Source organism: Magallana gigas, chromosome 9 (genome assembly GCF_963853765.1).
Source record: "Magallana gigas chromosome 9, xbMagGiga1.1, whole genome shotgun sequence".
In the NCBI taxonomy this organism is placed as follows: Eukaryota; Metazoa; Mollusca; class Bivalvia; order Ostreida; family Ostreidae; genus Magallana; species Magallana gigas.
The window spans coordinates 43,512,689-43,584,777 of record NC_088861.1 but is presented as its reverse complement, the minus strand read 5'-3'; the positions used below and the strand labels follow the sequence as shown (position 1 = coordinate 43,584,777).

Sequence of the window (72,089 nt, the reverse complement as noted above, 5' to 3'; positions counted from 1 at the left end):
CAACTAGGTCAATTTCCATGGCATTCAAAATTGAAAATTTATATAATTTAGAATTACTGATAAAATAATCAAACTATTTAAATAAATGACCGACTTTCAGTTAACACACCCGTGCTTAGAGTATTAAACAAAATAAAATAAATGACAAAAAATAAATTGCACAATGATAATCTCTGGGACTAAGGATTTCAGTCAACAATATATGGAATAATACATTAACTTCTGCCTTACTGTATGGGGGTTTTAATTTGTTGATATGAAAGAGTATACCCTTGTAATCCATGAAAATTAAACCAATCACAGTGATACCAAACGAAAGTACCCGGTAGTTAATGTACTATTAATTTATCAAATACCTGATAAACCGTCAAGACTTCACTCTCTCTATCTATTCTGCCAACCAGCATATTTCTATATATAGCTCTTCTTCATAAGGAGATCAATACAGTCTAAAAATGGCCACGACCATCGATCTCTCTTAAATGCGTATCTGCTTACATCCCTAATTTCACTAAACTCCTCCACTGTCTCCAACCACGATCAGACATCTGGACAACTTCTTCATGGTAAACATCTGTAATATTAAGTTACATAATCAGGAAATTTTGCACCATGAAAGAATATTAAATGGAACAGCAGTTGGTTGCAAAGTAAAAAAAAAAAATATATGCATATGTACACGATATTATTAAGGCATAAACAGACTCTGAGGTTAACTCAGATTTAACAAACATAATCTTATTTACTAGGAGAGGGATAGTTAATATTAAACAATGACTTCAAAAATCTTTACTTTTAAATTAGTTTTTCTCTAATCAGATCAATGCAAATATTTCAACATGGAGAAGGGCATGGGGCTGTGAAAAGTAATTTTTGAGGGAGCATTATGTGAAAGACTAAAAGTCACACAAAAACTCCAGACACTGTTTCAACGGGCAAAAAACATCACCTGAGGTTGAGTTTTAAAAAGCAACAAAATTGTACTTGACATATATTTCACACCTATTTGAAATTTATTTTGCTGTCAATATGTCACATTATGTGTATACCAAAGCATAAATCATTACCTAAAATGTTTAATCTGTCTTTTTCTTTAAATACATCTCCTGAAACGTCATGGGTTTCCAATTGTGTAACACTTAACGCCACACAAAATGGCTGTCAGTTAACAATTTCTATCTAAACTGAATCATTTTTAACCTCACTCAGATATAGCATCAGAAATTACTGTCTTCATCATATGCAGTGTCTACTTGTAGCTTAAATATAAATTGAATATGCCACATTATTTGACTAATTGATATGCATAGAGAGTTAGAGACGACAGGAGATTTCGTATGTGTGGTATGACATCAATTTGAATTCATGCGTTGAAAATCGACTACTGGAAACATCTGATTATCTGAAACATGTGACGACATGATACAACTTCTCGTATATTTTAGAATTAACTATTGATAATGAGAGACATAAAAAAATCTACTGTGTTCTGAAATGCGTATTGAACCATACTGTCATAAACTTGTATAAATGATTATAATTATTTTTTTATTATGAAATTACATCTCAGATGCTTGGGAATTTACTCACAAATCAAATCAAAGTTTCCTTCGCATTGCCAAAAACTGAACCGATATTTATGTCGTAAAATAAGAATTTGAGGTTAAATTAAGTCTTATTTTTATTTCTATTCACGTTTCATTTAAAAAAAAACCTATGAAATCCTTTCCACTATAAATTTTATTGTTTAATACCTTTGAATTGAACCAACAGATTTAACGACTGCGAATTGGTTTACGTCATTCGGAGTTGCACGGTAGATTCAAAATACTTCCTTAAACCACCCATCTATAATATTGAAATATTCATTTTAATTTTTTATAGTATGATAATGGTTTGATATTAAATGAAAAGGCATCGTAGATGCCACTTTATATGGCACTTAGTAGTGTGGCCTCTGAGAAGTCGTGTCAAACAAATTTTAATATCGCAAGGTAACATCCGTATTTGAATTCAGAATTCACAAATCAATTTAACTCTACCTGTCTAGTAGATTATGAAAAGTACACGCTCTAAAAATAATTACAACGTGAATTAAACAAGAAGTCCAGGGGCCACATCGCTCATCTGAGCAACAATTGCCTTAATTCTGATCAAATCAGCATAACTGTAGCAAAATATCTTGACAACTAAGTAGAGTAGATCTTGCTAAAAAAAAAATGAAAATCTGCCAATTTTTATCCACCTCTTTTTTTTGGTAAATACCAAGCCCCTTTTGTTGTTGTGCCTGTAAGAAGATTTTTCTCTATTTCTATATAACCCCCCCCCCTCCCCCATTTCGTGGCCCTACTTTTCGTTATGGAATCATGGTTTCATTAAACTTGAATCTGCATAACCTGTGCTTTCACACTAAGTACTGAGTTTAGGACCAAAAACTTTCTTAGAATATTTTTAAAGATTTTCTCTATATATTCCTATGTATAAATTCAAACCTCCATCACGGCCCCGCTCTACCACTAGGGACTGTGATTTTGCAAACTTGAATTAACACTACCCAAGGATGCCTCTACACAAGTTTAAACTTTTCAGGCCAAATAGTCTTTAAAAAGAAGATTTTAAAAGATTTTCTCTATATGTGGTGCTTTGTGCCAAATTTGGTTAAAATCTGCAAATTGGTTCTTGAGAAGAAGATGAAAATGTGAAAAGTTTACAACGCCGATGACGACAACTCCGACAACGACGACAACGACGACAACGACAGACAACGGACAAATTGTGATCAGAAAAGCTCACTTGAGCCTTTGGCTCAGGTGAGCTAAAAAGCATATTGAGTTGTATCGTATGCTATAATAATTGTTTATTTATGTATAAAATGTATTTCCCACGTTAAAAAATGTTTGATCATCCTAACTCTACTCATAGTGTGCGTCAAAACCCACAGTATGACGTCATCTCGACAAACGTATCGCGATCAGTCAGTTGTTTATATTAAACGTTAACAGTTTTTTTGAACTAACACACTGAAGTAGCTTTTAACATAGTTTGATATGTTCGTAGCGATTAAAACATAGAATAAATATTTTATAGTTAATGTTTTTTAGCAGTTTTGATGACCCATTGTTTTATGCAATGTCATTGTTGACATTTCCTGTACTTTTTTAGTGGGACAACTACAAACTAGACCTTAAAAGTGCTACATGTCCGGTATGATTCGTTAATTTAGATTTTGAATTACAAATCTTGATAGTACGAATAAGCACTTTGGTCTTTAGTATAGACCTGTTTTGCTTCTGAATAACTTAAAGTTTTATGAATGTTTAAATTTGATTTCTAGGAATCTGTTTTGAATCACATAGAACTGGTGGGTTTTTTTTTTAACATTATCCTAAAACCATCAGGATAATCTCAATTCATAAACAGCATGATATATTCGTGATGCAACTGATTAATGTTCAATACATGCAGTGATTGGCACATTTATTGTACATCACCAAATTGTGTTACCGATCAACACCTGTTAGTGCTTGCATAGATACTTTAAAATGGATTTTCTTCTTAAGACGATAAATGAATGATTCAAAAGACAGAAAAGATTATGATTCAAATACATCATGTCACATATTTTTTTTTTAAGAAAAAGTTATTTATGTGAAATACAATACATCGACTACAAAATAATGACTTTTCTTGAAAATTTAATTAAAATATTAAAAGTAAATCAATGTTTTATTCATTTATTATTTTAATTCTTTAATCATGGTAATAAAAAACTAATTAATAACAAATCAAACTATTTTCAGATTATTTTTTAACCTGATAACAAGATTGGGTATCTACAACTGATGCAAACTGTTTACATCACAACCATGAAAAATAAAATGGAATATACATCCTTTAATTATAAAGGAATCTAACAGCTAGTTTTCAAACTTTAAATTGGTTCTCACTCTTATCAGATTCTTGTATTTCTTGAGTTGGAACAGTTGATCCCTTTATATTTTCAACATCCACCTGAACACGCTATGCCATTTTTTCGACAGCTACATTTCTTATGGTCGTAGTTGGTTTACAATTGCAGTGGATGATTTTCAATAGGAAGTCAGGTGCAGGTGGTTTGGATATTTCAATAGGTAGAAGTGTGTCAGTTTTAAGAGTCCAACCGAATTCTGTAGGATCAAAGTCTGCCACTGATTTGTCTTTCCAGTACTGACACTGTAAGTAAACTCGCACTGAATGAAATATGGTATCATCAGAAGTGTGTGGAAGTGACTGCACGTGGACCACACCTTTCTTTTTAGATGACATTGTTTTTGTCGTGATTTTTCTCCATCTGAGAATGTCTAAACCTCTAGCGATACTTTACCATACAGGTTTACCAATGCTTCTTCTCTTGCCTTTATCATATCTTCTTTGCTAAAATTTTCTTGCAAAAATACAGCTTCTTGTGATTTTAGATAAATGTCATTATCTTTTTCATGGCAGCAGGTTTTCTAATGCCATTCAAACGACTAGTTGTGTAACATCCTGTTAAAGCATGAGTAAACAAGAGTTGACAACAACTTCCAAGAACTGACTTTGCTTTTGATATATTTCACACTCTGTTGTTTTTCATTGACGTTTGTTTGTCAGTGGTGAAAAAGATTTGTTTGCCTTCTTTTTCATAAGGCCACAGCCGAACTAGCAAATCAGTGTTTTTTCCATACACAACCACTGTGTAATCATCTGCGTTATTAACAGCTGTCAGACGTATCAACAAATCTGCATCACTCTAATTTGTGTAGCTTCGAAATTGCTCTCTTGTAGTTCTCGAACAAGGAGTTCAGCAAAGCGTTGCTGGTTTGATACATTCTGAAGAAAAGTTTCCTTCTTTATTCTCAGTGGCATATTCTCAGTAAAAGTTATTGAGTTTGTTTGAATTCCTTTGGTGCGCCTCATGTGAGTCATAACTTTAGTTGACGTGCCGATGTAACCATCCATTACGTATACAATGATGGGATTTTGAAAGTGCCTTTTGACATGATCAACATATCTTGAGCAAATCTTGGAAAATGTCTCGCCTTTGGACCATGGTGTTCGATGCAGTAGGGATCCTCCATCGATTACATTTAATAGATTTGTTGTTGGAAGTTTTTCAGAATGGCAATCATCTGTAATTCATTTAGCTTCACCAAGCCTGGCTTTTTATTTGGAAGACCATTTGATTTATACATTGGAGATGGAAAGGTTGAAAGTTTATATTGAAACAACTCAGCAGTTGTGTTCAATGTTTCTGATCCAACATTTGTCAACCTCTGAAACATTAGCTTAGGATCAATTTGCGAGAATTGTGTGACATTAGTGTTCGACGTTCGTTTTATATCAATTACATGTATTAGTGAACACCATGTCTTTTTCGTTTTGCATTATCATTTACCGGTTTTTCACAAAATAGACATTTCTTCTTTAAAACTAATTTGCATTTCTGATCTAAGAGATTTGGATGGAATAGGGATAACCGGTGATGTTGATTTTCCTATAAACTTTTCATAATTTTGGGATAGACATAAGAGCGTCGGCATTCCTCATGAACAATCTGTCCAGCCGTAGTAAATATATAATCACCTCTTTCAGAATTTGCATTGTTAACACCAATGCTTCCCTTTTCACGTAATTCAATTGTTCCCCCTGTACCCAGATCTTTCTTGCAGAAAACACACAAATCCATTTTCTATAGTATTTTATTCAATTCAAAGTTTTTTAGTTTTTAAATCATTTGAAATGAAAAATACTCACAAAAAAATGTTTCATCCATGTATGTGCAAAAATTTAAAAGAATAGACTTAAAGAATTATAAATCAAACTGAATTTTAAAAACTGCTTCAGAATTTGTACCGTTTACCTTATATGCGTATAAATTGCATAAAATTGTCACACTTCGCTCATCGGATTTTTATCAAACATATTAAGTCGATTTTACGTTCAATAAGAAATTAAGCATGGGATTTTTTGGCATCTGCTTTAAAATATTTTATTTCAGATTATGGAACTAATGTTAAATATAAGGAATATGGCACTGGGCGATTATTGTGGTTTGCAAGTTTAGCTGGTTGCCTACTTGTTTGAATTTATGTCGTTAACTACTTACGCAAAGCAGCAAATAAAATATAATAAAATTCGTGGTCACATTTGAGATCATTTTTTCAGCGTCTTCCGCAAATGATATGTGTGTGAATTTTTAATATGTTGTTAACACTGTAATGTAGTATAACTTAAAGCAGAAGAAACTTTTTGTAGCAATTTTCCTGGGGTCATTTTGTATATTGACCAGACTAAGGGACCAGGCAAAATTTATCACTATGATGGGAGCGGTACAAACAGGCATGGGACAATGACCTTTTTCATAAAGGAAAAGCATGGGACAAAAACTTTTTTTAGCATAAATACCCATGGGACAAACGCTTTTTGAAAATGAGTCGACTAAAGAACAAAATTATTACTTTAAACATATTTTCTTTTTTAAAGACAAAAATCTTTTTAAAAAACTTATTCAAGAGGGAGCTACTCCCCTTGTTATCAGAAACTGTCACTTGTTACTTATAACTTACCTTCAAATCACACTAACATTTTCTGAAACGATATCGTGTCTTAAAATTAGAAAGGTTGCGCAATTCTGTGAAAAAGTATGCCACATATTGCCAATTCCATTGAGGTTTAAGACAAATACGGCCATTTAAGCTTAAGTGAACCCACCATTTGCATTTTTCTTTATTTAAATTAACATAGATTCATAGGGCTCTCCTTCAGTAAAACATAATTACTAAATCTTTTCTATATCAATTGTTGTTCAACTTCCTTTGATAAGAAACCTTATTCAGCATTACATACATCTACATGAAATTATCATGATAAAAGCATCACATCACCTAGAAATACTCTTACATGTATAGGCACCCCCTATCTTCAGATTTTCATTAAAAAAAAAACAATTAGTTTGAAACATTTAACTAACATTATGAAACTTGTGGCAATTTCCTTAAGTCATTTCTCAATTATATATTTGAAATAATCATCATTGATGCCAATTACTCGGTTTTTTTTTGGTAAATTGAATGATTTGTAGCATTTAAAAATTCACAAATAGATTTGCTGTCCTGCAGGAGGTTTGTTGTTTCCATTAAATAAGGAAGATAACAATCATATTTAGTGCGTATCTTATCTACCAGTACATATATTCTGGTTTCTAGTCTCCTTTTGTCAAACCATGCTGAAACAGTTAGACATACAAGTGTGATGTCCGCCGTAACTTAAAAAAATTCAAACACACCTGGGTAGATGGAGATGGATGAGAATTCCATGAGAAATTTACATGTGTTTCTAAATTTGTTATGCACATACTAGCATATAATAAAAAGATGTTGATTCTTGCTCGTTTCAAAATAAGTTATCACAGCAGATGTAATTTGAAGGTCAAATGTACATTTACATATCCTACATGTAGTGTTAATGAAGACAATTGGGACGGGTGTCTTTTTCAACTCCATGTATGTAAACACATCTTACATATCACTTTTAGACCGGAGGGGGCATGAACTTGGATATTTAGAGACATTTTATCTATTGTAACTGCATTTATCTACATATTGTAAGCTTCATTTGAAAGAGAATAATATTCTTTTCCAAAAAATTGGGTTATATTTTTCAGGTTGCTTAATGTCATTTCATAAAATCAGACAGCAAAATTGCTGCAAATTTATAAATTTAATGATTAAATTGATTAAAACTGTTTCAAAGTATTTATTCTTATCTCAGTAATTAACTTAAGCATATTAATTGTCACTAAGATATGAAATCCATAGTCTATGCCAGTTTACTCAAGTGGTGGCCATTCTATATGCATTTAACAGGGAGTTATTCCCTTCCATGTACATTCACTGTACTTATAGTGTACAACAATAATTGTTTACATTGTAATTCTTGTAATTTTGGTTGCTACAGTCTCATGAATATGAAGATGCATATTCATGGGTCAGTATTTTTGTTAAGCCTACAGGCATTGGACACATTTTTTTTTTCAAAGTGAAAGCCATGGGACAGTTCAATTTTTTTAATAAATATTTTTTTTTGTACCTCTCCTATTATAGTGATAAATTTTGCCTGGTCCCTAATATTATAAGTGTAAAAGATTTTAAAAAATATCGAAGACTGAGAATTATCCGGTGTTTAAATAGAAATTATAATTAAAAAACCACTGACCATCTGTTTTCTAAAGTGACATGCCACTAATTTCACATGAGGTAAGACCAAAAACTCTTTTTTTTAAATTGTTGTCAAGTTGTAAAAAAAGTATGCCCCCTCAAAACAAAGGACAACAGCCCGTAATCGGTTGTTTAGATTTCGAATCTGTTCAATATGTCGATGCCGTACAGAAGTCTGACGCTCATCCAACGACAATTGATCAAAATGTAAAATCACTCTGTTGGAAATATACTTGAAATAAGCATATTTTATTTCCTTCTAAAAAATGATATAATAAAAGTATATCAGTTTACAAAGAGGCAGAACTCGCGACTCCTTGTTACAATAATGCGTAAGCAGAGTAACTAAACCTTTTACCAGGTGTATAGACAGTTTCCAGTTTCTAATGAGGATCACAATGATACACTTTATCTTGTACACACTGTAGATGGAAATTAAGGTGTCTATAATTGCAATTATAGTCACTTTATGCATATGCATTTAATTATGCTACGCTATGGTCTGTAATTTTGATAATACACTATGGTATAGCTTTGCAATGCTTTGAGATCTTTATGTTATGACATGAGAAATTGAAATGATATGGTATGCTATATTTTGTTACTCTTTGCTATGGAATTTGAAAAAAAAACCTGAATACAGATTAGTTGCAATCATTTCTAAAATACACAACTAAAAAGACAGATTTAGCATTAATTTGAAATTAAAACATTAATTTTGTTGAAAAAGGTGACACAAATTAAAGAGTCAATAAAACTGTAATAATGTGAAATTGGTGCAGCTTTGAGAAGTTTCTTATAAATCATTTAAGGAGGTTGGCACCTGAATTATAGCAATGTCAATCACCCAAAGACATATCGGATATAAAGATGGGGAACTAAGATGTTAATTTATTTTATGTGTGACATATGTCACATGGCATTTTTTGAAAATATGGGGCCTCAAACATAAATGATAATTTTCCTGAAATTATAACTTAAATTAGGCATGGAAATTGATTCTTTGAACAATGGATGGCTTGAAATACCAGTATATAATAAATACAAAGGCAAATGTAAAGATTGTTACAAAATTTTGTGTAATTTGAAGTAATCAAATTATAACGCAAATAACGAAAATAAAAGTTATGTCATATTTCCAAAATTTTGCATACAGACAGAAATACATTAAATGTCTCATATAAAAGTAAAAAAAAAAAAAGTTGGAATCACATCTGAAAAAATTGAGATATGGCATGAAATAAGCTAATTTTAGATAAAAATTGAGTTTTTCTTGACTTCTATGAAATATAATCTACATATGCCAAAACATATCGATAGAAATATCGAAAAAAAATTTCAGAACATGAAGATATCATAATACACAAACTGGATGTTTAGTCTGCTCTGAAAATTTTTGAGGCTAATATAATAGTACTCTAAAACTATTGATTAATGAAAATTGTCAATTTTCTTCTTGAAAACCTTCTGCCACAAAATTTAGTCCCTTACTGAACTCTGTTAATATATATAATTTTCTTTTAACAATTTAACTAGTTCAATATGGTTTATTTGGTTTGGTTTATTTGGCATTGTAAAACATTAACATACAAATAGAATTAATACATAATTTTTAGATAAGAGGTGACATAAAAAAGTTACTCAAAAGAAGAGAAGCGAATCTCTTTAAAATGATACCATGCATGAATATTTACACAATATTTAATGAATAGGAAGCTGTCAATGGTTAGGAATATTGACGTTAATCTTTGAAAAATGTTTGACACAAGGGCTAAATGTATTTTTTATTGAATTAAAACTTTAAAATTGAGAATAAGGGTCACTATGTGATCGAAATCTATCAACCTTTCAGATCAGTATGTATTACTTGATTTGATTTTTCATCATAAATTAAAGCTATTAAAATAATTATCTTAAATGAGGCTTGTCCGGTATGCATTTTGTATTCTACAATACCTCAAATCTACGATACCTCAAAAGCATTTGACTCAAAAAGTGAAATCAACATTACATCTCTCTAGTGTATTCTCCGCAATATGAAGGACATAATTGATATAATATTTGAATCAATTTCTGACATGGGTCACGATACGCTTGTTTAAGTACATATATTATGTAGTTTCAAAATATGCTTCAAAACAAAATTCACCAGCGATAGCAAAATATCCAATCGTATATCGGCCATCAGTTTTAATTGTTTCTCTGAATTTAAGACATTTTCCTTGCCTGTTTAAGTCATAGGTGGGCAATACTTTGTTGAGTCTTTGACAGACTATGTACCATACCTAAATTCTTTCTCCACCTGAAAGAGAACCATCATCAACAAAAACGCGCAAAGCGTTATTGCGCTATGCTTAAATACACATAACATATCAAACAGTCACCGTGGTGGCACAAGATGTAAATGATGTGTGTAAAAAAACTTAGTTTTGTGTTTAATTTTACGGGTAGGTAGATTTCGTTATCTGTAAGAACCTACTCGGTTAAGGCGCATTATATCACAGTTGCTGATCCATCCAAGCGCTGCAATCCTTTTCTGTTGTATTTCCGAAGATTCACTAGACGGTAGAATGGGTATCAAGTAGCATAATCTTATTGTATTGAAAATATGTTTTTACTTTTTATCTTTTACTTTCCATATCATTAAAATGAACAAAGTATATTTTCAAAGTTTTCAATTTTGTATTTTGGTAATGCTTTAACTGGCTATCAACTGAGAACTCCAAACGTCAGGTAATCGATTCATACCGCATAACATTAAAATTGAGCCATTAAAATAAAAATGACAACAGTGCTGTATAATTTTCACTCTTTGTTTGTATGGAACGTCTATCAAATCCGTAATGTTGCAAGATTAATATGTTGCCTCCTATGTAAACAGTCACCATAACTAGCTTTGATTTTCGTTTCTATCTGATCGGTTATTTTTCATTATTATAACGCATAGTATTATAATTTAGCACGTTCTTGATAATTATAAATTGGAACGATTGCTTTCTTTATTGATTGAACGACGGAACGTTCATCAGAAAGTGTGTCGTATTATTACGAATAGCATTGTTGCTTTTTTATCTAATCAGTTTCCTCGGCAAGCATCATCCTCAGACATATAGAATATCACACTTTTGTTTTGATCTCGGCCCTGGTATCAGCCCGAGCGGTTGGTATCGATACCATCCGAGGGCTAATACCAGGGACGAGATCAAAACAAAAGTGTGATGTTTTTTATATCATATATCTAAAATCAAAGACTTTAATTCAAATTTAAATTCAAATAAGGAATATTATGCATTATGAAGAAGCTATAGATTTTTATCGGATTTACAAAGCTTGTTCGTTTTTATTTCTTTTTATATGTGTGAAAACTGTAAGAGTTGTCGGACTTTGTTGACAAACCATCGTTTTTTGAAATACAGTAGAAGGGAGTCTGTCGTCTGAAATGAAGCACTATATTCTAGAATTCAAAACTTTCGAGAAAAAAACTTCCCTCCTACGCAGCTTCGTTATGAGTCAAATTCTTTCACTGTGATTTCGTAAGTTTCCCGTCAGATTCCATTCATAAAGATCCATACTGTTATAATAACTAGAAAATTGTTTGAGAACGTTCATACATGTAAGCGCGTCCATTACTTTAACCCCTTAATTTTACAGTCTAATCTCTGGTTTAATCTTCTCGTTCCATCCTTCTCTATATCTTCCATAATTTAAACGTTGTTTGATATTAAATCAAGCGTGCTATTGTTCTAAATACACAACCGTTGTGTAGGTTACCTCCCTTTACTTGGATACACATCACTCTTTGGCGCTATTTTTGAATTATTATATTTCAATTTTCGGTAATAAATAAAAATATTCAGACGTGTAAGGTGATAATTTGTATTATATATTCGTAATTCTATCGTTATTTCACAAACTAGTCTTAATTTAAAGCAGATATATATGGAAATTATCGATTTCAAATTTGAGGGCAATACACCCCCTTGACGACGGGTTGAGACAGAGAAATATCAGCCCCGAGGGCGATACAGCCCTATCTTCCGGTTGCTGTCTCATCTAGTCCACAACACGTGTATCAGGGCTGATACACTACTAGGTATATGATATAATACCCATACTTCTTTGAATTTCATAGTTATAGTCAAACGTGTAAAACTGTTCTAAATAGTTGAATGCACCTATGAAAAATAGGGATCTAATCATATTTAGAAACATTTTTTTTGTCTGTTATATTTTCTTTTTCAACATTTATATCATTTTCCTTCATTAATTTTTATTTTTTTTTATTTAAAAGTCTTCAGAAGGAGTCCTTTTTAACAATTTCATTTTGTCAGATACATTCGTATACTTTATTTTTTTCACTTCCATTAAGAACACGATTACAACTTTCTTTTAATACAAGATAAACTTGTAAAAAAAAAACTAAGACATAAGTCTTAATTCAGTTTATGGTCTCAAGACCTTCGATATCTTACAACGTCGAGGTATATCTAATATTCAAAATACATGATTCAAAATACGAGATTCGATTTTCAAAATTCAACATCATAATAAACCAATAAAATCATGAATATAAAATAACATAGTGACAAAAAACTGTTCTTACTTAAGAGCATCCAAACTTGAATTACGTACAAATCAATGTTTTATTATCTGTAATTTAAAGTTGCAGCTACATTAATGTTGATAGGCTAATAGTGTTTATTCGTTCGTTTATCATGCATGATCGTTTATGTATCTCTCCTGCTCGTGTGTGTATCAGAAAGATAAGTTTGCATTTCATACCATTCTTATCATGTGTAATCGTGAGGAGTTTTCCGTTTCGTTTTTGTTCTGAAAAATGGTGACATTTATAAAAAAAAACCAAAACAAAAAAAAAACAATGGCGAGAAAGTTAAAAAAAACACAAGAAACCAAACCACTACCCTTATGCAATATCAAAGAATGTTTTTGATAATTCTTTGCTTTCCGGAAGATCTAGGTTCGAAATATGTTTCTATAACTTATTTATTGGTTTCATATTTAGATAAACATTTATTTAGAATATTGATCAACATGTCATAAAGAATGATAGCAAACAAACAAATGACAATATCCACACAAATAGTCCAAAAGTGCTATCGGCTTTACAATTTTTATTACCTTTTGCCATGAGTGAGCTTTGTCCGGCTATGCGTTATGTAGAAGTATATGTACACATACGTTTGTATTGGGTCTTTTGAACATCAATCAACCAGACTTGTAAGGGATTTATAAGATCTGACACTTCAAACCACATATATAGTATAAATGCTTTTTTTTTTGGGGGGGGGTTGCATTGAACAGATTACGTGTTATACTAAGTAGGTATAAAAAGCTATTAACTATTTTAGCAGTTATGATTCTCATCAGGAGTTGCAAAAAATGATAAATGTTGTTTATTTGGGGTGAGACCTGAGATCCTGTGGCATTTGAAATTCTAAATATTATATCCTAATACTTTCAAATTCTTTATTTTCAGTCCTTGGGACAATTATTTAATTAAGTAACTAATACTTTAGGGTTATGTAATGTTTTAGAGTCTTCTTGAAGATGCTTTTCGCTCGATTATTTGGTTTGAAATTTGAATTCATTTCTAGTAGAAAAGAGCTACCTTGCTTTGGCAGATGCACCTTAAAATCATCAACTGATGTAACATATTCATAGTTGTAGGGTCGATAGTATTTCCTGCTTGTCTAATGCAATCTCCCTTTACAAATAATTTAAAACAGATAGACTATGAGCACCCCTGAAGTTGATTGTAGATTTCATTAATAACTTTACGTTCAGCTTGGATTTTGTAACCTTTGTAAACGGTATTATTTTGTAAAGTTTACATAGGACGCAGATACTACAAAATTGAATTACTTGTGACAATGATGTAAAAAAAATCATCTGTTTTTTAACGATGTTTTTTTTTTAATATAATGAAACCTTTATCCCGGTATGGTATCTTCCATGAAAAATAAATGTTTGCATTATAAAATTGCGTAACAATGTGCCGTGTGTTTTGACACATTTTCATGTCAAACATTTATGAATTCGGAACTGCACCTGTGCCTGTGCTAATGGTTTTCTTTTTGGAAATTTACAAGTAAATATTTTCGATAACAAAATGATGTAGTTCCTTGGATTCGGGATATGGAACGTCCAAATTAATTCTATAAGCCCGCGTGTTATCCTCGTGCACCAATAAGAAAAGTTGATTGAATATTTTTGCTAGTATACAGGCTTGTCTTGTAATTAATGACTTAAGGCGTTTGGCGGCGGCAGGAGGCTCTCATTGATAAACTCTGTAGTGTATTTAATGTAAGTTGATTTTTTTTGTAGGATAGGACAAGAAAGTGAGCACAGTACTGTCCTATTTTCCTTGTCAGTGTATTTCAATGCGAGATAGAAGATGTAGATGGCCACATTTTAGTGACGGTTTGTTGTCATTGAAAGGCTTGTTAGTTTCTTTGTCTTGACTGACCCATTTTTATGCATTTCCGATTTTTTAAAATATCACTTTGCAGAGTGAGCATGTTCGGTTCATATAACAATATTAACTAGGTAATTGTTATTTTTAAGATATAATATAGTTTCTTTCTCAGTTTTAGAGATAAACGGTCTCAGGCTTATGGTATCCATTTGGGAAAGTTTCAGTTTTGTTTTATCTATGTAACTCTCAAGTTCTCGGCAAGCCAAAGGCGGAACAAAGCTATAACCTGTATTTTTCTTATATTCGACGTGTCATAATATAAAAAAGTACATTTAATGATGTAGTCATTAAATCGAGATCAAAAGAAATAAAAAAAAATAACATTTTGTCTTACTACCATACACGTTCGCGTGTAAATATTTTTCAAAGTTTAAAATCTAACCAGGACAGTATCTTGGCAGAATAAATGTAAAGGAAAATATCGCATGTTTTTGTTTTTTAATAAAAGATGTAGATATATGAGCGCATTTGGTATTTTTAAAGCATTAAAATTAGTGCTGGATTTTTTTTTCAACTAATGTGAACTAATGATTTGATACTTGGGTATAAGAATGTGATTTTGAGTGGGGTGATGATTTTTCGATACAATTATATTTTTATAAGTGCTTTTAACCGTTTATTATTTAAATGGATTTGTTTATAAAAGAAAATCACAAAACCTGGATTTTCTCCATTCGTAATGGTCAAAAAATTAGATTTGATGATGTCAATTTATTTTTATATATAAAATCTTCACGCTATGTCAATCATCAAAATCAGAAAACTTTTAATGTTTTAATTTTAATATTGGAAGTAAAGAATATAATCAGATATCTTATATATGTAAGATCACTAGAGGAAAAGCAATATTAATGTTAGTTTAGATTTTAATCAAGTTATATACATTACGATATACATTGTGGTTTTTTCATCAGAAAATAGAAAATTTTGTTAAGTTGTTGTACTTTGACAATTCTTTCCTTCTTTAATAAACTTTATAAATCTCTTAAGGTCAGACGACACGTTCCTCAATTTTAGATAATTCTTTCCAGGAATTTGTTAATGGTTTACTACTACTTTGACAAGCTTTCTTGCAAAAAATTAGGGTACCTTACCAGGCATTTCTGCAAAATACTAGAGTATGGAATTTTCTATATAATCTTCTGGAAAATACACTTGAATTGCTGATATAAAAATAAATACATCTACAGCATAGCGAAATTCACTAAATTAGAAGTATATCTCCGCCGGGGCGGGGATTTGAACTCTAGAACCTATACGCATCTGGCAGTGAGTGGCCACGGTTCTAACCACTCGACCATGTACACATATAACCAATTTCAAGTAAATTTTGATCATTTTCAAAGTAATTATAAAATTAATGTTTTTAATTGGAACTCTTTATTACGAGGAGATACAAAAAAGATTCTCGAGGAACGTGTCGTCTGACCTTAAAGGGGAATGAAACAAATATTCCAAAAATACTATTCTTCACAAACGTTTGGCTATTGGAAGTCGGGCTCATTTAATTATACAAGATACATGTGAACTTGTGGACAGGAAATGTGGTCTGAAGTAGAATAACATAATGTGAAAAATGAAATGTCATACCTGGTGCCTGTCAGGGCATAATTAAGGGTACTTAAAGTTTTCCAGTAAAGTTGTTAGAGAGAGAGAGAGAGAGAGAGAGAGAGAGAGAGAGAGAGAGAGAGAGAGAGAGAGAGAGAGAGAGAGAGAGAGAGACAGACAGACAGACAGAGAGAGAGAGACAGAGAGAGAGGGGGCGGCACATATTAAATAAACATGTACATGTATTTGTACACTTTTACCTACTTGCAAAATGGGTCTGTTTCTCAAAGGGTAAGGGGTGTTTAATTTCAGAGACACACACTAATTTAAGTATGCTATTATTTTTTTTATGAAAGAAATCCAAATAATATTGTAATCTAATTGCATTAAGTCATGAGAAAATGATTACAACATGTGTATAGGTGGAATCTGGTTAGGCAGAAATACTATTTTACTGGATCAATATATCGAAACACCTCTTATAGTGAGTGATATATAATATCTAACCATAGAGAGTCTAAGACATATCAGATATTTTCATTTTTAGCCTTTACCATTCATGAGGGTTTAGAGTTTTAATGAATTGTTACACATGTACCGGGACAGGAAGTTACACGTTCTTTCATAGTTATTTGATCCTATAGTTTAAAAGCTTATCTTCACTTAAATCATCTTTAATAATTTGTAAAATCTTTCTTTATATTAAATAGAACTAAAACAGCATTTTCCCTGTTAACACTTCAGTTTATTATGATAGTGAGGTAATGATGCCCGTTGACACATTTATGTATCACATTCCACCACTGATAAGCAGCCTCTTCAAATTTAACACTCGTGTGTTTTCGTGAGAAGGGAGAACATATCACATTTAATTGCTAATTCCTAAACTGGTTGCTAAACCAGTGGAGATATCAAGGTGCATTTTCTGAATTTTAAGATAGATCAATTCTATTCATTCATGAAAAAATTGACTTTAGGTACCTTTTTTAATATTTCACCATCCAGCCTCTTTAAAACTGATTTTATCTATCAATCTGGTTGTTTAATATTTCATTAGTCAGAATTAAAAGGAATCAAATATATTATATAATATAAATAAAGAGTTCTTTAAAGTTTTTTTTTTAAATACGATACATGTCCTACAATAAATGATTATTTCTTAAAGTTTTTAGTAAAATGTAACGATTAAATACATGGCTGAAATTTGTTATTTAAGAATTTGACAAAAGATCATCATAGTAAAAGTCCACTTTCAGGAAAAAGTCTTTTTTTAAACAAAACAACTTGTAAAATATTGAATTTTATATGTATAGGAGTTAATTTTAAGGGATTGTGTTTTTATAATTTAAACTGTCTTCAGAGTATTCTTTTAAAGAATGAATGAGTATTGACATTTTAAATTCATTAATTATTTTTAGGGAATATATTCTGCCTTTAGCTTTTTAAATGAATAATCGTGCATTCATTGTTTTTTCTCTCTTTTCTAACTAAACACTATTTTTATCTTTATTAGATATTCACGATGATATTACAAAGAATATAAAGAGGGATTTAAACAAAATTGGTATACCCAATCATTTTAAGAAATACACAGACAATTTAATTTCAATGTTTATTTCTTTTCAATGTCGATTTGGTATATCATATTATAAATATATGATGTCTATTTTCTTGAATTTTCATAAAAAGTCAGCGCATCATAACTATAAAATAAAAAGTGAAAAAATAACCATTATTGAATTTAACTAGGAAAACAAGAAAAATCAAATACTTCCTTGACCTATGTATAACATTTATCCTTTTTTTCTCTGAAAATGTAGAGGTTTTGTATGAAGCATTCAATCTCTAATGTACCAGAACATTATGCTCAATCAAAACTGGTGCCAGTAATTGGAATAAACGAATTCTCTGAATTTTAGATAAAAACAAAACTATGTTTTCTGTATAAAAATATTCATCGTGTAATGCATTACTCCGTCTAGATCAATTAAAATTGTTCAGAGAATTGAAATGGAAAAAAAAATTCTGTAAAATAAGAACAAAATTAAACATATGTAATTTCTTGCAATGTTTATTTAATAATGTGCAATTACGTGTTAATCAATAAACATTGAGATGGGAAATTGCAGTGGACGAATTCTCCGAATTCAAAATAAAACCAAAGTACGTTTTGTATAAAATATTTATTTTAAATGTATTATTCCGGGAAAATCAATTAAAATCTGTGCAGAGGATTGCAATGACAGAATTCTCTGAACTTAAAGAGTAATAAAAATATTTTATCAACAAAATTTTCATTTATAGTGTGCCATATCGTGTTAAACAATCAACATTTGTGCAAAGAATTTCAACTTAATATTTCTCTGAATTTTACATTAAACAAAAATGAGTTTTCTGTATGAAATATTCATTTCGTAATATGTCATTACAAGTAAATCATTCTGAACAAAACACGAATGACGCAGATGGCTTCATTACAAGATGACTTGGTATTCTAAATTAAAATCACAATTTTTGAAAGATTTCAGAAAGAATGCACTCAAAATGTTTTCCTTTAGATGACGGCATTTTCTACATAATAATGAAAGTTACAGGTTTAAGAAATTAAAAGCAATGTTGACTGCTGCATGTTAATACAGCACAGAGTTAATTTGAACCAAGTCAAATTCAACAACTGCAAATTTCACGTTTATAGTACCACTGTTAATCAATAAAAACATTTTTTGCTTCAGTAAATACATGTATGTGATTGACAATCTTCAATTAATACCGATAGCGATATATTTTCCCTCAATTGAAAAAGTTCAATTACGTACAGATACATTGTTATACCTATGTTAATTGTTAAATAAAAGTGACCCACTGAAATTAACATATTTTGAACCAATGCTTTACTTGTACCCCCCCCCTCCCCCCTTTTAAGAGAAAAAAAGAGATGATTGTTTGAGAGACTTTATATAGTACTGTTTAGCTTTGTATAAAGAAATGATCCCAAAGAACAGAATCGATATTGAGAGGTTTTACCCGTGCGGCGTCCTGAAAGAAAGTGATTTAGTGCATCTTTCTATACAAAGAGAGTCGCTAGAATTCCCGCGTTTAATATCATTAGTCAAATGATGACACCGGCATTACGTGACTAGATAGAGCATTCTCTATGTCTTGATTATACACATTAAAAATGCGATAACTCGTAAGCCGAAGAATTGGGAAATCAATTTATATATCAAACATTTTAAGTAAACTTAAAGGTCCTTTATAGGAGCATGTAAACAATCTAAATGAAAACAGGATATTAGCAATCAATGCAAAGTTGGACTATGATCCATATCGCTCTGTCTGTCTGTCTGTCTGTCTGTCTCTTTCTCTCTCTCTCTCTCTCTCTCTCTCTCTCTCTCTCTCTCTCTCTCTCTCTCTCTCTCCACACACACTGAAAAGAATTTTTTTAATTTACGAAACTCGTTCTTTTTTCGCTTGTCAAGAATGTTTGGATGAGTCTGCCCCCTCCTTTTCGACGTTTAAAAACGATGCTACTTGCGTGTTTGATGACCATAAGTATTTAAAATTACGAATTACAGAGCAGGGCTATAATAATCATATAGTGTAAAGGTATTTGTTGTTTACAAAATCTTCTTTACTACTGATTAAACTGAATAGAAACTAAATGCATATTAGAAAGAATATAAAGATGAAAATTGTTAATTTAATGTGACTTAAAGCAAAGTTCTGGCTGTTGAGGAGGCCGGGAAGAGGGAAGGCGAGAAGAATGGCATCTTTTGAAGAAAAAGATAAATAATCCAATTTTAGGTAATAAAAAAATGAAGCTATTTATCAGAAATGAAATACCACACCTTTTGGAGCAAGACAAACATTCAGTTAATTGCAATCTGTAGCGCTCGGTCTGAAACAGGATTGACGACCTGTAACTTACAGTTCCTTTGTCTGAAAAAATTGAAGTAGGAGAGCAACGATATAATGAAAACATTTCTTTGATTTTTAAGTTGAAAAGAGTGTTGAAAGAAGCCATTTCATTGTCTTATTCTAATCATATTGATTTTTCCAAGTCTGAAAAATAGTTTATGCATTTTAAGAATGATAGCTCATGTGGTATTTAACGGTCTTATGCTGGAAACTAGAATTCTGTACGGAGACTATTACATCATTTCAATTATTATCAGCTCAAACATATTCGTTTTCATATTTGTTAAACTTCTGTTTATAATTAACTAAGCTAGTTAAAATTAGATCTTAGATGCATCACAATGTTCTCTTACATGTAATTTCCCGTGAAATGCAATCCTGGTTGACTATGTATTGTCCGGATTTCATAAATGCCTTGCCAGCAGACAAACTACAATTTTGCATTTTGTGTATCCTTCTTGATCGTGCGTGTATCAGAAAGTTAATATTGCGTTCCATACCATTCCATACCATTCTTATCATGTGTAATCATGTGGAGTTTTTCGTTCCGTTTTGTTCTGAAGAATAGTGACATTTATAAAAATACAACAAAAAACAATGGCGAGAAAGTAAAAAAAACACCAAAAAAAAAAAAAAAACATCAACCCCCCCCCCCAAAAAAAAAAACCCACTACCCTTATGAAATATCGAAGAAGGGTTTTGATAATTGTTTTCTTTACGGAAGACCTGGGTTCGAAATATGTTCCTATAACTTATTTATTGGTTTCATATTTAGATAAAACATTTTTTAAAATATTGAACAACATGTCCTAATGAATAATAGCAAACAAACAAATGACAATATCCACAGCAATAATCCAAATGAGGTGAATTTAAAGTGCTCTCGGCTTTACATTTTTTATTACCTTTTGCCCTGAGTGAGCTTTGTCAGGCTATGCATTATGTAGAAGTATATGTATATGTACACATACGTTTGTAGTGGGTCTTGTGAACATCAATCAACCAGACTTGTAAGGGATTTATAAGATCGGACACTCCAAACCACACATGTAGTATAAATGCTTTTTGATTTATTTTTTTTTGGGTGGGGGGATTTTGCATTGAACAGATTGCGTTTTATAAAAAGTAGGCACTAACATCTATTAAATATTTCAGCAGTTGTGATTCTCATCAGAAGTTGCAAAACTGATAAATGTTTTTTTTATTTTCGGTGAGACCTGAGATCCTGTGGCATTGAAAATTCTAAGTATTATAACCTAACACTTTTAAATTCTTTTATTTTCAGTCCTTAGGACAATTATTGAATTTAGTAACTAATACTTTAGGGTTATGTGATGTTTTAGCGTCTTCTTGAGGATGCTTCTCGCTCGAATTTTTTGTTTAAAATTTGAGTTCATTTCTAGAAAAGAGCTGCTTTGCTTTGGCAGATGTATTTTAAAATCATCAACTGAAGTAACATATTCATAATTGTAGGGTCGGTAGTATTTCTTGCTTGTCTAATGCAATCTCCCTTTACAAACAGTTGAAAACAGATAGACTATGAGCACTCCTAAAGTTGATTGTAGATTTCATTGGATAACTTTATGTTCAGCTTGGATTTTGTAACCTTTGTAAACGGTATAATTAATAAAGTTTACATAGGACGCAGAGACTACAAAGTTGAATTGCTTGTGACAATGATGTGAAAAAATCATCTGTTGTTTAACGGTTAGGGTTAGGGTTAATGATGTAGTTTCTTGGATTCGGGATATGGAACGTCCAAATTCATTTTATAAGCCCGCATGTTATCCTCGTGCACCAATAAAAAAAATATTGAATTTTTTTGTTAGTATACAGGCTTGTCATGTAATTAATAAGGCGTTTGGCGGCGGCGTGAGGCTCTCATTGTTAACCCTGTAGTGTATTTAATGTAAGTTTATTTTTTGTAGGATAAGACAAGAAAGTGAGTACAGTACTGTCCTATTCTCCTTGTCGGTGTATTTCATTGCGAGATAAAAGATATAAAGATAAAGATACACATAATATTACTATGCAGAGTGAACATGTTTGGCTCATATAACAATGATAACTAGGTCATTGTTATTTTAAAAAGATAATATACATGTAGTTTCTTTCTCAGTTTTAGAGATATTCGGTCTCGTGCTTACAGTATCCATTTGGGAAAGTTTCAGTTTTGTTTTATCTATGTAACTCTCAAGTTCTCGGCAAGCCAAAGGCGGCACAAAGATATAACCTGTATTTTTCTGATATTTGACATGTCATAATATCAAAAGTTTATTTGATGATATAGTCATTATATCGAGATCAAAAGAAATAAAAAAATTACATTTTGTCTACTTCCATATACGTTCGCGTAGAAATATTTTTCAAAGTTTAAAATCTAACCAGGACAATATTTTGGCAGAATAAATGTGAAGGAAAATATCGCATGTTTTTGTAATTGAAAATAAATGTAGATATATGAGCGCATTTGGTATTTTTAAAGCAATAAAATAAGTGCTGGATTTTTTTTCAACTATTGTGAACTAATGATTTGATACTTGGGTATAAAAATGTGATTTTGAGTGGGGTGATGATTTTTCGATAGAATTATATTTTTTTAGCGCTTTTAAGCGTTCATTACTGAAATGGATCTGTTTAAAAATAAATCACAAAAACTGAATTTTCTCATTCTTAGTGGTCAATAAATTAGGTTTGATAATGTCAATTTATTTATTATATTAAATCTTCATGCTATGTCAATCATCAAAATCAGAAAAAATCTAATGTTTTAATTTTAATAAAGGAAGTAAAGAATATAATCAGATATCTTATATATGTAAGATCACCAGAGGAAAAGCAATCTTAATTTTAGTTTAGATATTAATCAAGTTATATACATTGCGATATACATTGTGGTTTTTTCATTAGAAAATAGAAAATTATGTTAAGTTGTTGTACTTTGACAATTCTTTCCTTCTTTAATAAACTTTATAAATCTCTTAAAGGGGAATGAAACAAATATTCCAAAAATACTATTCTACACAAACGTTTGGCTATTAGAAGTCGTGTTCATTTAATTATACAAGATCCATGTGTACCTGTGGACAGGAAATGTGGTCTGAAATAGAATAACATAATCAATTGAAATGTCATACCTGGTGCCTGTCAGGGCATAATTAAGGGTACTTAAAGTTTTCCAGTAAAGTTGTTAAAGAGAGAGAGAGAGAGAGAGAGAGACAGAGAGACAGAGAGAGAGGGGGCGGCACATATTAAATAAACATGTACATGTATTTGCACACTTTTACCTACTTGCAAAATGGGTCTGTTTTTCAAAGGGTAAGGGGTGTTTAATTTCAGAGACACACACTAATTTAAGTATGCTATTGTTTTTTTTATGAAAGAAATCCAAATAATATTGTAATCTAATTGCATTAAGTAATGAGAAAATGATTACAACATGTGTATAGGTGGAATCTGGTAAGGCAGAAATACTATTTTACTGGATCAATATATCGAAACACCTCTTATAGTGAGTGATATATAATATCTAACCATAGAGAGTCTAAAACATATCAGATATTTTCATTTTTAGCCTTTACCATTCATGAGGGTTTAGAGTCTTAATGAATTGTTACACATGTACCGGGACAGGAAGTTACACGTACTTTCATAGTTATTTGATCCTATAGTTTAAAAGCTTATCTTCACTTAAATCATCTTTAATGATTTGTAAAATCTTTCTTTATATTAAAAAGAATTAAAACAGCATTTTCTCTGTTAACACTTCAGTTTATCATGATTGTGAAGTAATGATGCCCGTTGACACGTTTGTTATGTAGCGCATTCCACCACTGATAAGCAGCCTCTTCAAATTTAAAACTCGTGTGTTTTCGTGAGGAGGGAGAACATATCACATTTAATTGCTAATTCCTAAACTTGTTGCTAAACCAGTGGAGATATCAAGGTGCATTTTCTGAATTTTAAGATAGATCAATTTTATTCATTGATGAAAAAATTGACTTAAGGTACCTTTTTTAATATTTCACCAGCCAGCCTCTTTAAAACTGATTTTATCTATCAATCTGGTTGTTTAATATTTCATTAGTCAGAATTAAAGGGAATCAAATATATTATATCATATATATATAAAGAGTTCTTTAAAGTTTTTTAAATACGATACATGTCCTACAATAAATGATTATTTCTTACAGTTTTAAGTAAAATGTAACGATTAAATACATGGCTGAAATTTGTTATTTAAGAATTTGACAAAAGATCATCATAGTAAAAGTCCACTTTCAGGAAATTGTCTTTCTTTAAACAAAACAACTTGTGAAATATTGAATTTTATATGTATAGGAGTTAATTTTTAGGGATTGTGTTTTTATAATTTAAACTGTCTTTAAAGTATTGTTTTAACAAATGAATGGGTATTGACATTTTAAATTCATTAATTATTTTTGGGGAATATATTCTGCTTTTCGCTTTTTAAATTAATAATCGTGCATTCATTGTTTTTTCTTTCCTTTTTAACTAAACACTATTTTTATCTTTATTAGATATTCACGATAATATTACAAAGAATATAAAGAGGGATTTAAACAAAATTGGTATACCCAATCATTTTAGGAAATAAACAGACAATTTAATTTCAATGTTGATTTGGTATATCATATTATAAATATCTGATGTCTATTTTCTTGAATTTTCATAAAAAGTCAGCACATCATGACTATAAAATAACTAGTGAAAAAATTACCATTATTGAATTTAACTAGGAAAACAAGAAACAACAAATACTTCCTTAACCTATGTATAACATATATCCATTTGTTCTCTGAAAATGTAGAGGTTTTGTATGAAGCATTCAATCTCTAATGTACCAGAACATTATGCTCAATCAAAACTGGTGCCAGTAATTGGAATAAACGAATTCTCTGAATTTTAGATAAAAACAAAATTATGTTTTCTGTATAAAATATTCATCGTGTAATGCACTACTCCGTCTAGATCAATAAAATTGCTTAGAGAATTGAAATGAACAAAATTCTGTAAAATAAGAACAACATTAAACAGATGTATTTTCTACCAATGTTTATCTAATAATGTGCAATTACGTGTTAATCAATAAACATTGAGATGGGGAATTGCAGTGGACGAATTCTCCGAAATCAAATTAAAACCAAAGTATGTTTTGTATAAAATATTTATTTTAAATGTATTATTCCGGGAAAATCAATTAAAATCTGTGCAGAGGATTGCAATGACAGAATTCTCTGAACTTAAAGAGTAATAAGAATATTTTATCAACAAAATTTACATTTATAGTGTGCCATATCGTGTTAAACAATCAACATTGGTGCAAAGAATTTCAACTAAATATTTCTCTGAATTTTACATTAAACGAAAATGAGTTTTCTGTATGAAATATTCATTTCGTAATATGTCATTACAAGTAAATCAATCTGAACAAAACACGAATGACGCAGATGGCTTCATTAAAAGATGACTTGGTATTCTAAATTAAAATCACAATTTTTGAAAGATTTCAGAAAAAATGCACCCTAAATGTTTTCCTTTAGATGACGGCATTTTCTACAAAATAATGAAAGTTACAGGTTTAAGAAATTAAAAGCAATGTTAACTGCTGCATGTTTATACAGCACAGAGTTAATTTGAACCAAGTCAAATTCAACAACTTCAAATTTTACGTTCATAGTACCACTGTAAATCAATAAAAACATTTTTTGCTTCAGTAAATACATGTATGTAATTGAACAATCTTCAAGTAGTACCGATAGCGATATATTTTCCCTCAATTGAAAAAGTTCAATTACGTACAGATACATTGTTATACCTATGTTAAATGTTAAATAGAAATGACCCACTGAAATTAACATATTTTGAACCAATGCTTTACTTGTACCCCCCCCTTTTAAGAGAAAAAAAGAGATGATTGTTTGAGAGACTTTATATAGTACTGAGTAGCTTTGTATTAAGTAATGATCCAAAAGAACAGAATCGGTATTGAGAGGTTTTACCCGTGCGGCGTCCTGAAAGAAAGTGATTTAGTGCATCTTTCTATACAAAGAGAGTCGCTAGAATTCCCGCGTTTAATTTCATTAGTCAAATAATGACACCGGCATTACGTGACCAAATAGAGCATTCTCTATGTCTTCATAATACACATTAAAAATGCAATAACTCGTAAGCCGAAGAATTGGAAAATTAATTTATATATAAAGTCCAGTTCCACGAAATTTTCTTTCTTCAAACTTAACAATTTGCAAAATATTTCATATTAAATTTATAGGAGTTAATTTTTCAGGATTGTAATTTTTATAATTAAAACTTTTTTTTAAATATTTTTTTAATGAATGAATGAATATTGACATTTCAAATTGACATTTCAAAAATATTGAAATTAAATTTTAGTTTCAATTGTTAACAACGGAAAGTTTGCAAAATACATGTACCTATATTAATTTTGAGCTATTATACAGGAACGCAATGAGACGACTTTACTGTACACTCATTTCACCTATGGCGAGTAATGTTAAGAATACAGTAAATGCATGAATAACAACAGTGACGCATGTAATGCTGTATTAGGAAGTTGCCACTATAGAACTGTATGGAACGGAAGTGACTGTTCACAAAACGTCGACGAGTGTGAGGAGGGAGTCAGAACGCGACATTGAAAAGACGCTAAAGGAATTCCACAAAGATGTTCCAGGATTTTCAACTCTCCGCGTGTTGTTAATTAGATTAGGAAGTATTTTGGTGGACTATGAAAACATAGAAGTCAAAACGCAATCGAACAAAATTAAGTTTGAATTTGGGGTGGCATAAAAGAATGTTGAAAATTCTAAAGAGGGACACAATTTTCAGATTTCGAAACAAGAAGCTTTTGTCATTGGAGTAACCATGAAGGATACTAATAGATCGTCTTTTACTTTTACAACCACTCCGTCGCCTTGTTTTTTGCTGTTCTTTTGGGTACCATTGTAAAGATTCTTCAAATAAGGCAGAGTGTTATTGAATGACTCCTCTGATTTTGCTATCATCACCATCTCAGTTGGCGTAGGTGTTCCCCTTTTGATAGCGGTCATAATGTCAGTATCATCGTATCGAAACAAAAGGAAGGCTGGAAACTGAAAGAAAAAATCGACCACGATGAAAAGCTATTTGTGATGCTTGCAGGGAAGTTTGCAATATTCAAACACTCACCTTCAAGTGAATATAACTTCATTGACCACAATTAATGCATGATGTTTGTTTCATTGACATGTGGCGTATGAATCCCAACTTTTCGGCGGTCCTTTAAAAAGATAAAATAAAAGATAAATATCATATATAAATATAAGATAAACTAAAGAGTTTTGATTGAGCAACGTGTTCTCGCAATTGCGACAAACAAATTCTCTGATTTTAGGTAAAAAGAAATGTTTTCTGTATAAAATATTCATTGTGTAATGCACTACTCTGTCTAGATCAATTAAAATTGCCTCTGATGATTGTAATGTGGAAAAATCTGTCATTTAGGAACAAAATAAAACATGTATCCTCTAATTGACAATGTTTATTTTATAATGTGCAATAACGAGTTAATCATTGAACATTGCGATGGGGAATTGCAATGGAAGAATTCTCCGAAATCAATATAAAAACATTGGGCATTTTGTATTAAATATGTATTTCAAATGTATGATTCCGGTAAAACCAATTAAAATCTGTGCAGAGGATTGTAATGACAGAATTCTCTAAACTTAAAGAGTAATAAAAATATTTTATCTATAAAATTGTCTTTCATAGTGTACCATATCGTGTTAAACAATCAACATTGGTGCAACAAATTACAATCAAATATTTCTCTGAATTTTACATCAAACAAACATGATTTTTTTTGTATGAAATATTCATTTCGTAATATGTCATTACAAGTATATCAATCAGAATAAAACACGAATGACGCAGATGACTGCATTAAAAGATGGCTCAATATTCCAAATCAAAAAATCACAAGTTTTGAAAGACTGCGATTTCAGAAATATATATAGATATATATATATATATATATATATATATATATATATATATATATATATATATATATATATATATATATATATATATATATATATATATATATATATATATATATCATTCACTATGGGCAGGTACATGTCAATTTGAGAGTTATTGCAATGTTTGTGCTTTTGTACCCCGTCACGGCTATGACCACCTATCTTAATCTAATATTTTTCTACATTGAAAATTGATACAAAATATTTTTTGAACATTAATTACATTGTTACATTAAGTTGAAAAGAGAGTTGATTGTAGCTTTTTAATTGTTTTATTCTAATCATATTGATTTTTCCAACTCTGAAAAATAGTATATGTATTTTAAGAATGATTGCTAGCGTAGTATCTAAAGCTCTTATGCTGAAAACTTGAACTCTGTACGGAGACTATTACTGTAACATCATTACAATTAGAATGAGCTCATACATATTCGTTTTCATCTTTGTCCAATGTCAATAGTATTCCAATCAAATTAAAATAAGACCTTATATGCATTTCAACTTTATCTGGCAGGAAATGGTACTTAGTAAAAACTAGTTGACTCTTTGTGGCAATGCAATATTTCAAAAGTTAAACCCTTTGAAAAACGTGCAATGTTTATTAACATTTGGAACCTAATTAATCCCATGTTTTAAAAAAGTGCGTTAATGAACATCAGGTCATCGTACCTTGAAAAAAGGATTATTTATTGAAAATAAAAATCTCCAGTAATGCAAACAAAGCCCGCATTTTTTTTTTCTTAAAAATTAACGAAACAATGGAATTTTTTAAGTGCGTTTCAGTGGTAACAACGTTTTTTGTTGACAAAATAATCGTATTAAATAGTTCGTAAAACGTGCAGGATCGTACGTGTATCAGAAAAATTCGGTTGCGTTTTTTATCGTGCGTGATCGTGCGTTTTTTTTCGTTTTTTTTTTTACCAATGTAATCAGTCTATATACCAAATATCCGTTCTATTTTGACGCATAATTTTAATCATATTATAATTAGCAAGTGAATGAAAGCGGTCAAGCTTAACCATTCATCGTTCAGAAATTAACAGTTATTCCATAAGTTCTCTTTTACCGGTAAATGAAAATACGATACGCATTCCTCTCTGTTACATTGTATAAACATTAATAAGAACAAGAAAAATTATTTAGACGCTTTAAGCTTAAGATTTGATTTACAAAAAATAAAACTCAATCAATTATGTACCGTATATTATGAAAATCATAATATGTGATATATAAAATCGGAATTCTTTAGAACAAGGTTACAATTTTACATGTATCTCTTATGATTTAATCGTAATTAAGTAAATTAGATTATATAAACAATAACTCGTAGGTAAATAATTTTGTGTAGTTTTATGCATTATCTTCAATTGTTTTACTCTCAATTTTCCTTAACTAATGAGACAAGGCAATACTTGTATGGGCAGCGGAAAGGGCAAAAAATACATTTTTACAAAATTAACGATAAACTAAATTCAGCAATCTAAAATAATATTATCAATGGCCATAGGTGCAAAACCAACAGTCTTCTCTGCAAAATATATAAATGTACATAAAATCAACCAAAGATATCTAAATACAAATCAAACACAAAAAGTAAAACCAAAAGACATAAATGTTAAACGAACATACATCAACATGAAACAAGCGGACGCACAAATAAACGCCCGATGGCGTTTTTTTAGGAACCAATATGCGTCATCGATTATTGGAATCCGGGATATTTCGCGCCTATTCTGTTTCGCCCTGAGATGTTGATATATTTGTTATGATTTATTAAAAATTATAAATAATATTTTAATGACCTGTTTATACTCTTACATTTGTTCGAAATATTCATATTAAGATAAAAAGATATGCATAATCAATGATCGTACATTCTTTTATAAAAAAAAAAAAAAGAAAAAAAACGTCATTTCATTGTTAACCATCAGGCACGTAGCATCGTTTTTGAAAGTGGGGGGGGGGGGGGAGGGGGCAGGCCCATCTAAAAATCTTGACATGCAAAAAAAGGGGGGGGGGGCTACGTGCCAGTCCATAAACATGATGATATACAAAAATCTGAAGGAAACATTTTCAAAATGCTACAAAATATATGTACATTGTAAATTAAGATTTTATAAAGTGCATGTATCAGAAATACTTCAAGCTTATCGAAATCAATACTGCCATGTTTTATATTTTCTTCAAACTACTTGTACAGGCAATGCATAAGAATGTAGAGAAATAAATCAAACTTCGTTATAGAAAACATCGTATGCATTAATTAATGCATATTTTGATGATAACAATTTATACAAAATGTTTACTTTAATACTTTCCGTTTCCGTTAGGCTAAGGCACATCTGTATAGATAGTTATAGCAAATCAAATTTTCACGCCTCTATTGACGTAATGTCAGTCATTTGTTGCATTTCGTATCACTTAAATTTTTCTTGGTGGAAGTAATGCAAACTATACAACATGACATCTTTGTCAATTTTGTATCTACTGTCATCCGGTAAATTAAAAATTGACATAAAAAAAACAAAAAAAAAGAAAAAAAAAGATTGGATTAAATAATGATCCCCAAAATAGAGCTATGCTAACTATATAATATTATACATTTGTAATTACATTAACATTCCCGAATTTTTCATAATAAAATACAGGTAATTCTCAGGTGAATGACAGGCTATAATTGTTGTCACAACACAATTCACACCTCTTGTTCTGAACGATATAAAACGAAATGGCTTCATAAAATTAACAAATAAAAATCCTAATCAAGCAAGCACGCTGTCTTGGCCGTGCATGCATAAAAGCAAGCACTGTTTTAATGGGTTTTTTAAAGACATATTTCAATTCTTGTATAGGTAATAATTAATTTCAGAGGAATCATAATACGAGAAAAGTATCTTAATACAGTAAGATGTTTCGCTCCGAGGCAGGTGCGAAACATCTCAGGGCGAAACAGAATGTGTGCGAACTATCCCGGATTCCAATAATCGATGACGCATATTCCTTCCCAAAAAACGCCACCTGGCGTTTATTTGTGCGTCCGCTTGTTTCATGTTGATGTATGTTCGTTTTACATTTATATCTGTTGGTTTAACTTTTTGTGTTTGATTTGTATTTAGATATCTTTCGTTGATTTTATGTACATTTATTTTGCAAAGAAGACTGTTGGTTTTGCACCTATGGCCATTGATAATATTATTTTAGATTGCTGAATTTAATTTATCGTTGATTTTGTAAAATTGTATTTTTTGCCCTTTCTGCTGCCCATATACTTGTTGTGGACATAAAACAATTGAATTCTATCATATCTTTACTCGTGAAAATAACACAGTGTATGGCTACTGTTCAATAAAACACAAGCATATCATAATACAAAATAAGCAATAAGTTTTCTTACTTCTAACTTAATCTGGTGTAGGATCGTTCGTTTGCGTGTTTTATCGTTATTGTTCGTGTATCGTGAACTTTCAGTAAGTTAGTGATCGTCTGTGTATCGTGGGTAAATGTTCGTGTATCAGAATCGTGCGTGTCGTTTGTCAACATTATCGTTGTTACCACTGTTACTTGATTTTTAAATTAACCAACTTCGAAAAAAAAATCAAATGGCAAAATCCCTACAAGTGCGATTAACAAAGCTTTCTACGTATTCACTCTGTAAGTATACAACTTACCCTTAAAAAATTACGAATATGTTTTTTTAAGTAAAACATCGAGGTAGTTGTGCCCAATTGCAGTGGACATTCCCACTTGCCTTATAAACTGTCCCAATAACTTTTTTTTTTTGAACGGTGACCACCATTTCATTAGCGCTCAATGTCTATTCAATTGATAGATAATAACATCGTTGAGACTTAGCATCACGACATACATGTATATAACCCAAACTTATTGCAAGTCTTACAAAGCATTTAAATTAACTATTTTTATCAAGTATCTTTAATGGCGAGTTTTTATCATTTTATAGAAATGATTTTAAAAGACAATATAATGTGTTCTTAATTTAGTAAACTTATAAGAAATGAACAAATGCGCATTCTTCAGAGCTAAAAGGTATATTAATTTAACTTATAAGAAATGAACAAATGCGCATTCTTCAGAGCTAAAAGGTATATTAATTAATATAATCATGTTACGTTTTTAACTTTAAAATATTTAAGTTTAACCTATTGTCACTAGCAACTTGTTTCCCTTCAATTGTCTATTACAGTCACATGTCAGTCGGATTTTGCTGCATTAATGACTCTGTACCAGTCATAAATTTCTTCGCCTATGAAATGTCTCATAAGATACCTTATCAGACTCATAAACTTCCCCATATTCAGTAAAATTCTGCATTACCGAAAGACCGAGTTCAGTGCAAACATTCATATACATTTTAAACCTTTAATTTCTTCAATATTTTCAACGCGCTGGCCAAACATTTTTACAACAGGGGTTACGATTTGTTATACTGAGATAAGATAAACGCATCTTTAAAATATTTTTTCATTTTCGATTACAAGTTAAAAAAAAACGCTGTATATTTTAATAAACATCGCTATTGGAATTTTGTTGCAACAAAAATCAATATATTGTAAAAAAAAAAAAAAAACCACACAAAAAACAAAGCATGTGTTTTCACCAATAGAAACGATACATTTTGTTTATGAATGTTGTCCAATCATTTTAAACCTACATGGGCGTTCGTAAAAATTACCTCTTTTATTTAAATGAGATATTCATTACGTTAGATTTAGTTGTTGCTAGTTGAAGCAAAGTGTAGACTGCCTCTGAAGACTACTTTAAACTGCATTGATATATATAAAGCAGTTATATTAGAGAAATCATGACATCGGTTGTGGATGGCATACGTATGGTGTTTTTGTTCCTTTCAATATCTGAGGCCATGATGTGCCAACAATACAGAGCAAATCTTGAGGTTGACAACAAAGTATCTATTCAGGCACCTTCGGAAAACTTACACGATGTTTCCTTCGCGACTTGTTCCCGTTCGTGTATCAATGGATGCGAATGTTTTAGCTTTAACGCTCAGTCAAATATGTGCAGACTATATATGTATAGCAGCTCATGTGATCCCTCGAAAATGACTGTCAGCGAAGCCGGGTGGAGATCATACATAATTTATGAACGAGGTAGGACTTCAGTTAATCTTTGTTTTGTGATTCATATGAAACTTTTAAGGTCAGAAGACACGTTCCTCGGTTTAAAATAACTTTTCTAGGAATTTGTTATTACTACTACTTTGACCAGAGTTCTTGCAAAAAATTAGGGTACCTTACCAGGCATTTATAAAAGATACTAGAATATGTGGTTTTCTATATAATCTTATTGAAAATGTACTTATTGCTGATATGAAACTTTTTGGCATTAACCTATACATTTTTTTTATTTTTAAAATGATGATAAATACTTTTTTAAAGGTATATTATCAGGCAGTTGATAATTTAAAAAAAATCAATATCTTTTTTTTTTAGGAACATGTCGTCGGACCTTTGAATTTGTATTATCCACATTTTTATGATATGAATTCTCGAACTTTTCCGACAAGAATTTCGACAAAAAAAAACCATATGAATCATGTGTAATATTTAAAGATATAATTAATTCCATCAAACTATGTGTCAATAATCGAAATAATTGTAAAAATTGTACACATGTCTGGATGCAAGCAACATTAAACTCTAGTCTCGTTTAACCAGACGCTCGGCTGTCTCTGTTAATCTCCGACTACCAAGAGAGACTCTCTGTTTGTCGGAGATTTACGGATACAGTCGAGCGTCTGGTTTTGAACTCTGGCATAGGAATACATACGACTACAAAAAATATCTAAATTATTCGTCCTATCTAAAATCTCACTATTTTCAAGGTATTTATAAATACGTTTCCCTGAAAATTAATGGTTCAGCATACAGTACACCGAATCTATCTGTTATTTTCAAGATCTAAGTCTTGTCAGCAGTGATGATTTGTGCTTAGGTACAAACACTGTTTCACTTTCGGTTTGCCATAATAACTGCATAGGAGAGTTGATTAAAATCAACTCCTAAAAAACCACAAAAGTATGGTTCAATTCAAAAAGTCAACTCGATTCAAGTCTTTTCAAATGTATCTTAAGGTTCATAGGGTTATTTTTCTTGTATTTATATTTTTAATTATTGTATAGCTTACATAGTATTTTGTTTGGAATAGAACCACCAGACTGCAAGACACTATACATGAACGGGAAAAGAAAATCCGGAGTGTACACTATTTACCCGTGGGAGAGGTCTGACCCTTATTACCGTCCTGTCCAGGTCTACTGTGATATGGAGACAGAGGGAGGAGGGTGGACGGTCTGTATTTGCTCTTTAAAAATGAATTTGAAAACTTATGTTTTAAATAAAACGAATTTGTGTGTCTGTCTTGAAATGTTTTCTACTACTTTTTATTTGTTATCGAAGAGTCAAAACCTCCGAACAGAACAATATGTAAAATATCGAATATTAAGATTTGTTTCAATTATACAAATAAAGAAAAATGAGTTAAAAGCACTTTAACAACTACATGGAGATTTTGTCAAAAAGTCTGTTACTAAGTTTTATCTCCTAGTTTGATATGGTTTATACACATCATAATTTTCTTTATATATGAGTAAAAGTAGGCATTCAATTTTTATATCAATTATCTATGTCATTGAACTGGTCGATATTTTAGTAGTTATAAAAAAATATCTTAAATGCTTTTAAAAAAGAAATTGCATATCATTTTAATGAATAAATCTATTTAACATGCGTTTAATATCTTTTGTTTCAAGTTGTTATTTAACCTCTTTATACTAAAATACGATCACTTACGATACCATAAACAGAGAATTTTTTTTACAATTTAAAAGAAATTAATAATTTTCTCACAGGCAATACAACGAAGAATTAATGGAAATGAAAGCTTTCACCGAAATTGGACGGAGTACAAAAGTGGATTTGGATCACCGCATGAGGACCACTGGATTGGTAAGGAACGAGATTTTTTTTTCATTTTAACAAAATTCATCATCAATCTTCATCACTTCACCTATTTTTATTCTACTAATATTTCTAGTATGAAAACATACAATGATATTTTATAATTTTACATGCCAAAAAAAAAATAATAATAATAAAAAATATAGTTATTGTATGGTATAAAGTGTATATAGGTGAGAGAAAACTTTTAGTATTTCAAGGTCTTTGCTTGATTGGTATTGAAAAATCAACGTAAATTGCGTATAAAACATGTCTGTCGCTTCACTTGATAAACACTTAATTCTTATTAATGCAATGATGATTAAAACTTCGTTTACTATATTTCAAATTTAACTTGTTAAGTATCAACATTTATAACAAAGAGTTCAAATTTAGTGCAAACTAATTTGTGCAATTCTAATTTGCATTATGTAGTTTACGTAAATTTCATATATTTTAACATAAATCAACATAATTAGTAACCCCTTAAATTTAAATTAACGACAAATGTATCGCAATGATGCAATTACGCGTATACCAGCATCGATTTTTGTGTTTTAAACCACCCATGAAGCCGAAAAAAAATCGCTTGCAAATTTTAGATGGGAATGGATTTTTTCTTATCCCAAATTTAAAGGAGGCATTTTAGTAGACTCAAGACAGCACATGTTAAAACCAGGAGGTCAAAACATTGTAAATTTATTTATTCTCGTTTATAAGCACTGTTTACGTGTTATTTATCTTAAAATATAAATCTAGCAATTTATAAGTTAAATGTTCAAGAAGTTGCATGCATTAACTGAACACTCAACACTGTTCTAGAAAAAATAAGTGAAAACTTAAGAAAAGTACAGAATATTCTACTATACAAACCTGCTATATATAACAGTTCATATATTTTCCATTTCAGGAAACGATGCCATACATCAGCTAACACGTAGACGAAGTTCGTCTTTGCGTGTCACAATTACGCCAATAAAAGGTGGTTCTGCATCTTTCAAGATGTATCATCAGTTTTACGTTTTTGGCGAAGACCAGAACTATACACTTCAACTTGTAAACCCCGGAAATGGAAATCTAAGTAAACTGAACGGCAATGTATTTACTTTAGGGTGCAAAACACAGTTTTATATGTAACGTTATAAGGACGTTTTCAGATGAGGGGCAAGCAAAACTGACCCTTATAAATATAAATTGTTAAAATATGTTACATATATATTTATACATCAATAGAAAGATAAAATCGTGAATTTTGTAAATATTTAAAAATAATGCACATGTAACTTAATGCTAGAATTTATTTGGCACTCAAAAAATGCGGAAAATAGACAAAAGGATGCCTCTAAATGCAGTACAACCATGCATGTTAGGCTCCCCCTAAAAGCAGAATGCAACCAAATCAGCCATTTTTATTTCTGTACATTTTCAAGAAAAAGTCCTTAGGTATCATTTCATAGTATTTTCAGGGTACATTCGCCAGCTTTTTAAAGAGCTACTTTACCCGCTAAAAAATTCATGAAATTCTGCATGTGTAAAATCGGGATTTTTTGGAGTTACCGCCCTTTATTTTAGAGTCTCACAAAATTATTTTTTTTAATTTTTCTACATACTTTTTTCATGTATTCGAAAGATAATTCACTATATTATGCAACTGAGAGTTTAAAAATTTGATTTTCATGTATACCGCATAAAAATAGCAGGAAAATCCCTACCCATCATGCTTTTCCCCAGAGAAAAACCCCCTGGATTTTATACGAAACTGTGTTTAGCTACCTTAAACATCGTTGTTACAGATATCTGAGAATTCTTGCCTATATATATATATATATATATATATATATATATATATATATATATATATATATATATATATGTGTGTGTGTGTGTGTGTGTGTGTGTGTGTGTGTGTGTGTGTGTGTGTGTGATAGAGAGAGAGAGAGATAATTTTAAGAAAACACGATTAATAGAAATACTGATATTGGTAACATGTATGTACATAGGTAATAAATTGATTAATTAAATCAAATTGATACTAGTATTCAAAGAAAAAAATCTTTATTCACAGAATAAACAAGAAATACTACTTTTGAATATAATTATTGCTTTAAAGAAATGTCTTTGATTTTTATCAGTGCCGTAAATAAAAAAAAATCCGGAAGAAAAGAAACTCAATAATCAATACCAAAATAGAATCCGTATGATTAGCAACTAATCATGAGATCGTGTTAACAGTATTCGGCGGGAATTGTTTTTTCTTCTCACAATAGTATTTTCATTAGTTTTAGAGTAAACGATGTACAATTACTAACAGTAAAAAAAAAACCTGTAATTATTTACATTGATAATTTTGAAAGTTTTTTTAAAATTAAATTAGATACATACGTTAGAAAAAAATGTTATCAAACAACTGATTTTACTTATTTATTATATTATATTATATTATATTATATTATATTATATTATTTATTTTACTTTTTATTTATTTTATTTTTCATGATTGATATGTTCGAAAATGGAATGTTAACGTTTCTTTCGAAAATGAAATGTTAACATTTCTTTGTTAAATGTTAAAGGAACTTTTTACATGCGAAAAGTTTTTGACGTCTTGCAGTAAATGTGTTGTGCAGCTTACGATTATAACTTTTACAGAAAAAATTAAGGTTTAACAAAAGACGTTGTGTGATAAAAAGAATTTCTCATGATTTGCGATGGTACATTGTATATGTTTTTTATACAACTCGTTGTGTGTTTTCTATCTCCTCACCAAGGCTCGGGGATAGAAAACACACAATTTGTTGGATTAAAATCATATACCTTCGTAAATCATATATATATATATATATATATATATATATATATATATATATATATATATATATATATATATATTAATGATTGAAAATTGAAAAGAATGGATATGAAATCGATATTAAGAATTCGGGAAATTATTCTAAAAAATCGCAGGGCATTTTTAAATGACACAGCAACATGTGTTTTGCTGATTATTGTTCTTAGTATTGTATTATTGAACTAGATATACGAAAATCAGTGTATATGCGTACTTACATGAAATTATGCCTTAAGTTTTAAATAAAATCGATATAACACTGTACATGTAACCGAGATCGTCCGACTTTACATTGATTTTATAGCATGTAGCAAGAAAACATTGATGTGTACCTCTTCTCACGTTTTTTAGTTTTAAGATACGTCAAATGATTTTGATACAGTTTAGGCAGATCAGTAAAACTGAAAAACAAAACATTTTTCTACAAAGAAGTAAACCATTATGAAAATTAAGTATATTTTAATCTTCGGAAAAAACTACATTATCTTAAATAAGACAATTAAGGACATCAAATCGTTAACAAATGTTTGATACTTAATATATATATTTTATTCCTTTTTAGCTGATTGTTTGCGATTTGCTATCCGCTACTGGCCTACAGGAATGCAGTTTAGTACATTCGATGTCGACAATGACAACTCCTTAAGTAACTGTGCAGCTAAATGGTATGGAGGATGGTGGTTTAATGATTGTCATGTAGCTTATCTCAATGGTCCTTGGCTCTCGAAATCATGGGTTTATCCTTGGTGGTACCAATATGGAAGAGGGACAGAAGTGACTGGAACATCCATGTTGATTAAATAGTTTTTAGATTAAATCTTTAAATAAAGTAACAATTTATACTTACATCATGTTTGTTCTGACTTATAAAATATGTTGATTTGTATTTCCTTTGTACAAACTTGTCTTGAATATACGGCTTAATAGTTCTATTTGAGATATAAAAATTAACAAGCTGCGGTCCTTTAAAAAAGGACTACAATACGTGGACCATTTGCATGTGTTTCCAACGAAAACATGAAAACCTTAAGATTATCAGAGATTCCACCGACTCTAGCCCTCTGCTTTCAACCACTAAAGAACTTGGTTCACTAACCACCAAAAACGGCCCTGTGACCAAAATTCTTCAATTCATACTTAAAGAATGTTCATGAGGTTACCTTTCTCAAGAAACTAAAATTTTTCAATTATCTCAATTGTTAGGTGTCCAGGAGGTAGCTAAAAATAGCTACATGTAACCAGTTTGCTAAATAGTCGCATTATTGCAATGAAGGCATACTGCATGCTCAATTGCAATTAGTTGGTTTATCTTTAACTCATTTGGAAATGATGGTTTCCTGTCAATAATACTCAGAAGAAAAAGTCTGCACTCAACTTTTAAACAAGTTTAATAATTGTTAAGGTTACCATGGCAACCACAGATTAAATCATCATTCATATATATATTTATAGATACATATGAGTGTTTACACTGATGACTATTTTTTCAAAAACAAATATTTTTTCTTTCAAAAGTGTCCATTTTTTAAATAATTTACTAAATATTTGATATAATGGAATAAATAACAATTTCCATGGTAACCAATAAAAATTGTCACTTAGCAACATTATATATCAAATATATTTTAAGTACAACAATGAATTAGTTTCTAAAGTACATATAGCTAAATGTAGCTCCACAAAATACAACAGCTCATCTGTTTCCTTTTGCATAGTTGTTTTAACAGTGTTATCAATTATGAACATTTTACACCATACATTATTATATTTACAATTGAGATCCATATTCAGAATGCACAATTTTAATTCTATGAAGATAATTCAAAGAATTCATAATTATTTATACATATGCCTTATATGTACACTTACATTTTTACATTTCACATTTATATTCTTCAAGACAATTATTTAATGCAATGATTACATGTATATGGCATAATATATATAAACGTTAAAACCATTTTGAAAAAGCATAACAAATTGATTAAGTCAGCAGAATCAAAGTAAGTTTATTGAAGAAACAAGATAAATACCATAACAAGAAATGTATAATTACTTTGGTCCTGGCTTTTTGCACACACAGAAATACTTTGCAATGTTTTGTTGCTTCCGAATACACATGTAACTTAACTTTACTTTTATAGTAGGCAAGGCTAGAGAACATCCCGATTAAATTTTTTTAAGCATGCATTTAAGTATGATTGAATAATTATGTCACCGTATAAAAGTTTAAATCTCAAGAAAAATGCATCAAAATATGAATTTTTTAATTTGCACAAAGCTGTCACTGCAAAGTATACAAAGTAGTGCGAATCGTTATGTGTGCACAAATATTAGAATTCACCGAATGCCTGATACTATACATGCAAACTTCATTCATAGATAGATCATAAGTATTTTAGAAGTATGAACCCTTTAAATTCTGAGATAAAAAGTCAGGGCTATACCTACATGTATACGTAATACAACGTTACATGTGTATTCAGAAAACAACAAAACATTGTAAATTATTCTATTTGATGCATGTTGTAGTTTCGGCATAACAATAACTTATTTCATAAAACTGATAGTTTATATCACATGCCAGTCATTTCTTTAAAAGGAATACTTTATTTCTGTACGGTTTACCGACAACTTTACAAATACAGCGCCTTTGAAGTTATGTGTGCATATGGCACGGAATCCCGATCCCAATTCAGATAAACGTGTGCAAGCCTGGTTCCCTGAGCTACCCATTACGCACTGGAACCAGGCTAGCTTATGCGCAAGCTGAATTTTCCCCATAGCATCCGGTTTAACCTCGCTTATATATTTTCTGCGTGGACCTCAGGTTCCACGCAACAATTGAATATGCTTCTATATCAATTCCGCATTCTAACCTTTTATGCTTTCAATAGTTTTCCAACACAATTTTAAATTTCCGTACAGTATTGCTGTTTCTTATTATTTTATTTTGGCGAGCAAATCTTAATAATGCCATAAAGTTTCCACGCAGAGTTATGATCTATTGAAAAAAAATCTTTACTTGTGTCAGCTACACCTTATTTAATGTATCTCTGTGATTAATTTTCAACGACTTTCTTGTATCTTAAATAAAATGCCCACTGGATGAATTTTCAGAAAGAGCCATCTTTACATAAAAAAATTGCTTGTAGAGAGACAGATAAAAGAGCTATGAAAAAGAATATGAAAGGCATAAGTATATTTTATAGGTTAATGTTAGTCATAGAAAAATGGAATATCGGGTTCCTTTCTTTTTTTTTTTTAGAAAATAACATTAAATAACTGTTAGTGCAGACCTTCAATGGTTCATCAATTATCCGTTTTCGATGTACAAACCCTGTATTCAATGTTATTGTCTGTCCCAAATAATCATTTCTGTATTCTGAAACGATACCTTACAAGAATTAACATACCTATCAATTAAGTACCATTAAAACAATGAAAGTGAGAAAGCTGAAGATGTATTTATTGACATATCATCTATTGTTACCAAAAGCAATTCACTCACAGAAACGAGAGATATATTGGGAATTGTTTACATCTATTATTTATTCGGAAATATTTAAGGCTCTTTGCAACATTTTTCAACGTAATCATATGGGGGTATTCTACGAAAGCCGAGAAGGATCATTCGAGATTCGAGATTCGAAATACGAGATTCGAAATACGAGATTCGAGATTCGAAATTCGAGATTCAATATCTAAATTAACCAATCAAATCATGGATCTGAAACCTGTATCCTAGCAACATCAAACTGTTCTAAATAAAGATCATTCGTTAATGCTCTTTCCTTCAAATAAATGTCTTAAGAGCATGTCTACGAGAAAACCATGCAAAAGGTGGTGGGAGCAAGGTTCTCTGATCAACTTCATATTTTGTGTGTAACATTGTGCATCTATATGAACTAATTTGCCATAAATTTGTTTTTGATGTGGTCAGTCTAAACTTGGTTCTGCAGCACTGTTACTAAAAATAGCATTTTGACCCTTTTAACAATAAAATTTTGTATAATTCACCAAATTATTGTTAAGAATTCTGAGTTTAGTTTAAATATGAATTCAAAAAGTCATTTAGAGTTAACACTAACAAGGTACACTTGTGTAATTCATTTTGTGAGAATTCCCATATATTCTTTCTGTTAAGTGCAGATAGGTCACGAATCTGGCATGTTTCCAACTTTTTGTAAAATTGTGAAAATATACATTTTTTAAATGCTTAAAAGTCAGAAAATGGCACTTTAAATTCACTAAATCTGTTTCTAGTTATAAAAGGACATTTATCTTTACAATATATCAAAAATCTGTCTTTGGACTCTCAATAATATTGCAAATATATTGTCTTAAAGTTGGACATTTTTCTACTTTTAAAACTCTCCAGAATCTGTAGTTTGGCATTAGCTTTACATTGTAACATGTATATTATGGGGAAAAAACCAGACATATTCGCGAGCCAAACAATATTTTACTGAACTGAAGGATTGCTTCAACACGTTTCAGGTTGTTTTTTTAAATCAATGTCATTAAAACACGAGAAATCATGGGAAAATGGGAATTTGAATATACATGTAAGCTGAAGTGGACTTATTTGCCAGTGCTAAACATTAAGACAAGCAGAGTGCCCATTAGATACACGAATGAATAATAACAGGTGCAAAACTACAAAATTCAAAGTACTGAAATACTTAAAGCCGGGCTCTTTTGGTGTGTAATTTTACATATTGTTTAACACAGATTGACAATCTCTCCTCTCTCTCTCTCTCTCTCTCTCTCTCTCTCTCTCTCTCTCTCTCTCTCTGCATGTATTAATAATTGATCTTTTCATTTTTTCATACTTGAACTATTGATTTTTTAATTCAGGAAGTAGGACCAAATTTCAAAGCCCCCCCCCCCTCCCCCCAAAAAAAACCAAACAAACAAACAAACAAACAAAACCCAAAACAAGCAAACAAACAAAAACAAAAAAAACAAAAGGATCACCTCCATGAAAGAAAAAATGATTAAACATATCTTTGTTGAATTTAACAGAATATTTTCAAAAATGTGGAAGTGGTGTGGTATCAATTGCCAATAAATGTCCATCACATTACATGATCATAGAATAAGGTAGATTTGGTAATTATTTTTGTCCGACAGTATAAAGAATTGAACTTTTATTGTTTAAGGGGTAGAGGGACCCGATATCAAGCCTGAAAAAATGTTAATAAAAAATATGATACATCATAAATTACGCTTAAAATTAGTAAATATCAGCGTAATATAATATAGAGACACATTTTATTAGCATTTCATTTTTTCAATTTTTTTAATCACAAGACAATAAGAGAGTGTAAAAATTTTGACTTTTTTATTAGACTGCTTCATAACTCTGGGACCAGGTCTTCTTATGATGGGTTATAATTAAATAACATCCCAAATAACAATCCCACAAAAACAAGTTATGATGTCTATTTATTATTTGGGATAACTTTTTTATACCGGTAGTTTATGTTTATATTCATATGTGGTTTTCGCAGGTTGAGATTCCCTTTTGGGAAAGGGTAACCTAACACCTCATTTTTTCCTTTACAACTATATTTTAATTTTAAGAAAAGGTACAGTCGTTTTACCGGTAACGAATCAGTATGCGGTTTCGTCGTGCATGCGATTATTATTATAGGAATTCCAAATGTTTTTATTTTTGTTTAAATCACATTTCTTTATCCTTCTAAAATGTAGTATCAAACTTCTGAAAATATAAAGGATGAATTACGGAGATAGTAATTTCAACACCCCCTCCATTTTCCTAGTTTCGAATTCATTTTCCAGTATCGAATCAAGTGCCCTCTATTACTTCTCTATTACTTCTGACCGAATATTTTGAGGCGAGTTAATTTCAAAAATGTACTAGAGGTACATGTTAATAGACTTATAAATGAAGAAAGAAAAATAATTGTGGGAATACGTCATTTAAACAAATTGAAACTGAACTTAAACAGTTTTCATTTGCGTTACTTTATGAAATTGAATTTTCATGAAAACACTCTATAATAGTAATTGATGATCATTTGCCTTTGTTTTGTCCGTATATCTATCAATATATCCAGCGAAATAATGCCTCTATTGAGTGAACCGAAACTAGGAAAACTACACGTGGTTCTATTTGAGGTCGTAATTTCATTCAAAGCTCCATTATTATTTAATATGATGCATTATCTTATTAAATGGATTATAATTACTAATTATCCACCAAATAGGGTCGATAACAAACTTATTTTCATAGTTAGGTTTATTTGTTTTCACACTTTCGTTTTTTCTGCCTTGCATTTCCGGCAGCTCATACCTGGGTCACCTTTTTAATTTGTAAACAATTCGGTAAATAATTGTGCAAATGTCAAACAACTTCACACACTGATAGAATATTTTTTTCTGTATTATAATTACCTAGCTAGGGTTTTTTAAAAGCTTACCTTCGTCTTTTAGCAATATTTTTTCTAAAAATTATTCGATACTGGCAAATATTCGTTACCGGTAAAACGACTGTACAAACTTTAATTTTTTTCCAAGAGGAGATCAACTGCTAATAGAGAGGTAGGGAGTAGACCTCTCTATTAATTTCAGATGTACTTACTGTGTTACATTCTCAAGAACTTAAAAAACCCTGGCCCCCTCCCCGTCATTTCAAGATTCCATGAAGTCTAACCTTAACATCTAAAGGGTAGTTTTTAGATGGCCAGTGAAATGTACACGTATAGAAATGTGATGTCTATTGCAACAGACTCCGATGATAACGATGAAAAATTGCACAAGGCATTCCTAGTGAATTCCGAATTATTTCAACATAGAAAGAATAATCTTATCGTGACCAGGCTACGCTCAGGCCATACCCCATTATAAATTAAATCTTTGTAAGAAATCAGTTCTCGTTTTTGTGGATTTTTTCGAGTAAAATATGAAAATCTGTGAATGAGATTATCTTGGAAAATTTCCCCTTCATCTATTTTAATTGTACTTCTATCACAAGTTTGTATATTTTGATTAAAATTTCGTCCAAATGTGCTGCTTAATTATATCGGGACAGAAAATAGCAGTTTATAGACTAGATACAAGTCTCCATCAAACTTCAATATCTGATATAGTGAATAACACTAACAAGATGGGGCAATTTTTGTGCAATTTAAATCATTCAATATCATAACATATACTAACAACACTCACAGCATTTCTCAATACTTACACATGTAGCCTGAACTTGAACTTGTATAGCTTTGTCAACATTCTGACTAGTTTACCTTCTCTACAGAAGAGCGCAACAGGGGAGACAATTCTAACAGTAGTAATAAAATGCAAATGTAATGAATAAGAATTCTATGAGAAACAATGATATCCACTAATTTTTTTTTAATTAAAAGCAAAATAGGGTTGGTTTTTTCATGTCTAATTACAAATATTGACTTCAGTGGATTAAAATCGCTGTAAAATAAAATTTCAAAAACCAACAAATTTTTATTTTATTTGAAAATGGGATGTTTTTGTTAATTTATTACTTTTTAATCCTTGAGAGTCCAAAGATGGATTTTATATATTTGTAACAATACATCAAACAGTTTCTTATTAACACAAAATTTCAAAAAATAACATGCCATTTTCTGAGAAATTCTTTCTGAAAAATTGACAAAAATGTATAATTATCATTTCTTGGCATCCTGCCAACATTTACACCCTCGGGACTTCATGGTGGAAATAGATATATGAAAAAAAATATGCAACGATTTAAGGTTTGAACTTCTTCTTTAAGAATATAGTCTTATTTTTTTCAAACATTGTTTATACATTTTGTAATTAATTACTGAATTTGACAATTTTTCTCTTAACTTTTCTGGATTTTAGAGGCTCATTAACCAGAATCAATACTGGACGTTACTATAAATAGAAACATCCAGTGCAAAAACAAACATCATATATCTGACCCTAGATGGGTATCCTTTAAATCTATGATAAAATTCTGTTCATTCTTGAGACTTGCTGCCGCAGCTTTTTTCCATATTTGCATGGTTTTCTCGTAGACATGCTCTTAATAGCTCTTATATCTATACTACTATATTAAAATAACAGACTCGAATTTGTTGTCTTTAATACCGAGAAATCGGAAGAATACTGTCTTTTGTTTTACATATTTTAAACATCATTGGGACTTGAAGATTACCAATTTGTTTTTATTTTTTCTCAGTTACGCTTCGCTAATTAATTATCAACAAAAATTGCTCAAAAAATCCCGGAAATCACCTGGATTTTTCGGATTTTACAATCTTGCGCTTGCGCAATACATTCACGTTAACGGGGTCTTTAGTTTATGTTTCCACAATATCACATCTGCATGAATAAACTCAGAAATGATAACACAAATACGCGTAAATTTTCATTGGACTTTTGCTATATATTCTGTTCATAATTATATATTAATCATTTCTTATGAAAGAAAGTATAAAATAACAAATATACATTTCAACTATAAGTACTTACTTTTGTCTTCGTGATGACGAAAAATATTTGATTTCATGCAAAAAAGTTACATTATATTTGTTAGGAGAGTGAAGATGGAATATGTTTTATCGTAAAAATGAATAATGTCATACGGACACAGTTTTACAAAGAAACTACGTGTACTTTGGTGAAAAGGCGTTGAATTCTTCCATTCTATGGATTAAAATGTTTAGCTGAAAGGTATTTGAAGTCTCAAAAAGGTTCTTTGTGATGAATTTGACTGTTATTTTCAAGGCAACTTCATTAACTTTCTGCAAAATCGTTGCGGAGCAATTCTGCAATTTTCTGCTACATTACGGGTACATAAGGGAGGCATTCTAACTGTGGTGAGGCCCTTTCCCGAGACACAGTTAGATTACAAACTAAGGAAAGTGTAGTGAAATTAATAGCATTATTGTAGGCTTATAGCTTTGTTATGTAAATGTCAATACTAAGGTGTGTCGATGTACCTATTTCGTAAATGTCTGATATGCAATGTCAACCCGTGCACGCACGGGTAAAAGTCTAGTAGTGGTTATAAAATGGTTAAATTAACATTGATGAATTAACCCCACACAGTATAAACAATTAAATTAGAAATAACACTGTTGGCTTTGCGAATCTAAGTGGTTTTGTTTGCCCTGTATGTATTTCCCCCCAAACAATTTTAACCCGAAGTGTATTCGCCCCAACTGTGTAAAAATCGGCTCGCGAAGAAAGATCTGTTTAATCTAAATGTTTTAGCTATGAAACGAAACTCAATGAAATAATCGACATGTCAAAATATAGGTTATGATAAAGTTTTAAACCATAGAAGATATCATGATTTACAACCTCAAAGACAAAAATCCAGATAAGAATAGTGTATTGTAGGGTATGGCAATGCCATTGTCGATATGAGAGAGAGAGAGAGAGAGAGAGAGAGAGAGACAGAGAGAGAGAGAGAGAGAGAGGAGAGAGAGAGAGGAGAGAGAGACAGACAGACAGACAGACAGACAGACAGACACAGAGAGAGTTTTGTAGTGTCAAATTCAGTTTAATTTAGAATTTGAAATTGATTTGATTTGTTACAAGCATGTATAGACAATAATTAAGCCTCTAAAACGAGAAAACAGAGGAGGTAGCTAGGGTAGGGCAGACCAACTAGCAACCTTTAATTTTAACGGTGTTAGCGCACCTGTGATTTACATCGACTCTCTCTCTCTCTCTCTCTCTCTCTCTCTCTCTCTCTCTCTCTCTCTCTCTCTCTCTCTCTCTCTCTCTCATAACCTAGCATTTCCTTTTCCGTGAGGGGGTTTGGGGTATTTGTGATGTCTTACATTAACTAGCGAAAATGATAAAAAAAACATGAAATTTTCTTTAAATTGTGTGCGGATGTTGTACGCCAATAATCTGTTTTCAGTATATACATTTCAAGAGGGGGGGGGGGGGGGCTATATAGTCCTAATTAATTTGTCAGTTATTCTGTCCCCACTTTGTTTTCTCTTCGTTTTCCAGGTGTTTTTTTTTAATTGGCTCGGCAAATTAATATTAAACTTTCTGTGTAGCTCCATAACGATGCACTGTAGATAAATTATGAGTAGATTTACTTTTGATAAACAGGTACATATCCGTACTTGATTTTTAATTTGACTCTTATAATCGGATTTAATATTCCAATAATTATAGGGAAGGAAAGAGTAGACGGGACTTTTTTGCGCATATCCTACTGTACCATTCATTCAACACAGGTATTAGCACTCATCGAGTTCGACTTGCTTTCCTTTTCTTTCATCCACTGGATTTAAAGCTATTAATTTTTGAAAATATTTTGAATTTATGGCCTGATTATATATAAATTAGAGCTGCGCTGGTGCATATATTTACCCAAATGGACCAAAATATAACCAAATGAATCTAAAAATTTTGACAAAATTAGTTTTAAACGTACGACTCTTTTTCAATTCTAATCGGGTATGTCCTTTAGAAAAATCTTGAACCACACACATTTTAGCAAATAAAACGGCAATTGTTTCATTTTTTTAAGGGGAGGGAGGTGGTGCCGGTAAAGGACATGTATTGCTTGTGGCAGTTGTGCTATACTCTCATTTGTTATAATAGGTAATACTACATATTGATATAAAATGAAAGTTTCCAATTACACTGTACATAGCTTCTATCACGCATTTTGACCCGTGCGATAGTTTAAAACAATTTTCAAAGCATTTAATGTAATTCAACCGATCATTTTTGAGATTTAATTTTCTGGATCCCCGCCTGATACGTCAGCCTTCTTGTATATTAGAATTACATGTACGTTGACCATATGTACACATTAACTTAATCGGCTATGTTATGGGACGATAACATTTTTTATCAATGTTAACAAATAACAGCCTATTTGTGGGTTTTTTTGCACTGATTATTTGAGATAATTTGCCGCCATCTTTTATGCATTCCACACACCACTCACAGTTTCTTTATTTGGTGTTCTGTGTGTATGGCGACAAATTGGTAAATTTGCACCACTCACCCCTTGTAGCTTCATCCTGATTACATTTTATCTGGCTAAGTGTAATGTAGTAGTATATTAAATACACACATCTTTGTTTGCTGTGCTTATTTACATCTTTAGAGATTTACTTACAAAAAAAGTAAACTTTTGTATGACTTATATGTAATTATTGTCAATTTTGGTGCGGTGGGGGGTTGGGGGGGGGGGGTAGGAAACTACAGAGAAATTAACTTGGCTGTGAAACATATGCTTTTATTCTTTCTTGTTGATATATCAATGAATGAATTATAACAAAATATATGTACAACAATTAATTTTGAAATATTCATGCACAATCAAATAAAAGGTTTAACTGTTCTCTGCACAAGAAATCGGCAATGTGAACAAATTGGCACCCTATCATCCCTACCTTTAATTGTAGAGAGTAGGTATCCTTCTATATTGAAAACAATTCCAAAAGTAAGACTCATAATAAGTTGTTTACTGTGGAAAAGGGAAAAAATTGTATTTATTAATAATTCCGTATGATGTGATAATATCTCAATGATTTGTTTATAATCATAGTACTAGTGAATCACTGTATGCATACATAAAAACGATAAGTAATGCTTATATTTATTAGTGAAACAGGACAGATTATTTATATTTAGATTATTTAGATACATGTACTAATCTTCATGCGGGGATCTAGAAAGGAGGGGGTCAGGGGATCTGGACCCCCTCCTCGGGAAAATTGGAGCTTATTAAATTTACATAGTAAAATTTTTTAAAATTGGCCTAGGACCCCCTACAGAAAAAATTAGCTACGCTTATGAAGTTCTCTACCATAACCGCATTTTTACACAAAAGGGGTGAATAAACCCGGGTTTTAAACTATTACTGGTGGTGAAATACCTTAGGGTTCAAACGCATCAGGTGGAAATGCACCAGGGCAAACAAAATCACTTAGATCCGCGAAGCACACTGCATTATTACTAGTCTACTTAGATATTCTGTGTAAAATTAAATACAAATAATTATTTAGTTAGGTAGGGAGAAGTGAACATAGCATTTATTTGTATATAAGAGCATGTACGTATGATTTTTATTTAGAACAGTTTGATGTCGCTAGGATACATATTTTCAGATCCTTGATTTGATTGGTTAATTTAGATATTGAATCTCGAATTTCGAATCTCGAATCTCGTATTTCGAATCTCGTATTTCGAATCTCGAATCTCGAATCTCGAATGATCCTTCTCGGCTTTCGTAGTATTCCCATGTCGTTCGCAATGCAAAACTCCAGTAAACTTTTTATTCTTAACCATGTATTAAAACACAACACTCTAGAGTGCTTTAGAGGAATATCGGGGTTTTTATACTGTTGACTGAACATCGTTTGCACCCTGAGGCATTATGAATATCAAATCATTTATGGAAGTAACTATACTACTATATAAAAATAATTGACTCGAATTTTTGGGCTTTAATACCGAGAAATCGGAAGTGTACTATCTTTTGTATTCTATATTTTAAACATCATTGGTACTTGAAGATTACCAGTTTGATTTTATTTTTTCTCTATCAAGCTTCTCTAATCAATGAAAATTCCTTTAAAAAATCTGGAAATCATCTGTATTTTTTGATTTTACAAGCTTGCACATGCTGTTTCCGCAATATCACATTTGCATTGATAAACTCAGATACGATAATACAAATACGTGTGAATTTTCATCATTGGAAAGAAAGTGAGCGCACAAGATAGTAAGTTTGCAGGAATCCTCGACACGAATCAATTATTGGGATTTAAATGTCTATAACCTCGAAAGGCTATGTACAGGTTAAAAAAAATATATGAAATTGAGAGTCGAAGTTCATGGCTATTCCGGTTATTAAAAAACTCACAGGCTTTCAAAAAATTGCAATGAGAGTTAAACCGATCTCTAGTTGGAAATGTTAATGCAAACATATTTTAATGAAGTTATATTGTGTATATCCTAAAAAACTAGTAATAACTTAAGAAAAGAAAATAATGTTCATACAGCAGATTTAGAAATCAATAACAACAAATTAAAATATACCGTTATATTATAATTCAACATAATAGTATAATAACAAACATTTAAAACAAAAAAGTTTAATTTAAAAAAAAAATACCACCAGTTGGATTTGAACCCAAAACACTGAATGTTTGTATTCACTAATCCAGGACGAAACCACTGAGCCATGCGAGACTTGTCAATATATGCTTTATAAAGTACTGTTTGAAACAACATTGTCATATAAATGGACTTTGTTTTTTATCCTTCAAGAAATAATTTGAAAAAGTACATAATTAGTCATCTCTGGGTCATCTCTCAATCTTTTTTTAAAAAGCGACATTTTCAATGTTGAAATATGTTATCGTTACACGTTTCACATTTGTGGAGAGAAGACCCAGAGACAACAAAATCATTTAAAAACAGCTGTAAATAAGTAGGATTTTGCATGAAATGCATTGTGTTGCTATATTTAGACCCATATTATGATAAAACGCTTTGTATTTCAAATATTTTCCCACTCATTCCACATCCAACAAAATGCAAATAACGGTTATAATTCGAAATTAATTGATGAAATTTTCACTTTCCTTGTGCGCCCAGGTTCCTGCCGAATGTACATCTTAAGCGCCCACTTTCTTTGCAATATATTCTGTTTATCAAAGAAAAAACGGGAGTAACTCTATCTCAGTGCATTTAAGATGAGAGTTCCGAATGTCAGCATGAACATGGTGTGTAAATTAGAAGCGAGTAAAAAACGCTGCTAAAAAAAGTGTTGAATTCTTCAATAATAGAATTAAATTTTAAAATGAAAAGTATTTACAGCCTCAATATGGTTTGTTAAGAATAATTTGACTGTAATTTTTATTGCAGTTTCATTAACTTTTTCCATGATCGTTTCAGAGCGATTCTGCAATGTTTTGCTACATTACGGGTAAACGGGAGGTATTTTAACTGTGTTGAAGGCCAATCCCGAGACACAGATTATTTTAACTAAGCAGAGTGTTGTGAAATTAATAGCATAATTGTAGTCTTAAAGCTTGGTTATGTAAATGTCAACAATACAGTGTGTCGGTGTATTTCGTAAATGTCCGATCATATGCAGTGTCAAACCGTGCACGCACGGGTCAAAGTCTAGTGTTGCAGAAATATCCTGGGACAGTGTATAATCGTGTTCATGAAAACATTTTAATAACAGAAACCTTCATAAATGTATTTTTAATGTGCAGTCAACAGCGTATGATGCAATCTTTTTCAAATATCAAATCGATTTCCTCAGATATGTCGACTAGAATCAATTGCTGATGTTGTAATATGATACATTTAAAACTGAATAAAATTTACAATCACTTTTCAGATTTGCTTCACTTACATATGTCGGTGGTCAAGCAGTATAATTTTAGTCGAAGGCAAATCAAATTGGACATTCTTATAATAAATCATTAAAATTTCAAAGAAATGATAGTTGTTTAAGATATAGATCACTTTTACCCTGACACTACAACAAACATTTGGGGAAAACACAACTACTACAGAAGATCAAAATAAATGCATATGTGCTAGTGGAACTGTCACGTAAAGTTATACCACCTGTAACGGGATGAGCGGAGGCTACTCCAAACAACAACAAGACATCTTAAATTTTACAAAATTTAATAACAAAAAAAATAAGAGAAAGAAAGAAAAGATAGAAATATAAACACTAAACCACACAAACACTCACACACCTTTCACTCAACAAGAAAAAATATGATGTTTATACAAATGACCAAAAATAAATTAGAAGAGTGTCCGAATCTCCGGGGCTGTAGTCCTGGACCAACTACGGACAACCACAACTATGGTAGTTACGTCACCACAATCATCATCATCACCATCGTCATCATAATCATCGACACTATCGTCAACATCATCGCCTACAACACCATAATCATAATAGACATCATCGTCATCACCATAATCATCTACTTCATCATCCTCATCGACGTCACCATGAACGACATTATCTACATCATCTTCATCGACATGACCATCATCATCGTCGTCGTCATCATCACCATAACATCATCGTCGTCATCAACATCACCATCACATCGTCATCGACTTCACCATCACATCGTCATCGACATCACCATCGATATCCCCATCGCATCATCATCGTCCTCAGCATCAACAATATGACACTACAATAAGTGTACAAGTGACACCATAACACCATAATAAAAACAATATTGTATAATACATCATATAAGTATCTCACTGATAGTATCAAACTATGATAATGTATAAATAGTATTATATTAAAGGCAATATCTCAAAATATTGTAAGTATATGGTAACTAAGTTATTTGTTAACAGTAAACAATATGGCGTCTGAGACTTCCGGTGACGCACTTCCGCCGAAGTAGTTAAGTGGAAAAAGTGACAATAAATTGTAAAATAAAATAACGCATAGAAAATAGCCCTTTAAATCACCGTTTCTTTATACAGCAATAGCAAAAACTGTACTATAGAAAAAGACGAATTCCATTTAAACACTCTCGCTAAAGTCACACATCAGTGAACACACAGGTAACTCTACAGTGAACAATGGTCAAGGTGACTTTATAGGACGACTGCGTAATACTAACAAGAGGCCCATGGGCCACATCGCTCACCTGAGGAACAATAGGTATGATAAAATCAGCTCAATGGAGTCATAATACAAACTATCTGGACAATATACAATAATTCATGTAAATCCTGTATAAATAAAATCCATTTTCCCCTGGATATTCTTATGTTTATAATCATTAGTCCTTTTTCTAACAGGATGATTTTATAGTCATATCATGTGTTGAGTATTGCAGTTCTCAAAAAGATCCCTAACAATAGTTTATATATGGGATATAAACGTACAGTAAACTCTCAACCTTCTCGTGAGGCCAAAGAATTGTCCTGGGGCCAAAGTCTTAACAATTATAAAGAATCATCTGGCTGATTAGTTTCTGAGAAGATTTTTAAAGATTTACCCTATAAATTCCTTTGTTAAACTTTGACCCCCCCCCCCATTGTGGCCCCACCCTACCCCTGGGGATCATTATTTTCACAACTTTGAATCTACACTACCTGAGGATGCTTTCACACAAGTTCCAGCTTTCCTAGCTGATTAGTTTCTGAGAAGAAGATTTTTAAAGATGACTCTGTTTATTCCTATGTAAAACATCGACCTCCCATTGTGGCCCAAACCTACCCCCAGGGGTCATGCTTTTCACAAATTTGAATCTACACTAACTGAGGATGCTTCCACACAAGTTTTAGCTTTCCTGGCTAATTAGTTTCTGAGAAGAAGATTTTTAAAGATTTACTGTATATATTCCTATGTTAAACTTCGATCCCCCATTGTGGCCTAACCCTACCCCCGGGGGTCATGATTTTTACAACTTTGAATTTACACTACCTGAGGATGCATCCACACAAGTGTCAGCTTTCCTGGCTGATTAGTTTCTGAGAAGAAGATTTTTAAAGATTAACTGTGTATATTCCTATGTAAAACGTCGATCTCCCATTGTGGCCCAAACCTACCCCCGGGGGTCATGATTTTCACAAATTTGAATCTTCACTACATAAGGATGCATCCACACAAGTGTCAGCTTTCCTGGCCAATTAGTTTCTGAGAAGAAGATTTTTAAAGATTTACTTTTTATATTCATATGTTAAACTTCGACCCTCCATTGTGGCCCCACCCTATCCCCAGGGGTCATGATTTTCACATCTTTGAATCTACACTACCTGAGGATGCTTCCACACAAGTTTCAGCTTTCCTGGCCGATTAGTTTCTGAGAAGAGGATTTCTAAAGATTTACTCTATATATTCATTTGTTAAACTTCGACCCCCCATTGTGGCCCCATTCTCAGGTGAGCTAAAAAGGTTAAGCTTACAATTCAATAAGTTGGTTTCTGGAAGAACAGATTTTGAAAACTTTCGTAATAAATATTGACAATTTTTTTACTTTTTAAAGCGCTAAGCATAGCTCAGCCCTTTATGGTCGTTAGACTTCAACTTCCGGTGCATCGAATAACCGCCCCCTCTAAGCAAAAGTATACATCATTTAAACTGGTTAGGGAACCAGTTTCAGGGGTTTATGCACATAACTGCACGGGCTATTGTGAATCTAATTTACGGGTTATTGTGAAATTAATGTACGGGGCTTACATACATCATTGCAGGGACTGTCATGCAGTGATGAGGAAATATAGTGCGTATACAGAAGCTGAAATGCTATATACATATATCTGTTATATACATACAGAAGCTGGGTTAGCGCTTTTCAGTACTATCAGTACTTTGATTTAATCTTTAGCTTTTAAGATCTGTGTACAAACATAGAATTGTTAGCAAATCTCTGTATCTTGCTTATAATTCGAAGCAAACACTCAAAAATGGTTAGTAAATAGAAATTGTTAACAATTAAACACAAGAAACATGCACTACATGTATAACAAATAAAGAACACAATTTATTTTTTCGAAATGAATCATATATATACATGTATATACCTACATATTTCCGTAAGCGATATCAAACTCTATTTAAACTGAATAAACTAGAGAAAATGCCGAACATCTCAACAAAAACCTATTGCATTAATCTACCATTACGCAAAAAATAATGCCGAATTACCGATAGAATGAATTGTATTTCAGTACTCCTACATCAGATTTTGCTTAATTTGCGCAGGTAAACAGTTAACGTAACTGTTTGATTTACCGAAGTCCCTGTTTGATTTGATACGTAAAAATCACGAAATACAGACGACAGTTTCCAGGTTACAAAGCATAAATAATGAAAACGAAACGAAAATCAGAACAAGCTAACATCAACGTCATGTGTGAAAACTGTCAACGCATTGAAATATTTAGCCTCAATTTACTTCACAAAATCGGCACCAATATATTTTTCATGTTTCAAAAATTTCCCTTCATACGCGAACTGTTGCACAAAAAGCAAATTCATCATAGTCAGATCGACCCTTTTTCGTATAATGTCATGGCTGCTTTCAACAAAGAACCTCGTTTTAGAAGTATGGAATACGAGTCTTGGTAAAATGGGTAAGCAAAACCGGGCCGTGGCAAAATAAAAGCCGGGGCAGATCGGCAATCGTCAATTCCAAATACGCATTATTTTGCAGCAATAATTACAGCAAATACAAATATACTGGTCCATCAAATATCCTGAAATTTTAATGAGATTGGCAGATTAATAACTGCTTATCTTTTGTTTTGCCCAGGCCAAGTCTTGTCTACCCATTTTACCGGATGCCGAATCCGAGGCTATTAAACTGATTGAAATACGCCTTTCCTTTATTATTATTTTCGTAATAACTCAGATTTGAAACAGAATTAGACCTTAATTTTTGCAATTTATATTTTCCTTCCCATAAGGATAATTTATGCTAAACTACGTTGAATTGGAATCAGTAGTTCTTGAGAAGAAGATTTTTAAAAATGCACCCCCCTTTTTCTACATTTTCAAGGTTTTCTCCTCTTTGAATACAGATCGGACTTTTATTTCTGCAATTTATATTCGCCCTCCCATGAGGATGCTTTGTGCCAAATTTGGTTGAAATTGGATAAGCGGTTTTAGAGAAGAATTTCAAAATGTAAAAAGTTTACATACGGACAGACAGACAGACACACATTAAGACATATATTGGGTACTTAGTGTCCAAAACTTTATTGGGTATCATTATTGGGTACATGATATGGTTTCACACGAGAATACATTTATTGGGTTAAATTTCTTTGCAGATGTATTGGGTATCAACAAATGTCCATCAACTTCTTGGGTACATAATTCTAGATATTACCATGCATTTTTGATATAAAAGTATTAAAATAAATATTTTTAATTTAGTTCATGAATTTTTTTTAATAATTTACAAAGCATAAAATAGTAATTTTTTAAAGTCTATTATTACAGTACTCCAACAAAGTAATACTCAAATTAGAACGAACAGGCCTGTGACCTACTTTGTTTTAATCTAGTATAGGAATTTATTTGATTAGGAACATTAAAGAAAGTGGGGGGGGGGGGGCTACTAGGTCATAGATATGGGGATTACCATATAAAGTGACCTATAGGGTATTACCCAAGTAAGCATTGATCATTGTCCATGTTTCATTGGGTAATACCCTATAAGTCACAGACTTGTCCAAGTTTTGTTGGGTAATACCCTATAAGTCACAGACCTGTGCATGTTTTGTTAGGTAGTACCCTATAAGTCACAGACTTGTCCATGTTTTGTTGGGTAATACCCTATTAGTCACAGACTTGTCTAAGTTTTGTTGGGTAATACCCTATAAGTCACAGACTTGTCCATGTTTTGTTGGGTAATACCCTACAAGTCACAGACTTGTCCATGTTTCGTTGGGTAATACCCTATAAGTCACAGACTTGCCCATGCTTTGTTGGGTAATACCCTATAAGTCACAGACGTGTCCATTATTGGTTGGTTATTCCTTATAAGTCTTACACTTCCCCATGCTTTCCTGGGTATTGTTCTTATAATAACCCAATAAGTAAACAGTAAGTAAAACACTGTCACTGTTTTGGGGGGTAAATACCTATACTAGTATCCATTACCCATTAAGTCAGAGACTTGTCCATGCTTTTTTGGGTTTATTCCTTATAACATCTACCCAATAAAGCATGGAAAAGTCTGTGGCTTACTGGGTAATACAGAAATGTGCAATTTTAACCAACAAAGTAATTCAGGGAAACATCTGAGTTAATTAAAGTGCTGTCTTTGCAACATGTATGCAATACCGCATATACGGTAATTTTTGCAATGATCTACAGGTAATTTTCACGACCACTTTTATATTTCAATTTTTTAAACTCACAGAAATAATATCCCATATTCTTTTCTTTTAGAAACTTTTCAAAATGCAAGAAATGACTGACGCAAATTAAAAATATTACATATCTCTCCCATTTTCACAAATTTGTGACACGTAAAAAAAATCCCTTAATGCGGTATTTATACTTGCAGTCATGTATGCTTTTCCTTCGAGTAATTTTTGTGAGTTGATTTTAATCAACTCTCCTATGCAGTTACTATGGCAAACGGAAATTGAAACAGTGTTCGGACCTATGCACACATCATCACTGCTGACAAGACTTAGTACTTGGAAATAATTAATAATTTTGTTGTAATGTATTCCGAACTATTGTTTTTCACAGAAACTTATTTATAAATACCTTGAAAATAGTCAGATTTTAAATGGTACAAACAATTTAGATATTTTTTGTAGTCGTATGTATTCCTTCGCCAAAGTTCAATATTGCTGGGATGCAATTTTGAAGATATATTTCAATTACTGATACATAATGCATGGTAGAGTTTGATGGCGTTAAATCTATTCTTAAATATTACACAACATGATTCACGTGGGGTTTTCCGTCTATAGCTTGGAAAAGCCCGATAATTCATAGTAGAAAAATGTGCGAAATTATTTGAATACAGCTATGAAACTACATATTATACTTACCATACAAAATTACACATCGTTGATTTTAAGATAAACAACAATCAATAAAATTAACTCCCGTCATTACTTCAGTACTTTGATTTAAAATTTTTAACACACTCAAGTTTTTGATAACTTTATCTTTAAATGCATCAACTATACTGTGAAATCATTAAAATTCGTGGATTGCTTAAATTTTACAAGTTTGCGGGGACGTTATTTATAACCCTTAATTATTTATCCATGGACGAAGTTAATTTGTGGATAAGAGGCACCCATAAATTCAACGAAAATTGAGCATCATTAAGGAAAGTGAAAAACAACAACTTAAAGGAACTTTAAACAACAATTTATGATCATATACTCAAAATTGATCAATTTACATAACTATCATAAACTTTGAAAATCTCAACTTTATCAACAATTATCATCAAATATGAAATATACACAAATGCATATGCATGTACACGAATTTATCAAATCTTACAGAAAGATTGTCAGACATCTTACATGTATGGTTAAGAAGATCAAACAGACCATTCCATAGACCTTTAAACTGGCATAATATTCAGCTTGCATACAAAAATGCAGAGAAAGTTTAAATATTCAACAGTCATTGGCTGACTCATAAAAAATGCACATCCAAAAATATTCAAAAAATGTTCATACTGGTACAATTTGTTTTTTTCCCCTTAAAACAGTGACAGAGAATTTTGTATGTGTGGAATTAGACACACTGTAACTCATCATAAACTTTGAAAATCTTAACATGATCAACAATTTCAATACGATATTTACTGGTATTACAATGCATATGCATGATGTTCTTTTCTATGAGCACACACATATATTATTAACAATTCCTGTACACTAAGACATAACTCAATCAAAAGTGCAAATCTTAGCAAATTTATTACTTTTTAACTCTTTTAAGGTCATTCAATATTTTTTCTTTATGGTGTCCCATATCCTTTTCCACAATATTCTTCCGCACTTTTAGTTACATTCTGCAAGTCTTGGGCACATTTTCATTCATGGGAGTGTATTTGATGTGCAACAGTCTGAAAAATATTCCCTTACTTCCTTTTCCTTTTGTTTGACCATTTTACTCTTGTTGCTATATATAATATATAATATGAAAATATTGAATGTTTTTCCTGTATCAACATTCTGTATTGAAGAAAATTGTAAATGTTTATCTTCATAACCACCCTCTAAGGTAATGACCTACACAATGAACAAGAATATTTATTGTTTAGGGGTGGGGATCCCATTTGTTTTTAAGATATTTGGTCATCATTTCAAGTTTATGGGGGTTGAGATTGTACAATTAATCTGCAAAATTAAGATATCCCTATCTTCAAAACTGTTGGGAGGAGTTATTTGCACAAAAGATGTACCTTATAAGCAAATGACGAGTTCAAAAGTGGGTACTTTTTGCAAAAATTTACAAAAGTTAAAATCCTAGCAATAATGCATATCTCGATTATATATACAATTGATCTGCAAAACAAAAAACCTTTATATCTCGAAAACTGTATGAGTTGTCCAGCTAAAGGGGCACCCTTTTGGCAGCCGCCCGTCATTTCACCACTTCAATTACCAGATTTTTCTGATGGTAAACCCCATTAAACGCTTTCTAACACTAGCCGTGTATTTGTCCTGCAATGCTCGCTACCTTCGTATCCACATGAAACGCCTGAGTATAGTCCACTGATGCATTTTCCATAGGCGGTAATGTAAACGTTCCGGTCCACTGATGCTTTTTACTTAGGCAGTAATGTAAACGTTCCGGTTCATAGCTCCGGCCCTATTTTTCGTTCAGCAAAGAGGGACCTCTTGAATAAAAGCTCATCAAATTGCCTCTTTCTTGTTAAAATCTTATGGTGTGAAGTCTGTACTGAAAAACTCTGAAAATGAAAGTAAAAGTATTAAATTTGACAGTTTTGGAAAGGGTGTACGTTAAACAATTTCAATTCTTTCCTTCAAATGATAATTCAATTATGACACTTGCTTCTAAAATTGCAAATCCTTTTTTCTAACATGTGTCAAGCATTCTGATTTTAAATGTCCCAATAAATGTATATACATTCTGCAATTTAGCAACTATTTTGCTTAAAGAGGTTCGCTCCTTAGGTTTTGGGTAGCCATTTTGGGTCACCTCTAGTCTGAAAATTCTGCATCACATATTAATTCTAGTGGTATATTCATATTTTACAATGCATAATAAACTTTATTGAATAAAATTGTTTTACCAAAATTACATTTTAGTAAGGGACTATATTTTGTGGTGGAAGGTTTTCAAGAACTAAATGAACATTTCCATAATTTGGAATAACATGGAATTTTCATAACTCACTAGTTTTAGAGTACTGTTACTTTAGCTTCCTAATTTTCAGCGCAGACCAAACTTCTAGATATTTTGTGTATTACGATATATTCATAATGTTCTAAAAACATATTTAAACAATATTTTGATATTTCTATCGGTATATTTTGGCATATTTAGCTTATATTTCATAGAAGTTAAGAAAAAATTATCTCCAATTTTGGCCTAAAATTAGCTTATTTCTTTCATGCTTTATCTCAAATTTTTGAGATGTGACCCCTACTTGTTTTACTTTTAAATGAGACATTAAATGTATGTCTATTTGTATGCAAAGTTTTGGAAAGATGACAATTTACTATAATTTTTTTATTTGCACTTCAAAATTTTGTAACATCTGTTGTTGTGTTCATTATGTACTGGACTTTGAAGCCACCAGTAAAGCAAGAATTTTTAAACTTTGACTTAGATTTTACTTTCATAGTCACTACATGTGTTCAACTTCAAACCGTATTAAAATCATAGCTAAATAATAGTTCAAACTATAAATATTTGTTTGATTTCTTCAAATTATCAATTTCCATGTCAAATTTAATCAAAAATTTCAGGAAAATAATCATTTCTGCTTGGGGCCTTATATTTCCAAAAAAATGGCATGTGACATGGATCACAAATAAAATAAATGAACATTTTAGGTCCCCATCTTTATATCGAAGTGGTTTTCGGATGATTGACATTACTATTATTTTAGGTGCCAACCTCCTTAAAGGCACTACTTTCTTGTCCTACCGATTCTAAAAATAGTTAGGGGTATATACCCAATATGAAACAGTCATTGTGGTTATTTACAACTCTAAGCTTTTACATATTCATTCCAGACACCATACAGAACCATGATTCCAAATTGGGAAAAAATCAATACATAATCATGGATTTTGCAGCATTGATACACACGGATTACATCTGAAGAAACTGTCCAGTCAAAATTTAATTAAACAACATCTAGTTCATTAGCATTTGATGTTCTTAAAAAACATATATTGTAATATTTGCTGAACTTTATTTAACCCTAGTTTCAGAAGAAACGCACCACATTTACTTAACCCATTATAACGATATGTCATAAGGAAAAGGAACTTGCTAATAAGGAGGTTTCTCTTACTCTTCTATATGATAACCATGGAAACATTTATATAAAAACATATCCTATGGAAAAGAGTCAGTTAACTAGAGCTTAAAATCTAAAAGAATAAAAATACCTACTAAGTCTGTGAAATATGTATGATCAATATAAAGTTTCCCAGTAATTATCTGCAAGTCAGATACTGAATATATAGTTTTTACAGGTTCCTTCTTTCAAACTTGGACAAGTGTAATTACCCGGTAGACATCATTGTTACATAAATAAATTTTACTTACATCTAGTGTGTCTCAATGTTGTGTTTTAATCTTTGATGAAGTTCCAATTCAATTTACAAGGTATCTAAAATGAAATTTTTTTAATTTAATTCTACATGTATCAAACACTATCCCCAACATTTGCATTTTCATGTCACAATCAGCCATATATTTAAAACTCACAGAGAGAGAGAGAGAGAAAGAGAGAGAGAGAACAGCTAGACAACAAACAACTACTGTAACATCTCCATGCACAACACATGTGTACAACCTAAAAACCTACACCTACACTCCCCCCTTCAAACATTCAACATCAACCCCCACCCCCAAAAATTAATCTATTGTTTCAAAAGTATGAATAGATAAATACAGGTAGTTATCTACATAAAATGATTACAGATAAGTTCATTTAATATTTTGATTATGATTAACAAGGATAGGTTTTATGGATTAAGTACTAAGCAACATGGTAGGCTTTCACATATTAAAGTGTGCATACGTACATCTACATAGTCATTTCACATACATGGCAGATTTGTTTACGCAAATTTAATGCACATCTATAATCATAAACATAGAATTGGAACCTACCAGGCATTAAATGCAACTCCCTTACAATGTAAACTAATATTACATGTATATAGCTAGACACTGCTTAAATGAAGTATTTTTTCTTCACTAGAAACTTTCTACTTATCTACGTTCACTTTTACTCGCTTGAAATGATCGCACTAAAAAACAAATGCGATATTTTTTATTTTTTTAAATATGAAAACTCAAAATAAATTACATTTGGGTCAAAATCAGAATTTCTCTCATTCATTAAATTGGTTTTCTGAAAATCCCAAAGGGGATGGGGGTGGGAGGGGTGGGGTGGGGGTTGTGATGGATTTTTTCTTATAGAATGAGTTATTTAAATGATTGAACTTGTTTGAAATTTAGGTTGTTCACATAATTGAGAAGATGTACAACAGAGAAATGCACGTTTATCATAATAATTGCAAATAAACAAGAAATATACCTTACCAGCATGGAGCTCAATATTGGTATTGTCCACTAATGCATTTCCATCTGAGGCGGTAATGTTAATGTTCAGGTTCATAGCTCCAAAGCCTTAATTTTCGTTCAGCAACAAAGGACCTCTTGAATGAAAGCTCATCAAATTGCCTCTCTCTTGTTAAAATTTCGTAATGTGAAGTCAGATTCGTTTCCCGGCAAAATGTGTCTGTATTGAAAATGCAATGTAGTGAATTTCACAGTTTTGGAAAGGGTGCAGTACATCAATTTCAATTCTTTCCTTCAAATGATAATTTAATTATGACACTTGCTTTTTAAATTGCTAATCCTCTTTTCTGACATGTATCAAGCATTCTGATTTAAGGAGGCCGACTTTAGTTTGCATTGCGCATGTTTTTGCGCATTCTAAAATAATACAGTTGATTTATACTTCTTATGAATTTTTTCGATATTATTTATAAAATTGAACACAATAAACAAAATACTGATAAAAATATCTAGATTTTTAAAGGAAATTTTTATTTTTAACACGATTTTTACGTTGTTCGTCAGGGGAGCATTGCCATTGCGCTTTTATAACGTTATGATAAAATGAAGCTTTGTAGGAGTACGTTATAAGAAATAACATTAATGAATAAGTAAAAATTGTACGCTGTTGAAATTTTATATACAGAATGATGCTATCCTCGAGGACATTTTCCTCATTTTTGGAATGAATCCATTATACCAATCATCACTCGTGATGATCCAAATATATAGCAAAATTTGGTGCATTTTAATATTTTGAGATGGCCCCCACTAAAAACCAGATGGTAGAATTTTGTGGTTTTTACATATAAGGTAGGAAATGATATTACTAATCATATATAACCATTTGAGAAAAAAAGCTATTGTAGTATTTTTTAAAACGGCTTTGATGTGCGGAAAATGACAGTTTCCTATATATTCCTATAGTAAATGTACCTCTATTTTGAGATGGTCCCTAAAAAGAACCAGACGGTCGATTTTCATGAACCTTCGCAAATAAACTAGAGTTGGTTTAAATTACATATGGTTAAAAAATAAAGAGTTATGCTATTATAGTTTTTCCGCAAAAAAACCCAAATTGGCCTCCTTAAAATGTCCCAATATATGCTTATACACTCTGCAAGTATAGGAACTATTTTGCTTAAAGGCACTACTTTCTTGTCCTACCGATTCTAAAAATAGTTGGAAGGATATACTGACCTAAGAAAGCATTTCAATGTTAAAATATAACCTCACTGGGCAAGATGGACTGTATTTTTATCTCTATATTTTTTTCCCTTATATCAAACATGTCAAATATCATGATCAATATAAAGTTTAAAAAATTAACTTACATTTTTCATGCAGGTCAGGTAGACTGCTTGCTATTTCTGCAATTGATAAAAAAATATATTGATTAAATATTGAAATCAAATTTAATTTCTATTTAATAACATAGATGATATTCCGCACAAGCACGGGATTTGTACATTAATATGATACAATGCTTCATGTACATGACCTTTATTTATTCATTACAAATTGTTTTATTTTAAATATCAAATCAGGGAGTGGATGTATACTGTAGTGCATCGTATCTCTCTCTTTTCTATTTTTTTAGGTCAATTTTCACTTTAACTATTATCACTGTCCCAAATAAGAATTTTCAGATGATTCAACTTCCTTGTTTTATGCATACATCATCTATTTATACAGACAGAAAATTGTTAACACAATCTGTTCATGGTTCACAAATTAACGTACAAGCTTAGAGTACATGTACTACCGATAAGTAGTGGTATAAAAATGTATGTAATTTAAAACTAATTTATATACATACATAATTATTTATTTGCATATCTTAATTCAAAATTTTCAGATCCAAGGTAACTGCCCGATGATTAACCCAAATAATATATATCATAAATCAAATTCATAGGGCCTATAAAAAAAAATGTTTGTTTCCGCTTTCATGCTGAAAAAAAGTACAGGGTCGGTCGGTCGGAATTTTTTTTTTATTATTTTCAAATTTTTTTTTTCTATAATATTGCAATATTTATACATGCCGGTTAGATACTGAGACTGCTGAATGGTATAAAATGAGAAATACTTTAATATCATTCCTGACTATTAAGCTGGTCTTAAGAAAACAAAAAAATGATATTATATATCAGATACTTCCTCTGACAACGATGAGAGCATTAGTAAAATCTATAACACATGGAAACATATAGCCATTTTGAAACAAAACGTTTGAGTTACACTGATTTGAGAAGATTTGAGAAGAGTTGCTTCAAGCATTTTTGTGACCAAAATTTTGAGTAATTTTTTTCCAAATCGGATAAAAACGACAATAAACGTTTTTCCATCAAAAATCCTTTAAAAAAGTTTTGAGTCGGCGGGTAAAAGCAAGGGTCGGTCGGGAAAGCGGACACAAACAATTTTTTTTAGGCCTAGGATAAACCTTTGCCCTTCTGAAAGTTAACAAAAACTTGACTGAATGGTATAGCTTTGCCAGAAACCTTTCTGAACCTTTCAGTTTACAAATAGCAGTTTTCTCTTATGATTATTTTTACACATAGGAACCCATACATATTTAATGCACATACCTTGCCCCTGGCCTCAACAAGGTCTTGGGTGCCCAAGGTTTCTTTTCCAGAGTTGAAAGGTCTGCATGCAGTGATTTTTCTATGCTGCTAACCTAAATTCTGTTCACAAAAACTTTCAATCTACAAATTAGAATTTATATTTATGTGTGTTTGTTTCATATGACTGCTAGCATTCTTTTATCATTGTGTCCATGCAGCTGACACTTCACAATGAATTAAAACATTTGTCTTTGTCTCCAATAGAAATAATGCAATATAATAAGTTAACAACTTACAATAAAAGTCTTTTTTTTAAAGTATTTAGGTATGTTTAGAAAATTATTATTTATATTATCCAAGGCTCAACTCTATTTTCTACAGAATCAAAAAAAAAACTTAAATTGTTTGACAGGTACAAGATAATATAATTATATACATACATAATCATACAAGTGCATGTTGAACATACCTTTAAACTGTGAATCCAGGGCTCCATTTTTGCTCTTTGTCCAGATGTCAGTATAGCTCTGATCATCATCATCATCATGTAATTCTACAACAACAAAGAAATGTTTCAGATTTTTTATAAAAACCACCGATATGTTCCGAAGAAAAAATGGCACACTACAAAAGCCTAAATCTCATTGGTCAACACTTTATGATTAACCAATGAAAATCAATGAAACATTACATTACGGCGGGGAGGTTGATGTCATGATATCACTGAATAAAACATAAAATCTCTCCTGAACCAGGATATATTAACCAATATAATTATAATTATATAAGGCAGTTAATGTGAATTTAATAACAACAAAGAGGTTCATGCTGAAAGGAACACTGATCCAGAACATGATATAAATGGTAGTCGCGATAAAGAAACAGAGAAAACTCGGAAAGGTGTTTGTGACGGCACTTAGCCTGTCTCCTAGTATGGTCATTTAGAAATTGAGTTTAATTATATGTACTATATGAAAGACTGCAAAACCAAGAGGATGAAAAATAGTTTTATGATTGAGTTTCAGACTTAAAATCGGACTGAAGTGTTAGTTTTAAATAAATTAAGCCAATCTATTAGATGGCAGCGATGTGTACCTTGTGTATTTTTAGGTATAGGGTATATTTTCTTATTATGAAAAAGATGTATTATATCATGCAGGTGCCTGTGAGGTACAATTATAGTAAATATACATCATAAAACATGTACATACATTACACAAATGTTGTACATACATTGTGCATGTGACATTGACTTACCATTAAAAAGCTCATCCAGGCTTGACTTCTTCTTCCAGGTGCTAAATCAAAATGGTCATCATCACATGATTCTGCTGAATCAAAAGGGTCATCATCACATGATTCTACAAAAAACAAAGAAGAAGTATATGTATATAGTTAGCTTATTTGTTCATTTTGGGGTCCAAAGAGGTCCACACAACTTTCCTACTGCACCCAATATATACATGTACATATAGCCATTAGGTTTCTAAAGATCCCATACCAATGAATCTTATCACAGGTAAATATTGGTAGCTCGAACAAGAGATATCTCGAATACCCTGCTTATGTTGAAGTCTACCGCTGGTCCCGACCGTTCAATCTCTATATAAATGTAATGATTTTAAAAACTCCTGATATCTCGAATATGGTACATATTTTCGAATACCCTTCTTATGTAAAAGTATATTGAAGGGCTGAAACGCTAATTTTACCTGATTTATCTAAAAATGGAGTCATTTTTTTAACAGCTGAACATAATTGCATGATATCATTACTTCACACGTCTGCCCACGGCAATATTTACACCTTTCAAAACTATTGTTACCTCAATCATGCGAGACATAGTTTATTAAGATGGCAGCTTGTGTGTTTTAGGCATGTAAGGTGGTGTGGGGCACATCTTATTTCAAAAGCTTTTTTGGGGTTAAATATTGTAAAATTTGAAAATTCTAAACCGGTGAAAGTATTCTAATTATAATAAATAAATGTTCTTGAATCCACAGTAATATCTACAGATGTCCCATCCCATACCACCTTAATACATATCTATAAAATTTAGATAAAACACAGCCATGAATATCGGAAACGTGTTTAATAAAACACACCGTATACGGACATATTGAATACACAACTTGTGAAGTGAGTATGGTTTATCATATACATGTGAAACGTTTCCACTTTTCAATATAATTACTAGATATGAGGACTGATGAGCGCAATAAATTAATATAAAATCGCAATAAATTAATATAAAATACATTAGCTTTACAAACACAAAAAATACAAAAATATACTGTGTGCATTAGCTAGATAATAAATACCGTATGTGTTATTTGGTAAATTTCAAGCCGTATTTTTCATTTCATACGTGATAAATTTCAGTGATTACATGGTAAGTGCTTCATCCCTTGCAAGTTGCAAACCGTCATGTGACAAAAATTTTAAGTCATATTTGAAACGAAACATTGATTTAATAATCTAATTTTTGTACCAATATTGATATGTATTTCATATACGTATACACAGTCCCAGCAAATGAGGGGTTAAGGATCCCAACAGTTGAGTTCATCAAAGTTTATATTAGTCATTTATGAGTATAGTAGAAGAATTTGGAATAGACAGGTACTGAAACACGTGTAAATATAAGAATGGAATTAATCAGAAAGCCACTTCAGATATCTTGAACGCCTGGATATCTCGAAATTTTGTTGAAATCACTTCAAGCTCAAGATACCGATGTTTACCTGTATTTTCAATCTATTAAATTACCATTTACAATTTTCCCGAAATGTTTCTATGCTAGACTCCAAGAAGTGATTATAGTTGATTTGGAACCGCTAAAAAAATGTAATCATTGAAACAATGTCAATTTTTAAGACAAAAAGTTAACTAAACAATCACTATGAATAAAGTATTAAAGGGACATGGTCACAATTTTAGTAAAAAATTATTTTGCTATTTTGAATGCACAAATAAGGCATTTAAAATGATTAATCGAAATGATTGTCAGTTGTTAGGTTTTATACAATATAAAGAGTTCACTGTGACACAAGGCTTTGTAATGTAAACAAGGATTGTGCAATGATTTTGTTTACATAAAAAGACCAGTTTGAAAACTGAAATCAATGTGTAAAACGATTGGAAATGAAAATTTATGCCAAAAACAAACTAGCAGATAGAAAAAATCTTCTTGAAAGAAAGTTTTACAATAAAACTTCTTTATAACAAACACAAGAAACATTGACAAACTTGTTGGGTACTTTGGCTAATTCTTCCATATAAGTAGTTGTTTATGATTAAAATAGATTATGTCAATATCTTTAAAGATATGAAAAGAAAAGAAATAAATAAGACTTAAATATAACTTACATTTTTATCCAGATAGCAATAAGGCCTTGAATCGGTTTTCTCTAGTTCCAGGTGATATGTTCATCTAGCATCTGTGTCAGTAGCCATTGCTACTTTCTGATTGGATAATCTTATCACATGTCATAGTTGTTTGGAACTCTTCTGAATTCTTCATTGTTGATGATAAAACCAAAGGCATTCCGAAAGAATTTGATTTCAACAAACAGTAAAGTCCATAAGATGGACTAGATTTCATAGACAAATCTCAGACAAACATTTATTGGGTTTGTGTTATCCAATACCCAGTAAATGTCTCTGGAACACAATGAAAGCAATTGGATTATTGGGTATACCCAATAAGTCAAAAGTACCCAATAAGTGTTCCAATGACATAAATTGAACCCAATAAATGTTCTCTCGTGAACACAGACGGACAGACGGACGGACAGACAGACGGACGGACGGACGGACGGACGGACGGACGACGGACAAAAAGTGATCAGAATAGCTCACTTGAGCTTTCAGCTCAGGTGAGCTAATAAAAAGGCAAAAATTTACAAATAAACTACACCAAACTAAATAAATACTTACTACGGTCAGCTATCCGTGTCCGCGTCAAATGCTGAACTTGTGAAACTAAAACATGCCACACAGGCTTCTACCACGATACCCCCTTCACACACTTAGCACGTCTTTATTGCTGGACAGCTCGGCCGGGTATAACTTAGCGCCTATTGTTAGGGTCGGCCAAGCACGTTGCAAAGAATTATGGGAAAAATTAAATCGGGTGTGTTCGATATGAACAGTGATTGTCACACACCTCCCCCCTTAAAAAATTGTCCTGCAATTTCAAATAAACAATCACTGAATTTTGAAAATTCTCACGTATTTACAATAAAACCTATACACATACCTGTACTGTCTACTATACATCTCACTGACGGCTCAGGTAATCCGCACCCACATTGTCGCTTCCTTTGATTGCAATGATCCTAAAGCGGTATGGCTGAAGCTGCAAAGCCCAACGCATCAGTCTGGAGTTCTCTGTCTTTGCTTTGTTAAGGTAGGTCAGGGGTTGGTGATCAGTTTCAAGTAGAAACTCGCGTCCATAAAGGTACTGGTGGAACTTCTGTATTCCCCACACTACCGCCAAACACTCCTTCTCGATAACAGCGTATGCCTTTTCTCTTGGTTGAAGTTTCCTACTGGCGTACGCTACGGGTAGTTTCTCGTCATCCTCCATCTGTAACAGCACAGCACCTATCCCATCATCTGCAGCGTCCGTGCGTAAAATGAAGGTTTCATTAAATTCTGGCAACTTCAATATTGGCCTTTCTGATAACATGTGTTTCAATGTATCAAAAGCTCGTTGCTGACTTTCAGTCCAAATAACTTTATTTGGTTGGCCCTTCTCCGTAAGATCAGAAAGTGGAATGGCTATCGCAGAGAAATTCGGAATAAACTTTCTGTAGAATCCTGCTAAGCCTAGGAAGGCACGAACCTGTTTCTTGGTTTGTGGTATTGGCGCATTTCTGACTGCATCAATCTTGTCCTGTTCTGGTTCTAGACACTGGTTGCCCACCATATGTCCCAAACAGTCAATCTTGTCAAATCCGATGAAACATTTTGTCGGTCTGGCCGCAAGTCCCGCATCTCTGAGTCGTTCGAACACAGTCTTCAGTATGTGTAGATGTTCTTCAAAGGTATCTGTAAAAACAATGACATCATCGATAAAGTTTTCTACGCCGTTCATACCTTGAAGTAGTTTTCTCATCATACGACTAAATGTTGCCGGCGCGTTTACAAGACCAAACGGCATTGTCCTGAATTGGTACAATCCGACTAAATGTTGCCGGCGCGTTTACAAGACCAAACGGCATTGTCCTGAATTGGTACAATCCGGATGGTGTGGAAAAGGCTGTAAGCGGCTTACTCTCGTCAGCCATCGGTACTTGCCAGTATCCTTTGCTTAAGTCTATCTTTGACACAAACTTCTTTCCGGTCATTTTGGAAAATATGCTTTCTGGACTGGGCATTGGTTCTGCATCAAATACCGTAGCACAGTTCAGTCGTCTATAATCAATGCAAAATCGATTCGTTCCATCTTTCTTCCGAGCTATGACAACTGGAGCTGAATAAGGGGAAGATGATGGCTCAATCACATTCAACTGTAGCATTTTCTGAACTTCTTCTGTAATTGTTTTCTCTGTACTGAACGGAATTGTATATGGTTTCACACGCACAGGTTCAGACGATGTCACAACAATCTTATGCTCCACTAAGTTCGTCATTCCAGGTATATCCGTAAATACATCTGAGAACGAATCACACAGTGATTTAGCAGTTTCCAACTGATCTGGTGTTAGTCTGTCTGCAAACTTTATGTCCTTTGCTGTTTCGGTTTGAGTAACAGGTGGCATAAGAATAGAGTCCTGTTGTTCATCATCATCTAGGTCACTAAAGTCTATGAGTGAATTTGCACATGTTGACAAAACACCACAGTTCAATGTATCTCGTTCAACATACTTCTTAAGAAGATTTGCGTGGAAAGTTTTCAGCTTGCCTCCCATATCGATCTTTTAGTCCATATGTCCTATCTTCTGTATTACACTATAAGGTCCCTTCCATTGCATGAGGAGTTTGTTTGACTTTGTCGGTAGAAGAACCAGTACTGTGTCTCCCTCTTTCATCTGACGACCTTGCGTTTTCCTGTTGTAGTACTTGCGCTGACGTTTTGAAGCTTTCTCCAAATTTTGGCGAGCTATGTCACATGTTTCTTCCAATCGTGTG

General features: G+C 31.6%; 1 protein-coding gene and 1 long non-coding RNA gene across 2 annotated transcripts; one reads left to right on the top strand and one right to left on the bottom strand.

The window, feature by feature from the left end:
- Positions 1–26,841: 26,841 nt before the first annotated feature.
- Positions 26,842–27,573, bottom strand: LOC136271555 (uncharacterized). Its single transcript, XR_010709469.1, has 2 exons — positions 27,409–27,573; positions 26,842–27,332 (listed from the first exon to the last, which is right to left on the bottom strand). It is a non-coding gene; the product is annotated as an uncharacterized lncRNA (long non-coding RNA).
- A 5,439-nt stretch (positions 27,574–33,012) lies between these two features.
- LOC105328774 (microfibril-associated glycoprotein 4-like) lies at positions 33,013–38,919 on the top strand. Its single transcript, XM_020067366.3, has 5 exons — positions 33,013–33,394; positions 34,452–34,594; positions 35,155–35,251; positions 36,153–36,323; positions 38,653–38,919. The coding sequence occupies exons 1-5, from the start codon at positions 33,088–33,090 to the stop codon at positions 38,892–38,894; spliced, it is 960 nt and encodes a 319-aa protein (XP_019922925.3). The 5' UTR covers positions 33,013–33,087; the 3' UTR covers positions 38,895–38,919.
- Positions 38,920–72,089: the final 33,170 nt, after the last annotated feature.

What these genes read in the sequence shown, in the direction of transcription:
- LOC105328774 (XM_020067366.3), top strand. Translation starts at nt 33,088, where the DNA reads ATGACATCGGTTGTGGATGGCATACGTATGGTGTTTTTGTTCCTTTCA. An exon ending in ATACATAATTTATGAACGAG is followed by an intron (nt 33,395 to 34,451) that starts GTAGGACTTCAG and finishes TGTTTGGAATAG; the next exon opens with AACCACCAGACTGCAAGACA. An exon ending in GCATGAGGACCACTGGATTG is followed by an intron (nt 35,252 to 36,152) that starts GTAAGGAACGAG and finishes TTTCCATTTCAG; the next exon opens with GAAACGATGCCATACATCAG.